The sequence below is a fragment of the Vigna unguiculata genome, chromosome 4, assembly GCF_004118075.2.
Source record: "Vigna unguiculata cultivar IT97K-499-35 chromosome 4, ASM411807v1, whole genome shotgun sequence".
Lineage (NCBI taxonomy): Eukaryota > Viridiplantae > Streptophyta > Magnoliopsida > Fabales > Fabaceae > Vigna > Vigna unguiculata.
This window is the reverse complement of record NC_040282.1, coordinates 9,092,096-9,164,184: the sequence shown is the minus strand read 5'-3', so window position 1 is coordinate 9,164,184 and position 72,089 is coordinate 9,092,096. Positions and strand designations below refer to the sequence as shown.

General features: G+C 33.4%; 6 protein-coding genes across 15 annotated transcripts; 2 read left to right on the top strand and 4 right to left on the bottom strand.

The window, feature by feature from the left end:
• Nucleotides 1-3,009: 3,009 nt before the first annotated feature.
• Nucleotides 3,010-4,407, top strand: LOC114181607 (2-oxoglutarate-dependent dioxygenase DAO-like). The gene is made up of 3 exons (XM_028068108.1): nucleotides 3,010-3,434; nucleotides 3,513-3,828; nucleotides 3,909-4,407. The coding sequence occupies exons 1-3, from the start codon at nucleotides 3,100-3,102 to the stop codon at nucleotides 4,152-4,154; spliced, it is 897 nt and encodes a 298-aa protein (XP_027923909.1). The 5' UTR covers nucleotides 3,010-3,099; the 3' UTR covers nucleotides 4,155-4,407.
• A 10,456-nt stretch (nucleotides 4,408-14,863) lies between these two features.
• On the bottom strand, nucleotides 14,864-15,401 carry LOC114180465 (acidic repeat-containing protein-like). Its single transcript, XM_028066778.1, has 2 exons — nucleotides 15,385-15,401; nucleotides 14,864-15,335 (listed from the first exon to the last, which is right to left on the bottom strand). Exons 1-2 carry the CDS (start codon nucleotides 15,399-15,401, stop codon nucleotides 14,864-14,866), a joined length of 489 nt encoding a protein of 162 aa, XP_027922579.1.
• Nucleotides 15,402-33,034: 17,633 nt separating this feature from the next.
• On the top strand, nucleotides 33,035-36,460 carry LOC114181546 (nuclear pore complex protein NUP85-like). Of its 10 annotated transcripts, XR_003603845.1 has the most exons (7): nucleotides 33,035-33,238; nucleotides 34,659-34,760; nucleotides 34,858-34,914; nucleotides 35,030-35,176; nucleotides 35,304-35,374; nucleotides 35,474-35,561; nucleotides 36,153-36,439. XR_003603845.1 is itself a non-coding variant. In XM_028068024.1 (5 exons), the coding sequence occupies exons 2-5, from the start codon at nucleotides 34,747-34,749 to the stop codon at nucleotides 36,270-36,272; spliced, it is 369 nt and encodes a 122-aa protein (XP_027923825.1). In that variant the 5' UTR covers nucleotides 33,035-33,238; nucleotides 34,659-34,746; the 3' UTR covers nucleotides 36,273-36,460. The 10 variants fall into 10 exon arrangements, 4 of the variants coding, with proteins under 4 accessions (XP_027923825.1, XP_027923824.1, XP_027923827.1 ...); XR_003603844.1 differs by lacking the exon at nucleotides 36,153-36,439 and having other exon boundaries at nucleotides 35,275-35,374; nucleotides 35,474-35,775; XR_003603843.1 differs by lacking the exon at nucleotides 36,153-36,439 and having other exon boundaries at nucleotides 33,036-33,238; nucleotides 35,474-35,775.
• An 11,439-nt stretch (nucleotides 36,461-47,899) lies between these two features.
• LOC114180463 (uncharacterized mitochondrial protein AtMg00860-like) lies at nucleotides 47,900-48,370 on the bottom strand. The gene is made up of 2 exons (XM_028066777.1): nucleotides 48,056-48,370; nucleotides 47,900-48,007 (listed from the first exon to the last, which is right to left on the bottom strand). Exons 1-2 carry the CDS (start codon nucleotides 48,368-48,370, stop codon nucleotides 47,900-47,902), a joined length of 423 nt encoding a protein of 140 aa, XP_027922578.1.
• A 14,042-nt stretch (nucleotides 48,371-62,412) lies between these two features.
• On the bottom strand, nucleotides 62,413-63,333 carry LOC114180462 (protein FAR1-RELATED SEQUENCE 5-like). Its single transcript, XM_028066776.1, has one exon. The coding sequence runs from the start codon at nucleotides 63,331-63,333 to the stop codon at nucleotides 62,413-62,415; it is 921 nt and encodes a 306-aa protein (XP_027922577.1).
• A 3,964-nt stretch (nucleotides 63,334-67,297) lies between these two features.
• On the bottom strand, nucleotides 67,298-69,943 carry LOC114180461. The gene is made up of 5 exons (XM_028066775.1): nucleotides 69,929-69,943; nucleotides 68,784-68,840; nucleotides 68,076-68,705; nucleotides 67,854-67,988; nucleotides 67,298-67,765 (listed from the first exon to the last, which is right to left on the bottom strand). Exons 1-5 carry the CDS (start codon nucleotides 69,941-69,943, stop codon nucleotides 67,298-67,300), a joined length of 1,305 nt encoding a protein of 434 aa, XP_027922576.1.
• Nucleotides 69,944-72,089: the final 2,146 nt, after the last annotated feature.

Below are 72,089 nucleotides of genomic sequence, written 5' to 3'. Positions count from 1 at the left end.
TCCAATAACCAATTTCTTTCCCCATTCAACCATAAAACTTTCTTCAAAATCTCCAAAGCCCTGTAACGCCCGTACGTGCAAGAACATAACCATATCGCACATGCATGTCAGAAAAATTAACCAAACTATGCATCAATGACATTATCACAACAATTAGAAAGACAACGAAAGTATTCATCAAAACAATGGAAGGTAACGAAAAACATATATAACCAATGATGATAACGCAGATGAACAACAAAATTTAAAAATTACTCACGTCACCCGGAGTTAGCAAACAGATGGAGTTCTGGAACAAGTTCTTGAAGCTGTATCTGCAAGAAGACGACATCTTCCACGACAAAACCAACCCACCAAAAAACAAAAAAATGTAACACTAAAGGTCAAACTGAAAACGAAAGTTATTGTTTTTACAATTATATCAAAATATCTAAAAATATCAAATTGTATATAAAAATATATGACCATATATTAATTATCGATTAAAATATATATTAAAATATATTTGACGAAGTATTAATTAATGACTAAAATATATATTAAAATATTTGCAAAAAAGAACACCACACAAGTCTGATGCCAGTTAGTCTCAAAAATATTTAGAACCAAACGAGACACACATGAAAACTATGCAACGTGTTCAGAGAATTCAAATAAAATAGAAGAAAAGAATATGCCACATTGAAAAAAGAAAAGTTGAAATAAATTAATGTTTTATTTTAATATCTATAAGTGAACGAATCTTCGACAATTTTAAGGATGACAAAATCTTTAGATAAATATATAAAAGTTTTCGAGTTGTCAAATATATATAAAATATATTAAAACTTTAAAGAAATGTTTTATATTATATATCAATTTTTATATATAAAAAAAATATTGGGGGCGAAGCACCACAATCATCGGCCACTGTGTTGTATAATTTACTGCAACATGTTCTGTTTTAATTAAGTTTTACATGCGATGCCATGATACTTCACGTGCTTCATCTTAACAAAGTTATTAATTATCCATTATCACTTTTAAAATAATAATAGAATATGGTTTAATCTTTTTTTCTTTACTTCAAAATTAACGCAATAACTAGTAAATCAACAAAAATTTGGTGTTATATCCTTTAGTCGAAATCGGAAGTCTCGATTAAAAATAAATTAACTTTATAATATATAAATAAAGTGTAAATCTTATCTCGTAAATCAATTTGTAAAATTGAATTAAAGTTAAATCTCAATTTCAATATGATATCAAAATTTAATTAAAATTTATCTTAACAAACTTTTTCGAATATTGTGTTCCACTGAGTTTTTGATTTCAAATTCAACATACTTGTGGAACTGAAACGGCTCCCAATCATTGTCATCCTGGTCATCCTAATCAACCACGCCCTCATATTCTGAAACGTCAAGTCCTCTTCTGCAGCCTGCACCTCTTGGCAGGAACATCAGGGTCAGCCAGTGGCGAAGAATCCATGTACCAGGCGGGGGCCACGGCCCCCAACTTTTTCAACTTTTTCTTAACCTTTTTAAATTTTTTAAAATTATATAATTTAAAATTTGTTAAACTATTTATGTTTTTAAATTTTTTAAATGTATATTTTTAAATTAGATAATAATATATTGAAAAGTTAATAAAAATTAAATTAAGTATTTTTTATTTCTAGATATAACATTTAATGCTAATAAATAATAATATATAAAATCAAATATAATAAAAAAACAAAATTATTAAGATAATTTTTACTTTTTATTTTTATTATTTTTTTATTTTTTCACATGTTGTATTTATTCTTTATTCTTATCTGATTTTTTTTTTACCTTATCACAAAAGAAAAAAAATATAATCTTATTTATCTCACTTGTTAGTGAATTGATTATCATAATTTTTGTTAGTAATTATGTTTCTTAATTATTGATTATATTATATAAATTATTTTTTAGTCTTAAAATTGTTTTTTAGATAGGTATATTGATGAAAAATAAAAGAATAAATTCATTCTTTAGAATTAATAAAAGATGAGTGAAGATCAAAACAGGACAATATGATTGTTCATCGCATAACAATGAAATACGACTTTTGAATTGATATGTGCATATTAGAAAAATGGAAAATGAATATTTTACAGATAATATGATTATTTATATTAAAAAAAATAGTTGAAAAATATAGTTATGATTGAATTATTTGATAAGTTAAAAAATATGAAAAACGATAGACGATCCATTAAATAATATAATTTATTTTATAATTATAGTTATATTAAAGTATAATTCATTTTAAACGAGCGACAATAATATTAAATATGTACATTTTAAATATATAATTTTGGATCGTTCTAAAATTTTGTTCAAAATCACTGGCTAAGCAACTGCATTATTGGCATCAGAAAGCGAGTTTTCGTTTGCAGCAGAAGCCGGAGAAACCTGTTTGTGAAGACCGTTCTCAGCTTCCCCATTTGTTAAACGATTCGTTTCAAGAACTCCACCACCATTGGAATTTATAATCTAAAGTTAACTCCATTCACTGATTAATTAATTCTACGAGTTGTCCACGATTAATAGTAATTTATATAGAATGCTAATATTGAGACGAATTATCTTGTTCTTTTGGCAACTAATTCAAAAAGGTATATTTATCTTACAAAATATAATACACATTTTATTTAACTCTCCACGTTGCCCTCATCATGATGCACTATCCAAGAAAGCATAGAACATATAGGTCTATACTTTACTTTATTGAGATTAAATATATATTTCTAGTCTTTAAATCAAAATTAAAAAAGTGTTTTCGACACGTTTTCATTATGTCGGTATTTTAAACGCTAACGGCATTTAATTAAAAAAATTATATTCATTATTTTTAAAATTGAGATTCAAAATGTATCTCCAAAAGACTAAAAACATTTTTCTTCATTCATTAACAACATTATTTTATAAAACCTTAACAAATCATCATTCAGTAACAAAATACTTTACCGAGGCAAGACTCATTCATCACTATATATTAGTGTGAGTTAACTAATTCCTTCGCTCAGAAAAAGTGTGAGAATCACATACAAGGCAAAGGATCAAGAAGAAGAAGAAGGTGAAAGAGAAAGAGATGGAGGCTAGTGTTCCAGTGGTGGATTTTCAGAAACTTTCAGAGGGAGAGGAGTGGAAGAAGCTAAAAGAAGCATGTGAGAAATGTGGTATTTTCAGGGTGATCAACCACCCTATTTCAGAAACTCTGATGAAAGAGATGAAATCAGCGGTGAAATTCTGGCATGATCTTCCTTTAGAGATAAAAATGCGCAACAAATCCATAATTCCTGACAGTGGTTATATTCCACCCTTTCCTTCAAGTCCTCTATATGAGGCCATGGTATATGACTTCCATAAATCACCACAGGCACTTGATGATTTCTTCTCCCAGTTGGATTTACCACCCTATTACAGGTTCCTTTCTTCTTCCTCTTTCTCTATTTCACCCCATTTATCAAATTTTTAACTGAGGTAGATCTGTTTGCATTACAGGAAAATAGTGAAGACATATGGCCAAGCAATTCATGACTTGGCATCAACTATAGCACAAAAGATGGCCAAGTGTTTGGGTATAGTGGATGTTGATTTCAAGGACTGGCCATTCCTTTTAAGAACTATTAAATACAATTTCAGCCCTGAAAATATAGGTGAAATGGGAATACTGTTGCACTCAGATACAGGATTTATCACTCTACTTCAAGATGATGAAACTGTTACTGGTCTTGAGCTGTTGGATGATTCTGGCATATTAAAAGTAGTGACTCCCAAATCAGGCTCCTTCCTCTGCATTGTCGGAGATGTTGGACATGTGAGCATAGATTAACAAGTTTATTTTGTTTCTTGTGAATTACATTATTCTTGAAAATAAATATACATTTTTTCTCTCAGGTTTGGAGCAATGAAAAATTTTGGAATGCTAGGCATCGTGTAATCTGCAAGGAAACATGTACTCGTTATTCGTTTGGTGTTTTTATGTTAGCAGCAAGGGATGGTATTGTTGAGGCCCATCCAAAGTTGGCGGAACTTGACAATGGTCCACGTTATCAACCATTTAAGTATGAAGATTTAAGGGAGTTCAGAATCGTTACAGGAAAGAGAAATGCTGAAGTTCTTGATCAATATCGCATTGCTTAATTAGTGGTTTGTGGGAATGCAAACACACCAACAACACTATATACGATGTTGTTTCGATGAGTTTTGCAATTGTTAGGATGGATATTCGCAAAAGTTTGCACAAGTCTTAAAATGTTGTCATTCTTAGTAGATTCTGTCATTGTGGTTGTGTTACTTTCACTTGAGTTGCGTTACTATTGAACTTGTTAAAACTGAGAAAAGAATATATATATATATATATAGTCATACCATGAAATAGAGTTCTGAACGTAAATGGAAAAAATTGACACCAATTTGTGTTTAGTATTGTTTTTGTCGGTGGGAATTTTCTCACTGCACCTAATATTTTTTTCACCTCCAAATATTTGTGTTCTTCTATTTATATCCTTTAAAATTTAAATTAAAAAAAAAGTCAATTAAATAATCATAATAATTAAACAATTAGTTGCCTATCTGAACAAAGTTATTAATTGATAGTATTTGGTATATATTTACCCGTTAGAAGTTAACTTCCAAAACACAATAAAATAAAAGATTAAATATATTTACCCATTTCCTGAACTCTAAACCCTAAATCCTAAACCCTAAACCCTTTCATTATTAGGTGGGATATAGGAAGAGGACAAAAGCCATTTTTTTCGGTACCTATAAGGTAATTTTATCTACTAACACATGCCATCAATAAATACATACATACTCAAAGTGGGTAGGGTCAAATCCAACCACTAACCTCTTTCTCTAGGAAAGTTCCAACCCTTTAGGAAAGAATCAGACAAGGAAAAGCAGGATTAGATTCTTAACTCTATAAATAATATATTATCATTGAGAAAATCCATGGTAAATATCATGTATGCATGTGTTAAAATATTGGCCAATATTTTTTCACTAATTATTGATATGACTTACTTTACTGAGCCAAATCTGAAAAAGTAGGCCATATATCCATCGCAAGGAAAAAAATAATTATTGGATAGAGCTTTGTGTTAGATTTCATACTATTACCTCTTCACTAATCAGATGGGTAATTGGGTCCCATACTCATCACAAATTAAGTAATATATATTTTAGTTAGTGCAAGAGTATCTCTATCTCTGTCATAAAAACTCAATGAGTCCTTAACTCTGTCTTCAGTGGTCCTTTCTAATTATATAAAGTTTTTCATATCCACATACTAATAAAAAACACTCAACTTTAGTTCTTAATTTATTTTAAGTGAGTTTATTTTATTTTCCACTCACACAACAAGAACTCTCTTTCATATTGAAAAGTTATTTTTCTTATGTAGTTAGTTCTGTAAAAAATTTATCAGCAACTTTGTTGATAGATGCATGATTTTTCAAGACTTACCTATGCATATCTCAAAAAGCTAAACTGATAAGTCACTATATGATATACCAGTTTTATTCTGTGTTCGATATTCTTTTGGAAGAATCATTTTGTTTGTATGTGTTCTTAAGATTCTCTCTATCACCTTCATGCTCTTTGCTCGTGCTTTCTATTATAATCACCAACTTTTTTGCTCTAATATTTCTTTTTGTATAAATATAGTTTTACTTGGTCCATATAAAAGAGATTTGTCATCATCAGGATCACACATGACTCTCGTGTCAAAATATTTTCTAAGTCTTTAATATATATATATATATATATATATATAATAGATCAATGATAAAAAGCAGAGTGTGGCTGATGCTTTTTCCAAACATGGTCTTACTATTTATTGAGAATAGAGATGACAAATAAACCCGTCCCCGTGGGTATTGTCCGAACCCGTCCCCGTTTTGACGGAGAATCCCCGCATTGACTGGGTATGGGTATGGAGAATCTCCGACTTTTTCAGTTGGGTATGGGGATGGGTATGGGGATGTACATATCCCCGCCATAATACCCGCCCCCGCCATATCTCTGTTCTCGTTTAAATTATTAAAATATCTACAATTAATTAAGTAACCATATATATATATATATATATATATATATATATTCTATTTTTTATTTCTTTTAATTATTTGGTTTGTCATGAAACTTATTCACATTTCCAAAATAATTTTTATCTTATCATAACCTTTATGTAATTATGTTAAAATGATGTATATTAATTAAAAAAAATTATGCTCACAATATTTTTATTATTTTTTTAATATGTTTATTTATTATATATTTTCCTTTCACATGAAAATATTTATACTCCCAATTTAAGGTAATATAAAAAAAAATTCTTTACTTATTATTATTATTATTATTATTATTATTATTATTATTAATTTTTGTTTAATTTGAATAACTCTTTTGTTTCATTAAAATAATTTTCGTTATTTTTCAACCACTAAGTATATATGTTGATATTTGAAAAGTTTTCTTAGTTCTCTAAGATATTTTTCATCTTATCATACTTTAATTATACATTTGATTTCCTTTGTGCAATTTCTTTCGATAGTCTCTAAAATTATTTCTAAAACACACATTTGTTAGTTTTTTAATATTTTTATTTATTGTTTATTATTTTCATCATGTAGAATAATATTTTGATATATTCTATCTAATTATTTTTTATTTTATAACTCATTATTAATCATACTGTAATTTTTTCACTTTAAATTATGTTTGAAGTGGTTAAAATTATAAATATATATATATATATATATATATATATAATGATATTTAGGAATAATATATGATAATTCACTATAAGAAAAACATGAAATAGTGACTGATTTAGTCATTAACCCATATCAGTCACTATTTTTCGTCATTGGTGGTAGTAGTTGATTTATTGTCTGAATTAGTGACTAAATTAGTGATCGATTCAATGATCGAATCGGTACTTGATTTAGTGACCAATTTAATTACTAATTTATTTGTAATTTGATGACAACTTTTTTTGTCACTAATGATATTTCTATTTAATTTTAACCACTTCAAACATAATTTAATAATTAGTTCTCTAAGGTAATTTTCATCTTATCACATCTTAATTATACATTTGATTTCCTTTGTGCGATTTCTTTCAATAATCTCTCAAATTATTTCTAAAACACACATTTGTTAGTTTTTTAATATTTGATAAGCTCAGTTTTTCTTTATATTCTTTCTATAGTCTTAACTTTTGGCCGACTTAGATGCCATATAATCTTTATTCGTTAGTTTCTCTTAGCCACAAGAAGTTATATTATAAATAATTTTAGTTACTAGTAATAAACCATTTTTAATGAGTTTAACAGACATATATTTAAAGAAATTATAATAGTTAAAAAAGGAACTATAAAACTGATATTTAATAATAATTTTAGGACACCTTAGAGTAATATGACATTTTAGAAAGTTAATGTAAAAACAAGCAATTAATATAGCAATTTGCGAATATAATTCTCTTACAATACTGTGTAAAAAATAAATAAGTTTTTTTAGTCTATCATTACACTATAATTAAATTTTTTTATAAGTAAATTAGATTCATACAATTTTAACGTTAAAAAAGCTTATATAAATTGATTGATTTTTACAGTAAAAGAAAATTTTAATTAGTTGAAGTCTTACGAAAATAATGTATATAAACTTTTTCATAAAAAATTGAACTACATTTTTTAATTAGTTGATAGTGAAAAAATTGAGAAAAGTTGTCTCCACATAAATAGGTTAGTGCATACGTGTGTGGTGGCAAAGAGTGTTGTTACATTTATTACTTCCAACGTTACCATGTGGGAGAGGGCCATGATGGACAGTTGAGATGTCAACATAACAATGATATTGAAATTTGTTGATTTTGATTGCAACCATGCCTTCCTGTAATTATACACAAAATGGTCAATCAGCCGAGCATAGTTGAGGCAGGGAGGGACCACGGTACCCTAAAACTTTTTCATTTTTTTAATTTTTAATTTTTTTTTAAATTATATATGTTTAAAATTTGTTAATTATTTATATTTAAATCTTTTTAAATATATATCTTTTTAAATTAGATAATAGTATATTGAAAAGTTAATAAAATTAAAATTAAGTTTTTTTATTTCTATTATAGAATATAACATTTAATGTTAATAAATTGTAAAATATAAAATCAAATATAATAAAAAAATAACTTATTAAGATACTTTTTATTTTTTATTTTAATTGTCTTTTTAGTTTTTCACATGTTGTATTTATCTCCCACCTTTACCTAATTTCATTTTGTTATGTTATGAAGAAACAAAAAAGTTAAGAAAAATTTTATGATCTTTATCCTCATTTTTTATATCTTTTCCTTCCATTCTTAAAAAAGAGAAAAAGTAATTTTCTCCGGTTTCACTTGGTAATGAAATACGTTTAATACTTACCACTATCTTTTTATCTCATAACCTTTTTGTATATATATATTTTTTATAGACAATTTTTAATTGTAACTTGTTTATCATAATTTTTTAGTAATTATGTCTCTCAATTATCGGTTATATTATGATAAATTATTTTTTAGTCTTAAACTTGTTTTTTAAATAGGTATATTAATGAAAAACAAAAGAATAAATTCATTTTTTAAAATTGATAAAAAATGAGTGAAGATTAAAACATGACAATATGGTTACTCATCACATATATACGATCGACAATCTGTTAGATAGTGTAGTTTGTTTTATAGTTATAATTATACTAAAGTATTATTCATTTTCATTAAATGAGTGATAATAATATTAAATATATAAATTTTAAGTATATTATTTTGCCTCTCCTAGAAATTTTGATCAAGATCCACCACTGACCATCATAGCTTTGAAGTATTCAATTTGGTTATGTTTGTATAACATAAAGTTCAAATATCATAAACATTATTTTTCTAACTCGTTTTAAAAGTGGAGAGCAATACATGGAATCGATGTTCGGAAATCGTATAATTGTGGTCCTACGGTTCCATGATATTACTCATAAAATATGGATTTGTGTTGAGTGTGGTGGCCCTCTCCAAAGAGAAGAAAAATAATGTTTATTATTTGGGATAAGTACATTTTTTTCAGCTTTTAATTGAGTCTGCTTCTACTATAGAAGTTCAATTACTTTAAAAGAAATTACTTGGCTAAGGTCTTGTTCCTTAACTAAAAGAAATTTATATTTGTTATTCTACAATCATATAAGAAGACTGTTTTATGATGCCAAAAAATTGTCAATGATTTTTTTCTTCTTTGTTTATTATATTTTGTTCAAAATTTAGATGTAAGTTTAAGTGTCATATTAAATAAAATAAAAAATTGAATAATATATAAAGAATAAAATTTATAATTTGATTTTCTTATATTTGTTTTAAGTTGAAGATAGTACTAATTCTTTCTTATATTGATTTTTTGAGTGATATATTTTTGGATCACAAAGTTGAAACAATTATCTAATTCAATTATGTCTTTTACATCAATTATCTTAACAGTAGCTGAAACAATTATCAAGAAAAATTAACGAGAAAACCAGAGTCATGGACAAGAGTTGGATGTGTCAACCAAGATCTTTTAGCAGGTACTTAGATGGTTTAAACAAGTTTCTCGACTTTGCATTTAGTAATGCAGCACAAGGTGATCAAATTTTATGTCCGTGCAAGAATTGTAATAATTTTGTTGGAGTAACCGAGCAGAAGTGTATGAACACTTAATTTGTGATGGATTTGATAAAAGATATGATAAATGGATTTTTCATGGGGAAGGTGGATCTTCAAAAGTGGATAAAGGAAAGGCTAATATGCAAGATAATTTGGATGAACTTTTAGAGGATACTTTCATGATGCTTGAGTGTGATTTTGATGACATCTTGGATGAAGATGAAGAGTTTGATGTAGAAATGGTGATGATTTACAATTTAGTATGTGATGCTCGTCAAGAAGCATACCCGGATTGTAAAAAATTCTCAAAACTATCAATCATTGTTCGTTTACTCCATATTAAGAACCTTTATGGGTGGAGCGATGTATCATTTAGTGTGCTACTAATATTGCTAAAAGAATTGCTTCCTGAAAACTCTTCTTTGCCGGTAACATTCCAAGATTGCAAATACTTAATCAAAGAGTTAGGTTGTAGTTATGAAAAAATCCATGCTTGTCCTAATGACTGTATCCTATTTTGGAAAGAGCATGAGAATGAAGATACATGCCCCAAGTGTGGCGCTTCTAGATATAAAGAGAGAGTGTGTCTAAATCTTAAGAAGAAAGTTTCTTGCAAGGTAGTTTCTCCTCCAGTTCCAGCCAAAGTGTTGAGGTATTTTCCTCTTAAACCGAGGATCAAAAAGTTATATATGTCATCAAAAACTGTTGATTCAATGAAATGGCATGAGAAGGGTCGTACTAATGATGGAAAATTAAGACATCATGCAAATTCAATTGCTTGGAAAACTTTTGATTCACTACATCCTAATTTTGCATTGGATCCAAAAAACGTGAGGCTTGGGTTAGCAAGTGATGGATTTAATCCATATAAGACAATGAGTAGCAAATATAGTATTTGGTCGGTTATTCTGATGTCATACAACCTACCTCCATGGGCCTGCATGAAGCAACCTTATTTGATGTTATCTTTACTTATTCCAGGTCCTTCTTCCCCTAAAAGTAGCATAGATGTCTATTTAAAACCTCTAGTTGATGAGCTAAAGGAGTTATGGGAGAAAGGATTTGAAACCTATGATGCCTCTAGTAAGCAAGATTGACAAGTGTTATGCATTATACAAGTGTGACCATTGTTGCAAGCCAGGTCACAAGATTGACAAGTTTTATGCATTACATGGTTGTCCTCTTCGATCTGTTGTAGTTGTTCAAACTTATCTTTACCTACCTTCGTCTACTAGGGATCTTCCTTCTTCTGTTTCATCCGATACACCTGCTATGTTCAACAAATTTCTCAAATGGTATAAGATCAACAGTCTTCTAGTTTCACTGCACCTGTCACACACACAGGTACATCTTTTGCTGGTCTAACCTGATCTCCTTCTATTGGTCCTTAGGTTTTTGATTCAGGAGCCACTAATCATATCGCTGGTAAAATATCTTTGTTCTCCTCTTTATCCTCTCTTAATCCTTTACCTTATCTTACATTGGATGATGGTTCTAGAGTCTCATCTCATGGTGTTGGCACTGTTAAACTTTTTCCTTCTTTAACTATTGATAATGTTCTTTATGTCCCTAGGTCACCTTTTAACCTGTTGTCCATTAATCGTCTAACTCGTTCTCTTGATTGTGTTGTTTCTTTTACCAACAATTTTGTGTGTTTACAAAACCGGAGTTCGAAACAGGTGACTTGCATAGGATGTGAGTCTCATGGTATTTATCATCTTCGTCCCTCTACACACATTGGTGTAGTTTTGGAGTCTCCCTCTCTTCTTCATGCTCAATTAGATCATCCAAGCCTTGCCAAGTTACAATAGCTTGTCCCTGTCTTGTCCAAGCTGTCTCATTTGGTGTGTGAGTCGTGTCAATTAGGCAAACATAATCGTACTTCTTTTCCTCGTAGTGTCACACGTGGTGCTTCGTCCCCTTTTATCGTGGTTCACTCTGACATTTAGGGTCATAGTCGTGTTAAGTCTACTTTAGGTTTTCAATACTTTGTTACTTTCATTGATGATTATTCCAAATGTACTTGATTATTTTTAATGAAAAATCAATCAAAATTATTCCTATCTTTCAATCTTTTTTTAATGAAGTTAAAACTCAGTTCGATGTTTCTATTGGAGTTTTGCACAGTGATAATGGCCGTTAATATCTTTCTCATTCTTTTAAACTATTTATGGCTTCTCACAGTATTCTACATCAAACTTCTTGTGCTTATACCCCTCAACAAAATGAAATATCATTTTGTTTAGCGACAAATGAAATATCATTGAAAATGTACTAATAAAAACTTTTAATTTGATTTAAATTACATAGTTCAAAACGCCACTTTGTCAAAAACTTCCAATAATAATTGTGAACAAAAGGAAATACATAGTCTTCAGTATTTGATTAAAAGCAACTAAATATTTATAAAAACTCCCGAGTTCACCCCAACCTCTCGTCAATCTACTCCATGCCAAAAGCATCTGCTCCTGTATAACACACACGTTATACGATCATCGCACATACAACAAACACACAAACAAACAAATAGGGGTAAGCTAACCATAAACAATGATATATAAAAGAATTTCGTAAATAAAACACGACAAATAATCCTCAACATCTCATTCAAGTAACACTGAAGCACTATGATCCCAATCAATCTTTGGTTTGAACACACCACCCTCGAAATCAAAATAATCATACCAAACCAAACATAGCATCACATTCATCTAAATCTTCACACATAGTGATCATAATTAAGCTTTGGTTTTCTGCGACCTCTCACCCCACAACAACATCTAGTTTCCTAGAACAGATGGTTCGATGTGTCCCACTATTACAGCCAGACTATCTCCCTTATTCCTCAAGGAATTATGAGTAAAAACGTTGATGCATCGCACATCGGGCACTATACTCGCAACGAGCTGAAATAAGGTGAAACATCTTTCCCCTCCCCACTGCTTCACACAGGCGAGAGGGTACAACACTAGAACCAATCCTCTACCACTACTTCACATAGGTGAAGAGGACCCCTTTCCACTGCTTCACATAGGCGAAAGAGTCACCACTAGGTTCCTAGGTACGGAAAATCTCACACAACATTTAATTCCACCAAGACTCTTCAAGCAAGGCAAGACATTCCCGATATTCAACACATGAGAATTACATATTGCCAACAAAGTACTAACTACCACATCATGCATGGGAAATAAAGTTTCATCAAAGCCCATCAACTTACCAAACAATATATTCAAGCAACCAACTCAACGAATGACATTCATTCAAACACAAGCATAACATCACACTCAAGTAATTATCCTCAAACCACTACTTAAACTCCATACATGCAACCCATGAAAACATATGTAATTCAAATCAAGCAAGGTCACACTAATAAGTATAGATAACTAAATAATATCATAGCATTATTTAACATTATCATGCCAAACAATAACTTAAAAAAAACAAAAAGAATAAGAAAACAACTCCATGCACGTCATCTCACAAAATAAGGTGTATGAAACATGTTTTAAAAACCAAAGACCTATACCCAATGAAACTTACATACTACACCAAACATAAAAATAAAAATAAAAGAACTCATAGGCATGCATGTTCGTGGTTGAAAGAAAGAAACAAAATCACTAGACATGCTATGGGTTTCCTACCAAACAAATACGTATGAGTGACTTGCGAAAACAATGGAACCAAAACGTTGCCTTGAACTCATGAAACGAAATGTAATTTATATGTGGTAAAGCTATAACGTTGATCAAAACAAAATAATGCTTAAAACTAGAAAATATAGGTTTTTATGCTTCATGGGTCCCACAAATGATCTACATCCAAATCTAAAATGAAAGAAAATGCATGTGGCCCCCTCCACCAAGCAAACCACTCACGCATGTGATGAGAGAAAAGAAAAGAAACCAATTTACTTTTAAAAGAAACCACTGCATCTACATAAAAGAATAAGAAGAAAGAGAAAAGTCAATTCATGCCTTTACATAAAAGAAAATAGAAAAAAAAGGAAGAAAGAGAATGCAAAGGAAAAGAGAAGTAAATAAGAGTGTGGATCCCATGCGAAAATTGTAAAGCAATGCATGGCTGCAACACAAGGTCTCAAAACGTGAAGGTAAAAGGAGAACAAAACTGCACCTAAGGGTTACCACTCAAACCACAAAGTGATAGGAAAGAGAAAGTGAACCAAGCTATAGCAATGTGAATAAATAAAGGACAAAAATGCGAAACCACCACATACTAGACTTCGGGATGCAAGGAAACTTTTCGAAAGGTTTGTGCCCCATGCAAGAGATATAACCTATTTGCATGCATAACCAAGATTCAAGGAACCCAATCGCCATCACGAAAAGTTCCCAGTGGCACAACCCCAAACCACACCCCAACCAATCAAAGCTGTAAGAATGACTTAAAGTGGAATAACCCTCGTGCATCAAAACGGAATAGTTATGGGTGGGCATGGATAATGATCCAATCCACGTCCATTTTATACCTAAATAATTGGATTAGATTTTCGACCCAAATCCATTTTTTTAGCAAAAGTAGTTTGAATATTTTTAAAATCCAGATCCAAATATTTGGATCAAGATTTAAATCCAATCCAAATATTTGGATCAAGTTCAAAATCTAGAATCCATTTTTTATAAAAAAAAATTAAATTGATTTTTTTAAAACTTGTGTCATTAAGGCCAACATGACCCAAAAGGCCAAAAACCCTACAAAAGCCCGGTGGGTCAGGGCCAACCCATGGGCTTTCATCTTCAACATGAAAAATATATTATTTTTTAAAATAGATCTGGATAAGCACGACGATCCGAATAAGTCAGACGACCTGGACGAGCCTTACGAACCAAACGTATCCGACGACTTGGACGGGTCTAACGACCCAGACGGGCATGACGACTCACACGAGCATGACGACCCAAACGGGCGCGACAACCCGGACAGGCCCGACGACCCGAACGGCCATGATGACCCGAACGGGCATGACGACCCAAACGGGCGCGACTACCCGTACGGGATCGACAACCCGAACGACCCAAACGGGCCCGATGACCTAGACAACCTAGACGGGCCACACGACGGGGATGGGCCTGACGACCTACACAGGCCTTACGACCCGAGCCCAACGAATTGAACGGGGCGTCAGGCCCGTTCGGGTCGTAGGGCCCGTTCAGTACGTCGAGCCTGTCCGGGTCGTAAGGCCCATGTGGGTCGTCGTGCCTGTTCGTGTCGTTGTGCCATCTGGGTCGTAAGGCCCGTGTAGGTCACCAGGCCCGTCCGACTCGTCGGGCACATTCGGGTCGTTCGGCTCGTCCGGGTCGTCAAGCCCATCCGAGTCATCGGGCCCGTCTAGGTCATCTGAGTCGTCAGGTCCGTTTGGATCGTCCAGCCCATTCGGGTCGTCTGGTCCATTCATATCGTTATGCCCATTTGGGTCGTAACGCCCATGTATGTCGTCAGGCCCATCCGAGTCACCAGGCCCATCTGGGGCGTCGGGCTCGTCCAAGTCATCGAGCCCGTGTAGGTCCTCAGGCTCGTCCGAGTCGCCAGGCTCGTCTAGGGTGTCGGGCTCGTCCGGGTCGTCGGGCCCGTTTGGGTCGTCAGGTCCGTCCAGATCGTCGAGTCCATCCGAGTCGTTGGGCCTGTTTGGGTCATAGAGCCTGCTGGGTCCGTTCAAGTCATCGGGCCCACCTGGCTCGTCGAGTCATTGGGCCCGCCTAGCCCATTCGTGTCATCGGGCTCACTCGAATTTTTCGGATCGTTGGGCCTGATCGACTCGTTCGGTTTGTCGGGTCCGCCTAACTTGTTCATATCTTGAGGTCAGTCCAACCTCTTATGGTCGGTCGGCCTGCCCAGTCTGTATAGGTCTTTGAGCAAGGCTCGTCTGAGTCTGAATTTAGCCTAGTGCATCTCAATCTTTAGTCTAACCCAATTAAAAATTTAAATTGAAAATTTGGATTGGATTTTTTGGATTATACATATTTAAAAATCTTGATTTATAAAATGGATATCCAATCTATAAAATATATAAAATGTAGATTAGATTGAAATCCAGATCCATTAAATAGATTGGATTTTTAATAAAATGAATTATAAATGGATTAGATTGGAGCAAAAGTGGATTGGATCAAGAAAATTAGATTTTTTGCCCACCCCTAGGAACAATGTTGATTCAAAACGACTCCATGAACCATGATATACAGTTTGCGAAAGAGACAAATATTGAAGAGAATAAAGAAACGAAACTCCCCCTAAGAGAACCCACTACCCTAAAACATTTTATATCACGAAATCTAAAAATTACACCAAGTACTCCACCACTTGAATAAGACCTAAATTGGGATGATCACGAGAAAGAATTACCGAAAGCTAATCCCCCATGGAACGCTGCACTCAACCAAAGGAAACTTGAAACGAGAGAACAGAAAAGGGGTACATGCACAACACTAACAATATCACTGCACCACTCCTTACACTCTCTCATGCTTTCGTTTTACCCAAGCACTTACACCCCATTCATCCAAAGCATACTATAAAAGGAAAAATATTCAACAACATGATAGATTCACGGTTTCAGAACATCGCACAAGCCAATACCCATCACCATTCCATCAACTAGCAAGCACATGAAAACAAGCGAGAACAACACGACACTCTTCATCATTCTACACACTTAGATATGCCTTCAATCCACATGTATCAATCCACACAAAATATAGAGAACAAAATAAGGTAAAGCTTCCCCTACCTCTTAGAAGTTCTTCCAATCATCTCCTTCATTACCTCATTTCACTTCTCAATGGCTTCTCTCAGTCTCTTCCTATCTAATTCATGTGTGCCATTTTTTTCCGAAACCCTAACCCTTTTTAATTTAAATGGCCCTCACTATCTCTTGCGTAATCTTTTTTGTTAAAATCTTAAGCTTTAGCCCTTTTTATTTTTCTATAACAATGGGAACAACATTACTTTAACAAAATAAAAGCTGGTTGCAGGTGACGGAAAATGAAAACAGAAAAATGAAGAACCCTTGTTTTCAAATATTAAAGGAGGAGAGAGAAAATTTAAAAACTTTTGTGGGCCTCACAACAAAAGAGAAGAGAGAAAATTAAACAAATTATTGCACGGAACATGCAACAGAGGGTTCGAACTCAAGCACCTTCACATTATTGGCAAACAAACAACAATTACGCTATATGCATCTCAACGTTAACATGCGCACTACAACTTTATAAACACATATTCACAACATTATATATGATATTAAAATTTAAAATAAATAAAACAATAACTTATATCACTTAAATAATTATTATAAATTCAACTATAACTTAAATCACTCAAATAATAATTCTTTCATATTTCATAATTTAATAATTTAATAACCTAATTAAATTAAATAGATCAACAACATTAATCAAGCTATTAAATTTTTTCCATGTGTTTCCCTTTAGTCTAATTTTTTCCCGGGTCTTACAACCACCACTATGTGACTCTCTACTCAAGTGTCAACTACTCTGTCTCTTTCGGCTCCGACACTTGAGTTTGACCTTCCTATTGCCCTACAAAAAGGTATGCGTTCTACCCGTAATCCCTCTCTCCATTATATTGCTTTGAGTTATCATCGATTATCATTACCTTTTTATACATGTCTTTCCTCTCTTTCTTTTGTGACCATTCCAAACATTGTCCGTGAAGCTTTAGCCCATCTTGGTTGGCGTCAGACCATGACAGATGAACTAAGTGTTATTCATAACAGTGTAACTTCGAAACTGGTCCCGTTACCGTTTAGGAAATTTGTTGTTGGTTGGTTGGAGGTGGGTGTTTGCTATCAAAGTTAAACCTGATGGTACTATTGATTGCCTCAAAGCTTGTCTTGTGGTCAAAGATTATACTCAAAGTTTTGGGTTGGGTTATGATGGAGCTCCAATGTGTGGTGGCTGGTAGGAACTCCATAGGCAGCAAAAAATGGCATGGAGATAAGTGTTTAAGGCTCTTGTAGCAATGTAATTTGGAGTGGTGAAAGGAAAACTAGACTAGAAACTAGACTAGTGGAAGGTTGCTAGAGGAAATGTTTTAAACCTCTAGCTTAGGTGCTCTCAAAATAATAGAAGAGTGGAGTGATCTCAACGCAAACATTCTATTAGAAATTTCAAAAGTAAACTCTACAAAGTGCTCTAGGACACTCTTTTATAGAAGAGAAGGTCACTAATGCACATGCACATGAAATTACATTCGAAATGAGATGCAAGCTTGGAGAAGAAGTCTCATTCTTAGCCCTTGGATGTGCATGATGGGTTGGATGCGTGACAAGTTTCATGGCACTCCTTTGCAAGCTAGAAGCCACTCCTTTCATGTGGCAAGGAGAGTATCTTGGCCAATCCTCTTTATGAGGCTTGGATTAACCCAATTAATATTTAAGGAACAAGTTTATTTAGCCTACTATTTACGAAAGCAAGATCTAAACAATGGATTCAATTTAAAAGGCTATTCTAATGCCCAATCATGCAATCTCTTCATATCTTCACATCTTCTTTGGCCCGTGAAAAGAGTAATTGAAGCCCATGAGAAGTTTGTCCATTTTGAGGCAAGCCCATTTGGATCTTCTTTAGAATACTCCTTTTATTGGGCCTCTTGGTGGGCTTTGGGCTTGCGATGCATGTGGGCCATGGATTGGGCCTTGAACATGATTTGGGCCTAGGCATTGGCCCAAGCTATAAGCCTTGTTGAGATCACATCATCCCCTCCATCTTGAAGAGGATTTGTCCTCACAACAACTGAAGTTGGGTTCCACTAGGATCAAAAATATATCTGCAATAGTCATCAAACATTATTTTAGTAAAATCATAAAGACCATGCAGTCGATATGGACGCAAAATATCTGAGGATGGGCTTTTAAGTTTGGAAAAATGTGATATGCGACCCACTTCACAAAAATTTTGATTCGAAAAGGTAACTCTAAGTCAAAGGTTGGTTTTGGAAAATCTTTGGAGGAGTTTGAAATAATGGGTGAAGGTGGAAAAACAATTTTAGGAAGAACTAAGACAAAAGAATTAATGGAAGATAAGGTAGAGTGTAAAGATGGAATCACTCCCTTTGGAAGCTTAATCTTGAGGTCTATGCAAGGATGTTGTATCTCTATTGCTCTAAACAATAGTTCCTTTGCTTCTTTCCTCTTAATCCCTTCCTCTTTTCTTTTTAATTCTTCCTCTTGTCTTACTCTCTCTTTTTCTTCATACTTTTTTCTCTTTTTCTCCTCCTTCTTTATGCTTAACTTCTCCTTTATCTTTCATTCCTCTTCTTCTCTTAGTTCTTTCTCAAATTTTTCTCTTTTCTCTTGCGCTATTTTCTCTTTTTCCACATACTCTCTTTGCTTTTTAATTGCTCTTTGCTTTTCAATTTCTCTTTGCTTTTCAAATGCCTTTTGCATTTCAAATGCTCTTTGCTTTTCAAACTTTTCTTTTTCTCTTTTTCTTACTCAAGAGCAAGTCCAGTTTATCTTTAAAATCTCTTTCTTGATGAGAAAACTTGTTTAGATTTTGAATGAATGCATCTCCTATATCAATAAAGTTTTGTAGCCTAGACTACTGCTCTCTAGTGATCCTAATGAAGAGGGAACAAAATGTTTCCACATGCATGCTTTCAATTCATAAAATGTATTAATGTATGATTCTCTTCTCTTTTCCACTCTAAGTTGTCTCTTTTTTCACCACTCATATGCACGTCCTACAAACCTAGAAATAAAATGCCTAAGAATATCAGACTGACCATATCTATTATAGAATGGTTGCACCAACTTCTCTGTATCCCACATTCAATCTATGAATGATATTGGACCTATATCCTCCCCAAAGAATGGAATGTCACTATGAAATGTACCTCCAAGTAAGCGAGGTGAGTCTCAAGGACTTCTTAAGTACCAAGGCTAATCCTTGCCAAGGTTACACTTGCAAAAGTACTCAATGTTCACACACATGTTCAAGTAATAAGTAGATAGAATCACTTAAGATAAAGTACACAAACAAAAAAAAACAAAGAAAATTTAACACTAAAAACGGACCCCTAATTGGCAAAATTTTAGAGACTATGGTCTCACAAATCAAGTCACTATGCAATGTGAAAACATGAATCTAAATTATGCGGCCTAAGAAAAGGTGAGAAAGCACTTAGAACTTTCAACACTCTTACCACTAAAAATGTTTCACTATAGGTGAGAAAGGTTCTACTTCGGAGATGGGATTGAACACCTTCTAGTTCTCCAAGATACCTAAGTAGGCCACAATTACAATGAGGAAAAAAAACTAATATTTGGAACACAAAGTAGTTGCTAAAATGAAGTATCTCGCAAGCACAATGGATGCCAAAAGAATGGCCAAAAACAACTTTAGAAACTCACAATTTTTTTAGGCCATTTTACTAAAAAAGTTTGCACACAAAGATACTTCACTTTCCACCAAATGAGTGACCAAAAGATGAAGAGAAAATAAAGCACAAAACTACAATGGAAACAAAGAAAAATAAAGGCTTAATGGTGTTGCCAAAACACTAATGTCCGATAGCTTGATGGAAGGTTTAAAGCCTTAGTTGATGGACAAAACTTATAGCACCAATTGTGGCAACTTGGAGGCACCACACACAATTATTTGGACATTCAAAGATCACCAAAACAACAACCAACAACTGCAAAACAGTCAAGAAAAACAACAAGAAACTATGCCAACTAAAATGGTTAGCACACACACTCTCAAAGGTTGTAGGATCAAATCTCTCAAAGGTGAGGAAGAGGAAGAAATTATAATGAAAGCACGAAGCTAAAACTTTACTTCACATCCACCACCTAAAAATGCTACCACTAGAATAGCAACCAAGCTAAAATTCATACCAAATACCAAATCAAATCTCAAACCCGAGAGCCAATGCACTTGAAAAGAAGCAAAGAATAAAGCAAGAAAAGCTCATTATAAGTGCTTAACCAAAGTGAATGAACATGTAACGTGACTGAAAGAGTACTGAACGAATGACAAGCAAGAAATTAAAGTAAGAATGAAAGGCTAGCTCAATGAAAAGGAACCTAGAATAACACTAGAATTGAAGAGAAAATCTGAAAAAGAAGTGCTCAAACATGAAGCTTATAGTACTCATTGCAACAGTGCCAAATGAAGGGAAGAATCCACTTGAAATTAAGGCAACTCAAGGAAATATAGAGCATACACCTAAGCCAAGAATTATATCAACAAAGAGCACTTACAACACACAAAACGCACACAAAACAACATTGAAAATGAATTTTCCAAAAACTAGCAGTCCAGAAAACACTGATTGATGCCTCAAATTCACAGATTTTTCATATTTTTTTTTACTTAACATTGTTTAGTGATTTTTTTTATTTTCTTTTATCTCTTATCTTTAAGAGGCAAAAATCAGAAAAAAATTTGGTCGTGCGTGTAGTGAAAACTAAAAACAGAGACTAAAGCACTGTTGCTCATGGAAATTGAGAAGATGTTCTATGAAATTCAAGTAGAATGAACTTGATTATGATCTAGAATCAAGCATGAATCATAGAAGAACATCTAGAACACATAAAAGCAAGAATTCAATCGGTGAAAGGGATCAAAAACAGTGAGAACATGCCTTACACATCCATAAGCATCACTTTGATGTTCATTGCTCTTTTGTGTGATGTAGGACTTGGTTCTCATCAAGAAAATGCAAAAAATAGCAAATGAAACGAAAATGGAGATGAAACAAAGCACTTAAACATAACTTAAGACAAAATACAAGATGATAAACTGAAAATAAATGGAAACCACCGAATGAAAATGTTGCTGGAAAAATAAATGGAACTTAAAAACAAATGTGAACCAAAAATCATGGAGATCTACCATTTAAATCCATAGAATTCATGTAGACTCATATAGATGTTCGATTCATTTGAAGGAAACTTGAAGAAAACTTAAAGAAAATGGAAGAACAACACAAAAAATGAAAGAACACAATGAAAATTGGATGAACAACACAAAAATTTCCAAGAACCACAAGATAAGACCAAAAACCTTACTCAAACTTGAGACTCCGAGAATGAGTGGCTCTTGATACCAATTTGATGGAGCTCTAATGTGTGGTGGCTAGTATGAACTCCATAGGCAGCGAAAAATGGCATGGAGACAAGTGTTTAAGGTTCTTGTAACAATGGAATTTCAAGTGGTGAAAGGAGAACTAGACTAGAAACTAGACTAGTGAAAGGTGGCCAGAGGAAATGTTGTAAACCTCTAGCTTAGGTGTTATCAAACTAATAAAAGAGTGGAGTGATCTCAACACAAACATTCTATTAGAAATTTCAAGAGTAAACTCTACAAAGTGCTCTAGGACTCTCTTTTAAAGAAGAGAACGTCACTAATGCACATGCATATGAAATTATATTTGAAAAGAGATGCAAGCTTGGAGAAGAAGTCTCTTTCTTGGCTTTTGGATGTGCATGATGGATGTGTGACAAGTGGCATGACACTTCTTTGCAAGGTAGAAGCCACTCCTTTCATGTGGCAAGGAGAGTGTCTTGTGTTGACATGAAAAGCCAAGGTGGTTTGCTTCTTGAAGATTTGATGAAGATTGAATGAAGCTCTTTTGAACTATCTTGAAGCCATTACCATTGGAATGAAGCCTACATTGATGAAGGAAAAGAGATTTGATGATAACTATGTTAATCAAGGCTGGAACGTGTGCTCTCCATGTAGTTACATCATTAAGAAAGTGTTTTTGTAGTTTGTAACTCATGTTGTAGACCTTATAGCATTAATTAGTTGTAGTTTGGTCTTTATTGTGTTTTTAATCTGTTGAATGGTTTTTCAACAAGTTAAAATGTCTCTTTTAATTTGTTGAATGGCTTTTTAACAGGTTAAAAGGTTGGTTGTAGTAGTCTTAAACTACAATAAATTCAATCAGTTGATTTAGTTTTTAATTGACCGATTTCACTTAAGTCAAGTGAACTCAATCGATTGATTTGAAAATCAACCTGCTGAATTTCGTAATAGTTTGACTACAAAAGTTGTGATTTTCGAAAGAGAGGTCTGTTGATCATTTTAGAGCACGGATTTGTTCTGGAAACTTGTGGAAACTCTCTCCTTCGTGATCATACTTGTTGCAGCTGTTGAAGATTGATCTTGGATCAATTCTTGGAGCTTTTGGCTTGGTTTGAAGCTTGGAGAAAGTGGTTTGTGGTAGGATGGGTTGTGCTACCACTAAGGTTTGATCTTTCTCAAGCTTTGTGTGTGTGCCTGGTAGTTTTCCATGTCTGCAAGAGGGTTCTTGCTGTGCTGGTGTGATTCTTGTGTGATTCAAGAGTCTTTTGTGGTGTTTTTTCATATTTTGGAAGTGTAAGGGTGGATACTTTGTAAAAATTTTGAAATAGTGCAAAGTCAAGCTCAGGTTGCCTTGACAAACTGGATGTAGCTCAGGTTTGAGTGAACCAGTATAAAAATCTCGTGGTGTCCTCTCTTCTCTAACCTTTCTCTCTTGCATTCTCATTTTAAAGTTTAAAGAGCTTGTGCTTTAATCATCTTTTTCATGTTCTTGCATGTTTCCATGACATCTGTAGCATTGAGCATGTTTGTATAATCATTTCGAACTGGTCTTGATCATTCTTGAGCATTGTTTTTGGTTTAAAACTCGAATTTTCATTTCTACATTTTTCCTAGTATTTCAGTCGACTGTTTTTCTGTTTCAATCAGTTGATTATACCAAAACAGAATCTGTTTAGTAAAATCAATCGATTAACTCTATTTTTGATCGGTTGAAAGTGTACAGTTCAGTACTGTTTGCATCCTAACTTGGTGATCTATTTGATTCAATTAAATGTGGTTTTTAACTTGCAAAGATAGCCTAAATTTTTAACTAGCCAATTCAACCCCCCTTCTTGGCTTTTCAACCATTTCAAAACTAACATCTTGGCCAATCCTCTCTATTGGGCTTGGATTAACCCAATTAAAGTCTAAGGAACAAGTTTATTTAGCCTACTATTTATGAAAGAAAGACCTAAACAATGGGCCCAATTTAAAAGGCTATTCTAATGCTCAATCATGCAATCTCTTCATATCTTTAGATCTTCTTTGGCCCATGAAAAGAGTAATTGAAGCCCTTTTGGATCTTGTTTAGAATGCTCCTTTTATTGGGCCTCTTGGTGGACTTTGGGCTTGAGATGCATGTGGGCCATGGATTGGGCCTTCAACATGATTTATGCTTAGGCGTTGGGCCATGTTATAAGCGTTGTTGGGATCACATAAGGTTATGGAGATATTGTTTCCCTTGTGGCAAAGATGGCTTTTGTTTGTTTATTTATCGTCATGGTTGCTCTTTAACAATGGCCTATTTATCAATTGGATGTTAAAAATGCTTTCCGCATTAGTGATTTGCAAGAAGAAATTTATATGAAGCAACCTCCTGGGTTTTTTGCTCAAGAGGAGTCTTCTAGGATGGTATGTCGTCTTTGCAAATCCCTATATGGCCTAAAACAGTCTCCTAGACCTTGGTTTGGAAAGTTTAGCAATGTTGTTCAATAATTTGGTATGACTCGATGTGAAACAGATAATTTTGTCTTTTATCAACACTCGGGTATTTGATGTATTTACTTGATAGTATATGTTGATGACATCGTTCTTATAAGGAGTGACAACCATGGTATCTCTCAGTTGAAACAACATCTTTGTCACCATTTTTAGACCAAAGATCTTAGTAAACTTAGATATTTTTAGGGTATTGAGGTGGCACAATCCAATGATGATATTTTTTATATTCAGAGGAAGTATGTCATGGATATATTGGAGGAAACTGGGTTGGTGAGTTTGATAAGTGTCTACATAACATCCATTTTTCATATCAAATTAGACACTTATCTTAGGTGGAAAAACACTTTTCTCAAGAAAACATGTCTCCTTCTGCTCAAACATCATGATCCACACTTTTTGGATGACAAATGAGAAATCTTAAATTATGTGTCACTCTTTTGCAGAAAAATAAGGAAATAGGTGACGAGTGGTTGAACCACACCAATCCAGTTCAGCCACATTAGTTGAAGATGCATAACACAGTCTAAAGTCATACTTCTAAGTTGAAGGAAAGTTGTTTAGCCATAAACTTGAAAGGGGATTAGAAGTAAAAAGAACTCAATAAGCTCAATGACAAAAGAATCTTCACACTAGTTTGAACTTGGACTAACCTCAAACAAGAAGAAATCTAGGACATGAAGATTGTATGGCTGAGCTTGGGAAACCGGTTGAGCAACGCCTATACCAGGCTATAAAACAGTGGCCCCTTCTTCTGTTAGAGCAGCAACTTTGTATAGAATAGGTCTCTCTTGTGTTCTTACTCTTTAAAAAATCCATAGATCAATTGTATAGGGAGAAAATAAATGGAAAGTTGTAAATTGAGAAGATCTACATTCATCGTGAGTAGCTAAGACACCAAGAGGCAAGGTTGCTTGTAATTGCATTTCCTTATTTTATGATGCATTTATCTTCTATATCATTTCTTATTGTTTGAGATCAATTTGCTGCAAGTTAATTAAATAAATTGTGATCATTTAACTAGTTTAAACTAAGTTGAGAAACTAGTTTGAATTATGGTCCAACAAGGTTGCTAGACTTGTACTGGTGCTAAATTAAGTATCCAGAGGGGATGTTGGGTGGGGGAAAAGGCTCAAGCAATAATGCAGGGGTTTAAGTATCTAAGAGTTGAGAGATCACCTTGGGTTTAAATTCCTTAGGTTCTAAATAACAAAGATGCATCTAGATCTACCAAAGAGAGTGCTTCCAAAGCAATTGTTTTGAACAGTGCGAGATAAAAAGGGGTAATTGTAATCATATGAGAAAGGGAAACAAGAGCAATCAACCGTGTCCTCTAATTCGATATTTGACTCATAAACTTACTTGTTAAAACTTGAATCTTAAGAGTAAAATAGTTATGATCGAGTTGTTACTAAACCTTTACAAGTCCATGTGGAGACGACTTTATACTACAATGACACAGTACACTTTATGATAACAGGACTATTAATAAAACCTCATCATAGTTCAAAGTATGTTGATACACCTATGGATCCTAATACTAAACTTCTACCAATTTAGGGGGAGCTTATATATGATCTTGAGCAGTCTAGAAGATTGGTTGGGAAATTGAATTATCTTACAGTTACTCATCCTAACATTTCCTTTGCATTCAATGTGGTAAGCCAGTTTCTTAATTACCCATGTGAAGATCATCAGAATGCAGTTATTCGTATCTTGAAGTATATTAAAGGATCTTTTGGAAAAGGATTTTTATATGGTTCTAATAACCATAAAAGAGTTGTTTGTTATTCAGATGCTGATTGGGCAAGATCTCTTTCTGATAAAAGATATACATCTGGGTATTGTGTCTCCATTGGTGGTAACTTGATCTTGTGGAAAAGTAAGAAATAGAGTGTTGTGGCAAGATCTAGTGCAGAAGCAGAATATAGAGCTATGGGCTTAGCATCTTATGAACTTGTTTAGCTCAAGCAATTGCTTAGAGAGTTACAATTCGGAGATGCCACTCAAGTGACACTTGTGAGTGACAATTAGGTTGTTATTCATATTAGCTCTAATCCTGTCTTTCATGAGAGTACCAAACACATTGAGATTGATTGTCATTTCATTCGAGAAAAGATTATGTCTGGAGACATCAAGACTGCATTTGTTAGCTCAAGTGATCAGTTAGTAAATATTTTTACCAAGTCTTTACGAGGGCCTAGAATTGATTATATTTGTAATAAGCTTGACACATACGATTTGTATGCTCCAGCTTGACGGGGAGTGTTAGATATTGTTTAGATATTATTTGATATTGTTAAGATATATAATTAGATATTGTTAATCACAATATCAAAAAACATCTTCTATTTACTCTATTTATTTTTAGTTACTTTTTTTTAATTGTACCTCTCTCTATTATAAATAGATTACCCTATGTGTGGTTTACACAAGGGAGATAAATCTCAAACCCAATTTTGTCTATTCTCAACACTAAAAATGCATTAAAAACACCTAATTGAGCTATTTTTGTAAAACTAGACTAGAAACCTAACTAAACTAATTATAAGCTAATAACTCTTAATTAACCTCTTAAGCTTACCAAAAACAATGCAATTGGCTAAGAAAAACTCTAGAGATAAGGGATTTATCACTTCACTAGAACTGTAATGCCTAATCAAGATAGCTTCAAGACACACTTAAATCATGTCCTCATTTTTGTTAAATGTTAGTCACATCGAATTCTACTTATCACATCCCCACACTTAAGACCATTGCACTCTTGGGCGATGTAATGAAAAGCTACCAACACTTCTAGAAACCTACAAATCAAGCTTCACAAAGCTATATCAAAAAGTTCGCCCAAAAATCCTAACTCTAACCTGCACATACTGGAAAAACAATCTAGTTCAAGTTTCAAAACATGCCATGATGAATTCACCCCAAGGCTTATAGCTTGGGCCATTGGCTAGGCCTATTTAGTTTATTATTGTTTTGTTTTTAAATAAATAATTATTTGTTCTAAATTGGGGTTTTATTAAATGCAGCCCATTTTCCAAGCCATTTTTTCACACTACCATTCAAGGAAATCATTACACTCATTCCAGCGCCAATCTACAAGCGGCAACTTAATTAGGCCTGCAAGTAGCAGCCCAATTTCATCCACGTCAAAGACAACCTATTTGAAGCCAATGCATCACAAGCGTCTCAACAAGGTTTTATTCACGCGTCCTTCCACCTATTCTCTTGTCACGCAGACCTTCTCAACTGTTAGGGTTCTTCATCACGTATTCTAAGCCTTTGCTAGGGTTTGTTCCTGCCACTCAAACACAGTCCACCCTTAGTGTGTAGGGTTTGTAGTAGTTGATGGACAACCAACCCTTTTCATCTCTCGTTGTTAGATTATTGTTAGACGACATTCCATCTTTTCTTTCATTTGTTTTCTTTCTCGGCTGCCTTGTTCACCTATAAAAGGCAGGCCAACCTCTTGTAATGGTTAGCTTTGATAAATGAGAGTGTGATTTTAACCCCCTTTTGTCTTAGCTCACCTTCACCGAGAGTAAACCCTAGAGTGGCCTCACAGGTGAGATCCCAAGTTCCATAAACGAAGCTTGGTTTTTTTTCAGTCTTCCGTTGTTTCTATCTATCATCTATGCCTAGATCGACGATTGGAGGCCGATTGGATCAAATTCTGACAAATCTGTACGATGTCGACTCCATCATGCCATCATAAAAAATAACTCCAAACAAAGAATTCAAGTAGAGAACAATCAAAATGTAGTGGCAAAATCAGATCCAACCTTATAGGTAGTGTTTCCACTCTTCACTCAAGTGTATTGGCTCATATTTCTCTCACAATCCAATCCACTGAACACTCTTGTGCTTTGCAAAGTTCCTAAACAATATCGATCAAATGAATTCACTTTGAAGATCAAAAGGACTTATTCAATGGCATATAATGAAATTAGGCTAAGGGTGTGGTGTATGAAAGGTAAGCAAGGCTTAAATCCTAAAAGGTGAAAGGAATGAGGGTGGAGAATGATGAGTTCAAGTGTATAAACTGTTTTCATGTGCAATGTGCTCCAACAATTTTCTCACTCACTTCCTTGTTGTTCACACTTTTTTCTTTTCCAACTCTATTCCAATCGTGTTCCCTCTTATTTTTTTATTTGGATCCAACTTTTCACTATTGTTCCAGTTTTACATTGTTGTTCCAGCTTTGCATTGTTCTAGCCACTCTTTTCTCATATTTTTGCACCTTCAAAGATCACACATCCCCACACTCGAACTCAACACTATTCTACAACACATCCCAAGATAGAAACTTGGTTTTTCAGGGAAAATGGCTAGTTGCTGCCAGGATCTTATTTTCTCAAGAAAAAAGGTAAAATCTAGCTCAAAATGAGGGTGCAATGGTGATTTTTTAGGACAGGCTTTATTTGGCAAGTGGTTGCATAAAAAATGGCCTAAATCATATAAACAAATCACATTCCATGATCAGTTATATAGAGTAACAAAGCAAAGCCTAGAATGCCACTTTCATGAATAAATGCACACGCAAGAATGAAATTTTAGGCTCAATTCTCTCCATGGTTATATTGGTCAAGATTGTTCATGCCACACACTTTTCATGTAAAAACATACTTGAATCAATTATTGGAATAGAAGAAATGATTGAAATGTTCATTCACTCTAGCTAGACCATCTACAAACACATACAAAGCAAAGCTAGGCTAGAAAAGAGAGAAAAATGCACTACTGTGTAAACTGGTAAAAACATAACTAAGAGCCTACTCAACAAGCTTAAAATAACCAAAGAAACTTAAGGAACAACCAAAAACTAAAATTCTACCTAAAACTCAAATCTCACTGCCCAAACCTCTAAAAATACCCAAAAACTAGGCCAAAACTAAGATTATGCTAAAGGATGAGTAAATTGTGAAGACACTACCTAAACTACCTTAAAATGACTAAAGAATACCTAAATCTAACTCAGAACTTACTTCCTAAAAGGGATTCTAAAAATAACTACCTAAAACTAAGACTAGTCTACCCAAATGTATATGCATGTACTAAGCTAACTTATGGAAGTGTAATCTAACTATCTTGACAAGTTTCTAATGGCAAAATGTAACTAAAAGACAGCTCAAACAACTAAACTTAACTACAACTCAAAATTTAGCTACCTAGGAGAAAAATTAGCACCAATTAGGCTAAAAACTGTAGAATTTTAAAACTGAATCAAACTATTGTAAGAAACTGCTACAAACTACTTGGACAACTTTTAGAAAGCAAATGAAAGATGGAAAACATATCACAACTCAAAAACAACTAGAGAACTAAAATCTGCCTAATGGAACCTAATAAAAATGAACTAAAATGGCTAGAAACGTTAAAACTGAAAACTGTACTAATCTAGCTATTAGAAATACTAATCAGCTACCTAGACACATTCTAAAAGGTAAAAGTAAGACAAAAACTAAACTAAGTCAAAAACAGCAAAAGAATTAAAATCTGATATATGAAGACCTCATGATGCATTAAAGAATCAACTCCACACACTGTCTGCCAACTTCGAAATCAAACTGAAACTACCATAGTGCTCCAAATATTACATTTTAGCATTCAAATCAAAGGTAATGGAGTCGGGAATCCATTGCAACAAGAATCACTTTAATTGGATCACTATGGAGGAAATTATTGACCAGACAAACAAAGGAGTTCAAAGCTGTCAAAATTACGTTTTCATGCAACTTAATATAAATTCTCATGCTAAAACTTGTGAACACAGAAAATTAACTATGCAAACAAGTTCTAAATGACAAAAGAGCACTAGAAACTGGTCTATCTACTACGAACAACAAAAACTACAAAAATGACCTATTTAAACTTAAGAAATGTATGTTAGACTAAGGAAAACTATGGAGTGCAATAAACTAAAAACTGAAAAGTAACCCTTCACACAACTTTAAAATCATAAACTAAGCTAACTATATTCCTATCTACTTAAGAAAGCATGAAATCTAACATATGACAGTATGAACCGAAGAAACTTAGCTAAAAACAACAAAACCAAGACAATAATAACAAGAAGGAACCTTTGAAGGCACATAGGGGCATGCCCCCACAATTTTTATATCTATGTAATTTAATTAATATATAATTTTAAATATATATTTAAAATTAATATTTTAATATATTTGATATTTTAAAAATTTTTTATATATCTATATTTAATATATTTCTATTCTTTTTTTTTTGTTTTTCACATTTTCAATTTTACCTTTTAATATTTTTAAAAATAAAACTAATTATTTTATTAACATTATCTTTTAAGTGATCACTTATTTAATTTAATCATTTTTTATTTGACTGTTTTTATTTGAAACTTAACCATTATATATGTAAATTAATCATAATAAAATTATAAAAATTATTTGTATTTATTTTATAATTATAATGATAACAATAATTATAATTTTATTACTTCTTATTATCTTAAAAAAAGTAAATACAATATTTTTACCGGTTCATTTAAAAATGTGAAGTTAGTCCTTTAGTTTTTTTAGTCCCAATTTGATATCGGTTTTTGAAAAAATGATGCAATTTGGTCATTTTTCGTTAAATTTTCTAAATCAGATCAAGGTTTTTTAATCAAAATTGAAGTTGTGAATAAGGATGATTTGTTTTGTTGGTGTAACTGACATAATCTTAGAGTCAATCATGATGAAAAATCCTTGCTCCGCTTCAAGAAATTTAATGAAAATAAGCAAATTGCATCAATTTTTAAAAAAATCGGACCAAATTGAGACTAAAAAAACTAGAAGACCAACTTGACATTTTTTAACAAAAAATGGACCAAAAGAGTAATTCAACCAAAATTTTGACATCCAAAAATATTGATCGAAGATCTGCCACTAACAACAACCTAGTCTAATCTTAAAACAACAATCAGAAACTATCTAATCTGATTTATACAAGTTTCAAACAACAAAAGAATCTATTACAAATTAAGAAAAGAAGATACTACAAAAGTTACTACATCACCCATTTTCTTTTATTGACACGTATCATAAAAAATAGTTTTTTCATCATTTTAAAAGTCTGGTATAAAAGGACTCGGGTTCAAATCCTACAAAAGTCAATTTGTTTTTATTTTTTCATTTCTTTATAATTTCAACTAGAGTTGTCAAAATGGGTAACCTGGCCCAACCCGGCTCGACCATCACGGGTTGATGATTTAGTGAGCCAACCCAACCCGGCTCACTTTTTAGCGAGCCAAAAAAATTTGAACTGGCCCGGTCCACCACGGGTTGGTGGGTTAAACGGATTGACTCACGGATTCACTTAATTAAAAAATATATTATTTTTTTATTTTTTTCAATCAAAACTAAATTGTAATTCTAATTAAAATCTAAATAAACTTTAATACAATCCAAATATAAACCAAAATAAAAAAATACAAATTATTTACGTGTGGGATAAAAAAACAACTTAACATGACCCAATAAAGCCCAACTTAATAAAAAAAAAAACACTTGTGTGACCCTTTTATCTGCATGTTGATGAGCCAACCTGACTCACCACGGGTTCAACCCGGATGAGTCGGGTTCTAAATGTCGGGTCAAAAATCAATCCGTATTGAAATTTGTAAAAATATTTCAACCCAACTCGGCCTGAACCCGTGTGAGCCGGGTTGACTTGCGGGTTTCAACCCATTTTGACAGCTCTAATTTCAACTATAATATTAATTATAAATAATATTATTATTTGAAATATTTTTATAATTATTAGTATTTCTAATTATTAATAATATTATTATAAATATTATTTATAGTGATAGTAGTAAAATTATAACAAATATTAGTATTATTATTTTAATAATAATAATAATAAAATTGTTATTATTATTATATGTTACTATTATATATTATTACTATTAGTATTATTAACATTATCAGTAGTAAAGTTATTACTCTTATTTGTAATATATAATATTATTACTATTATATATTTTTGTTAGTAATTACGTCTCAATATTTATTAGATTATGATAAATTATTTTTTTGTCTTAAACTTAAAAAAAAATAGGTATATTGATAAATATATGATTAGTTTAAAATTTTACTCCAACATCTTACTGTTGATGTTCATACCCATTCAAATTTGAAGGATTTGTCAATCATTATTGAATTATGTCAATCTTATTATCAAAACAAAATTCGGAATAAGAAGAAAGATGAATTTCTTAAAGACAATATAGTTATTTACATTAAAAAAGGAATAACTAGAGTTTTTTATTCCGAATAAATTATTGATGAGTTCAAAATTTTTTACTATAAATTAGTTTGACTTCTCCAAAATTATTGGTCAAGATTCGTCACGGGATATTATTATCAACTATAATTAATAATCATTATTACTATCAACTATAAATATTATTATCATTATTATTAATTATAACTATTTCTATTATTATATTACTATTATTAATAAAAACTATAATTATTATAATTGTTATTATTATTATTATTGCTTTTATTATTATTGTTAGATACACATTTTACTTTTACTTACTATGTAAGAATCATGTTTCAATTACTTGTCATTTTTATTTGTTTTATTGTTCATTAATCTATACATTTGAACAATTATTTCAATTAAAAAAAATATACTACAAGAAAAAGGTATTTTAATAGGGTTTTTTTTTAGGGGTTAAAACAACCTCCAGTAAAATCAACACGTAATTGGGGTTTTTCAAACCCCTGAGAAGTCCCAATCATTTTTTTAATGAAGCCTAGCAAAGCTTTACATTTTGACTCATTTTCATCTTTTCCTTTGCCCGTATTATTTTTACTTTTTCTCCCAAGTGCTTATCTTCCACGATGCTTGTAAAACCTATGCTTCAAATCTTCGTCTCGAATAAGAAAAGACATTTTCACGTTGCGAATCTTCGTCTGAAACCAATTTCGCTCTTCGATTGTGCATCTCTCAATCACAACGTTCAATTAGTAAGGTTTCTTTTCCCTTTTTGATTTTCGAATTTCTCATGCCCTAAATCTCTTATTCACTCCAATTACATTCATCTTGCTCTGAATCAGTTTTAAGAGGTTGAAACTTAAGAGTGTATTCTAGTTAAGTTCTTTGGGTTATTATATCACTGTATTAGTTTATGCATAAGTTTGTCGATGTTTATTTGTTTCAACTTTTTTTCTACAATGACTTTTAATTGTTTTTTCACCTAGAAGTGTTCATGAATAAAAATTTCTGAACAGATCCTTTTTGTCTTTTCCCATACTAATAATGTTTCGGAAACTATTTCTTTTTTGTTTTTTTTTTTGTGCCTAAGGCTGGTGCCTATTAATGTATGGAGCTGGAAATGCTGCTTAAATATGATGCTCGTATACTCTAAGGGAATGAAATAGTCAATTGTTTAGCATCAGGGTGGTGTTTTATGTGATAATGTCTGAAAGGTGTTCTTGTGGTTATGAATTTTATAAATACAAGGGATCAAAAACTTGAGTAAGCTTACTTATGGTTGTGGTTCTGAATGTTGGGTTCTGAAGTGTCACCATTATAGTGGATGAGAAGTTGTGTAAGTGAATGAGCATGTCTAGTGGATGGTTGGAGTTACACCTATTGAGGATTAGATGACTAAATCTTGTCCGTGGTGGTTTGACTTTGATCTAAATGGTGTGTCTAAAAAATTTATCATAGCACAATGACATTATTTGGCTATCCTTGTTGTTGGAGGGGTAGATGAGTCAAGCTGAGCACTATAAGCTCAAGCTCAATGCACAATAAAATATGTTGGTCTAGCTTGGCTTTATTTCTTTGAAGAAGCCAAATGTAAATCTTGAGTTTGATTGACTATGTTGTAATATCTAGCCTTGTAGAAGATATGCAATCAAGCATGCTTTCAACTAGCATGGTTCATTTTACTGAGTTTATTTTCTGTCTGTTATAGGCAAATGAGTTTATTTTCTGTCTGTTATAAGCTTAAATTGAAAGGGAAGGTTCCCAAACCTGGCTCCAGTTTCATCTTATCTACCCTAATTTGCTCAATTTCTATACACTTGTTTTGGAAGCTTCCTCCTTTTAACTGGAAAGCTACTAGTGCTTTAAGTTTGAAACTTATAAATGCATTTTCAATGTAACCTACCACTTGATTATTACCACATCAAGATTTGATATAGTTAGTTTTTATACAATGTGACGGTGATGTAGGTGAATTCTATAAATCCAAGGCTGACTTTATCAAGGATGATACTAATGTCTCAAAATAAACAGGATTTACCAATACCAACAGACAAAAACAAGCTTTACGAAATGAAAGATTTTTATGAGATTAGAGTTTGATGAAAATGATAATGTTATTTGAGAAAGTAATTTGTTTAGTGCTCTTATGGTCTAATGTTTACATATCTGCAGATAGCTCCAATATATTTTTCATTGTGCATGAAGCAAGGAATGGGCTTGTTAGAGAATTCATTGTATAGGCAATTTGTTCAACACAATAATGTGTTGCTTAAGGTAACTATTTTAGCTTCTTAATGTTAGTTACTATCTATTCCCAAGTATATTGGTTGATATAATTTGAGTGACAAACATATACTTGCTACTCTTGTAGAACATTGAAATATTCCACTTGTATGAGCTTGATGGTATTAGTTCAAACATTATGAAGGTAACTTACAGATCTTAATTGTGTGTCTAGCTTGAGCTTTATGATATTAAGACTATATTTTATCCTAATAATCTATTGTTCACAACAAAAACTGACCTGCATAAGAAATATGTAGATTGCTGGAGTATACCACTAGAAGGATGGTCATAAGGGTGTTGGGGTATTTTGGCTTCAACAAGCCCAAGATTCTATTTGTCTTGATAGGATTGCCCAACAGTTATTTGATTCTGTTGGAAAGTCAATATTTGATGAAAGCTTCAAGGTAGTTCTCATAATACTCCAATAAATAAATTACTGAAAGTTTTTCATATATACTAGTTTATTCCTATTTACGAATTTGTTTTCTTCATAATTATTTAGATTTCTAGTTGTTTTCCATTCTCTTACAGCAATGGGAAGGCATGATTGAACTACTAAGTTCTGAATCTAAGCCTGTTGGGGGTCTTGAGTTTTTGCACAAGTATGAGTTATCCAATGCATTTTCTTGTTTCCTTAGCTTTGTCTAGTTATATATTATTTTCTTAGTTCTTGCATTTATTAAATATTATATAAATATCAGGTATAAGGATTTCAAGGAATCCCTTCAGAAGGTATCTGGTGGAAAATCAACTAAGCTAGCCAGGCAAGTTGTAGGCTCCCTCATGCTGGTATTGGTCACACTTCTGTGATTACTTTCACTATGGTAAAATTGTGTGTTGATTGTATAATTTAGTCTTTTTCACTTGTTATTATCTGATCTAGTTGGCAACACCTTGTGATAAGCACCCAAGCACTTGGGAAAACCATCCTCAAAAGCTAGTTGTTAAGGATAATACACTCACCAGCTTATCATGTGAGCTGAAATTTAACTTTTTATCAGAAGAATGATTGTCTTGTAGTAGTGATGTGTTTATATATATATATATATATATATATATATATATATATATATATATATATATATATATATATATATATAAGGCTTTAATTATGATGTGCTTTGTTTGGCTCTTGAGTTACGTTGATACCAATGTCACAATTTTTATGCTAGTGATTTCATAATATGAAATTGATTTCTTGAATGATGGTTTATATTATAACATGATGGGCTATGGGTTTCTTTGTTTCTTATTTTTGTTTTAGGATAAGCAATAGCAGTAGATGTGGTTGAATTCCTCACGTGAATGATATTTGATTTTGGCTGTAAAAGCCTTCTAATGTTTATTCTAGAAAATTTCATTTGGTCCCAATTTTCGTAGAAGGGAACTACTATGAGCCTAGAAGCAACTTACATAGAGTGGAAGAGCTTGAGCTTGCTTGGAGAGGATGGGGAACCAAACCCTAACAGAGTTTGCTGTTGGGAAGCAAGGAGAGCGTGAGAACGAATGTTTTCTGAAAGTGAGTGAAACTAGAGTGTTAGGGCAAATTAGGATCTTTGGCTCCCTATGGGCCAACCCTAGGTCCAACTGATTTGGGGCAGCCTTTCTAAATTAGAGCAGAAAATAAAAAGAGGGTTTTACAATAACTATTATTATAATTATTGTTATTAACTATAATTGTTGTTATCAACCTTATCAACTATAATTATTATAATGAGTATTACTACTAACTATAAGTATTATTATTATTATTATTATTATTATTATTATTAATTACAATTATTTCTATTATTATTATATTATTATTACTATTATTATTAATTAAAACTATAATTATTATAATAGTTATTATTATTATTTCAATTACTTGACCCTTTTATTTGTTTTGTTGTTTATTTATCTTTCCATTTAAATAATAATTTTCATTCAAAAAAATAGTTACTAAAATTAGTAAAATAATAAAACTGAAAAATAATTTTTTTATTTTAAATAATAATTTAAGTTTAAAATATAACAATTAAAAGGATAAAATTGAAAAAACAAAAAAGGATACCAAAGATGTTTACCTCTATATATATATATATATATATATATATAGTTGTATTATTATTATTATTATTATTATTTTTATTTTTATCATTACGCGATATTATTTTAGTGTTATTATTATTATCTATTATTGTTATTTTTAAATACACATTTTACATATTTTTACTATGGAATCATATTTCAATTACTTGCCCTTTTTATTTGTTGTTTTGTTCATTTTATTTTTATATATGTGCAATTATTTGAATTAAAAAAAATAGATACTAAAATTATTAAAATGATAAAATGGACAAATAATTTTTAGGTTAAATTATTCATTTGGTCCCAATTTTCGTATGTAAATTTGAATTTGGTCCCTCATTTTAAAAGTGTTAACTAGGTCCCTAATTTTGATTATTTGTTTCAATAAAGCCCCTTCCGTTAAAATGGCAGAAACGACGTTAAGAGCACAGTGACGTAGAAATGTTAGATGGATCTGAACAGTGAAGTGGCACATTAAGTGTGGTACACATGGAAATTTGAATATTCTAATAAATAAATAATTTCGAAAAAAAAATGGTGTGCATTTAATATGTAATAAAACAGAATCAGCGTCTGTGTTAACTAGCAAATTGGGAATTATTCTAGGGTTTGCCAGCAAATTGGGGATTATTCTAGGGTTTGCGTTCGTGACCGAAATTGGAGAAAGGAAGGGTTGTGAAAATTAACGAAGTTGAGGTGGAACTGGTGGAGTATGATTCTTCTAGAGTGCTCAAAGCTGAAGAGGTTGAGATCTTGCAGTTCAAAAAAAACTATAATCAGATTGATGAATCTGGTAGGAACGAGGATATCGGTGAAAAAAACAAGGACTTGTTAGAGGATGAGGATGATTGGGAGGAAATAGAAAGAACTGATTTGGAGAGGAGTTTTGGTTCTGCTGTTGGATCCTGATTTCTTTAAATACACTTCTAATGATGATGAGTACACTTTGTTATATAATTGCGGTTCTCTTGGATATACGTCTAGTGTAAATATTGGAGGAGCAATAGCATTTAATTGCCCCGTAGATGGTGGTCTTCCTGCATTTTTTTGTGCTGAGTACTGAAGTGGTTAATTTAACTAGTTTGGGGTGCAAGAATAGCATCAATGTTTTTGTTCTAAGAGAGGCTGTGAAGGTTGATTCGGTTGTGGGAATTCAAATGTGGTGTGCAAGAATAGCATCAATGTTTCTGGAACGTGGAATCAAACAAGAAATTCATCCACTCTGGTTTAGGCAGGTTGAGTTTCACACTCTGCGGCAAACTCTAGAATAATCCCCAATTTGCTGGCAAACCCTAGCATAATTTTTTTTTTCGAAATTATTTATTTATTACAGCATTCAAATTTCTATGAGTACCACATTTAATGTGCCACTTCACTGTTCAGTTCCGTCTAACATCTGCACGTCATTGTGCTCTTAACATCGTTTCTACTATTTTAACGGAAGGGGCTTCATTGAAACAAATTATCAAAATTAGGGACCTAGTTAACACTTTTAAAAATTAAGGGACCAAATTCAAATTTACATACGAAAATTGGGACCAAATGAATAATTTAACCTAATTTTTATTATGAATAATTATTTTAATTTAACAAATAATAATTAAGAGGATAAAATTGTATAAACAAAAGAGGACACAACAAATGTATATCTCGTTATATATGTAGTTATTGTATTATTATTATTATTATTATCACTACAAGATATTATTATAATGATATTATTATTATTATAGTTAGAAATAAATCTTAAATTAATTTACTACGGGATCGTAATTCATTTACTTGTCAGTTTTATTAGTTTTGTTGTTAATGTATATTTATATATAATTATAGATTATTATTGTAATGCCCCATTTAATTTATAACCCTAATTAAAGAGGTATCACACAAGAATATAATGGCGCGATCTCGGAGTATAAACCTCACTCCATACAGTTGTGCAAACTGAGTCAAAAGAGGAACTAGGCACACCACGATGCCAAATACAGAAATAATAACAAGGACATAATAGTAGTTGATAATACATCAAAAGTCAAAACAGTACGTGGGCCATAGCCCTAGGGAAACGCCCCAAATAAAAGAAGTCCAGTCTAGGTAGACTATGCAACGGAATAATTTCTTCCCTGTTGGCCTCGAATACCTCTCGCATCTACTCACAGCAATAAATTGATGATCATCGCAAAGGAGAAGAACCACATACAAAGCAACCAAACAAGCAAAAGGGTAAGCTAGAGCACAAAACATTTTATCATACAGATACATGCTATTTCAGAGACAAATGAATATATGTCAACCAAATCATGTTTTGACTCGCAAACAATACACTAAGACTCAGACTCGACTCATCCAGATACATATACTTTAGTCGGATTCAGTGAATGCTTGCACTTGTGGTGGATTTCTCTGCTCACCCCCGAGCTAAGTGTTACAAATGTTACAATGTCTCAATCCCCCACACACAAGGTTAGCCCTTAGTGAGTTTCAGGCCTCCTGCTACTCTTACCACAAGAGTCAGTCTGCTCTAAGTGAGACTAACTAACTCCTTAGAGTGTCAAGATGCAAACTTACCTTGAATCCTTACCAAATTATATAGATGGGGCACCACCATGAACTCCTACTAACAAGGGTCATGGAATTACGTCTCGACCACTGAAGCACTACCATGGGGTCTCACCTAGAGGCTCATGGGTTTACGTACTGACCACATACCGATCATATTCAAACAACCAAGTAATATTTATCATACACATAAACCTCACGCCAACCTTTATAACCAATCCTCATTCATATTCAATGTTGAATCCATACCAACTCATCCTTCCCAAACCATGAGTGTAGAATTGTATGTCATATCAATACCATGCCACTTTAATTACCAACCATCTCATATAAAATCACATGCCAAGATCATACCTAGTGCTTTTAATATAACTAGTAGGAGACCCGTGCATACGCACGAGTCGTGTTTTTTCATTTTTTATGTTTTGTAATTTTTAAAACAAAAAATTTATTATTATTATATAAATCAATTATTTAAATGATTATTATTATTGGTTTAATTGCATACAATGATTAATTTTATTATTTAAATATGTTATCAATTTAATTAATTAAAACAATTTATAACAATGGTATTAATAATAATAAATAATATTAAAATTATTAACAATAATATTATCATTAAATTAGATTAAAATGCGTATATATACGTTGTTGTTAAAGTAGAATGTAGATATATTATGTGATATGATTCCGTATAAAGGAAATACAATATTGAATTGATTTAAATATTTTGAATAGAAACACATGTATATATAAATACTTGTATGTTATATTAAAATGAAATATATATGCACAGATCGTTATTAAAGTAAAATGTAGACATATGGTGTTATATGGTCCCATATAAAATATACAACATAAAATTGATGTTAAAAATTTTAAATATAAACACATGTAGATATAAATAAAAACATGTATATTATACTAAAATAAAATGCATATCCATGAGTCATCATTAAAGTAAAATGTAGACATATTATGTAATATGGTCCCTATAAATTAAATACAACATAAAATTGATGTTAAAATATTTAAATAGAAACACATGTATATATAAACACTTCAATGTTATATCAAATTGAAATGTGTATGTATGAGTCTTTATTAAAGTAAAATGTAGGCATATGGTGTAATACGACCCCGTACAAATATATATATATATATATATATATATATATATATATATATATATATATATATATATAACATGAAATTGATGTTAAAATTTTTAAATAGAAATACATGTAGATATAAACACATATGTATATTATATTAAAATAATATGTGTATCCAGGGACGTCGTTGTTAGAATAAAATGTAGACATATTGTGTAATATTATCCCGTATAAAATAATACAACATGAAATTGATGTTATATTTTTTAAATAAAACCACATGTAGATATAAATACATGTATACTATATTAAAATAAAATGTGTATCCACGCATATGGTTAGAGTAAAATGTAAGCATATTGTATAATATGGTCCCGTATAAAATAAATACAACATGAAATTGATATTAAAAATTTTAAATAGAAACACATGTAGATATAAACACATGTATATTAAATTAAAATGAAATACGTATGCACATGTCGTGGTTTTTGATTTTTTTGTAATTTTTAAAATATATTTTTTTGTTATTATATATATATATATAAATGAAATATTAATTTAATTGTTTTTTTATTAATTTAATTATGTATGATAATTAATTTATTATTTTAGTTAAGTTAATTAAAAGAAATAGTTGTAATAACAGTATTAAATAATAAATATATAAATATGTTATTAATATTGGTGCATATTATACTGCATTTTTTAGTTAATAAAATTTTAATTATAATATTATATTTTACTATTATATAATTAATGTAATTGTTGTTATATTAATAATAATAATAATAGATTATACTAATATTATTATTATTAATAATAATTAGATTAAAAAATAATAGTTAGATATGGATTTGTTTGTTTTAAATTATGAAATTGATACTAATTGATATATAAGTTTAAGTTATATATTATATTAAAATGAAAAGCATAAGTACATGTGGTCGTGGTTTAAGTAAAATGTAAGTATATTGTGTAAGTTCTTTAGGTATTTCGTTAAGCAGATTATAATTATAAGTTATTTAGGTATTTCATTAAGCAGATTATATTTATAAGTTATTTAGGTATTTTGTTAAGCACATAAATTGTTTATTTTATAATTACTTGTTAAATTGTTAAAAAATTAATCAAATGCTCGTGACATAATTGGTGTTAGAAAAATGAACAAATATATGAAAGAAATACTAAGTTTGGTTCTAAAATAATTGAAATGGAAGAATGGTTTATGAATCTTAATTGACATAAAATAATCATGTGTTCTGCCACTAATATTGTAATCATTATTACAATAAAATAAAGTCTCGTAGGATCTCAACAAATCTTGTCATTAATTATCATTCCAAGGTTGTAGCATAAGTTATATCCTGCAAACATTGAAAAAGTCAATTATCAGCACCACAATATTCACATACAACGTTGTTAATGCTATAAAATTTCTAACCAAAAAATAGAACATTCATTTTGAGTGAATATTCTTAAATGCTAAACATACGTATTTTCTTGGTACAATTCAAAATTCAATGTTAAAATGATATATACCGAGATAGTTATAGCTAATACATTACAATTCAAAGAAGGGTAATTAAAATATCTCAAGTTCATGAGATACAGTGAACCAAAGTTAATTGCAAAACAACAAAACAAAATCAGTGATAAGACTCTAGACTTTGTCTTGCAGCTTCTCAATGTAGGTGATAACATCTATAATAATTGTTCCTCTATTCATCTAAAACAAAATTTAGAATCTTTAATGAGATTATATCCCAACAATTTGGAAATCAAACAATGAAGTTAAATATCGAATGGACTCTTAAACAAAGATGCAAGAGTCAAGAAAATAAGGACTTAGGTAATTGCATTTGTGATGACAGGGAATCATACCTCTATAGTTTACTTTAACAGTCATGTTGTATGCTCCATACAATGGTAGAAAACAAAACAGTTACATAAATATTTAGATTAAATACCATAAACACGAAATCAACCAATGATTTAAGTTAGAAAAGCTTAGAAGTAAATCATATTTATCTAAATCCAGGTCAAGAAAATTCAACTGATTAAACTTTATACACTATCAACAAAGTTCATGCAAAACTTCACAAACATCTATATGTCTAACCTATTTAGTTAGAACTACATTATGAATTTGGTCCTTTGTATCATACGCTAGTACCAATGTATCGTTATCTTTGTTAACATACAGCCTAACATTGTGTTATGACATTAACAACAATAACAACAATTTTGTCTCAAAGATCAAACAATATTTTTCACTTCTATTATCAACATTAACATAAAAGTCATGGTTAACCTTCTATCACCAGTGGACGTTGCAATTGCCATTGTTAATGAAGGATACTATTACTTTCATCTTTATACCCATTACAACATCTTGAGTTGCCTATCCTATCATTATTGTATAGGTTTAACTTTGAGAAGCAAAAAGAATAATCAATAGAATTTGAAATTATAAGATAGAAATATGAAGAAGATAAATTGGAAATAACTGTCATAAAAAAATAATGTTGAAAATGCAAGACATACCGCCACAACAATTCATGCTCGTCAGAGACATTTTTTAGAGTACCTGGTTTTGAATCTTCAACTCAAGTGACTTGTTGCCTTTTTCTGTTACGTCAAATGTAACATTTGGGTTTGCAATTGAATTAACTAAAGAAACACACTCCTCCTGCAATTGAGTTTAAAAACAGAGCATGCAAGATCAACACCATCCATGCTAATAGCTTGAATCAAATAGTTTTTTATTCAACATCAAAACCAAAGCTCTCATATTATGTACTAAAACATATTTATGGTTGTTGAGTAGTTTATTTTTTTTCCCTTGAAGATGGACAAAAATTCTCAACACATAAAATTCAGATATAGGGTACCCATACTAATTTTTCACATAATACTAATGTGTTCCTTTCTGTAGTCCCCTCGGAAGGTGATCTTAATGTATTCAGATTCTTCTCCAAGCTTCACATATGCCTCAATACTTGTAGTACACCCAAGCAACTGCAATAACCAAAATTATGACGAATTCGTTAAAACCAAAAGATAAAGTTTAAACAACACACCCCGATTGAATTAAAATAAAATTATGTCAAAATAAAATATAAAAAAGGAGTAAGAAGTACACTAAAACAAAACACGACAAAAAAAAGTCAAAATTTCCTAATTTTTTAATTTCAAACAAATATTGTCTTTCTTCTACAAATTTACCTCATCTGGACAATTCCAACATTGACCACCTTTTGGATCTTGTTCATCATCATAGGATTCTTCATATGTTCCTGTGCAACCTTGGGATTTTCCTTGAAATCAACCAACCATGTTTGATTCTTCATAGACAGTACAAATCTAATTTTGTTAAGCATGTTTGATTCTTCAATCCACAACCAATAGACATCAAAGAAGCAACTAAACACACAACACTAAGATTAAAAACGAAAAATAGTAAATATGTCTTCTAAAATCAAAAGGTTTAACCTTTTCTTCAACCCACAACGATAGGTTTACGAAACAGAAAAAAAAAAGTAGACGAAGACCATGAAGAAGAAGAAAGAAAACTCAAGCTATTGACTTTCAACAACTACTAAAATGTACTAATCCACGATACACCATCTTCAACACAAAAACCCTCAAAAAAATTAAAGCTTTCGTGAAGAAAAAGTAAGAGCAAATATGAAAATGCCTTTCAAAAAGTAAGAAAAAAAAAAGCCAAGAAGGAGAACTAACCTTGAGGCCGAAAGATTTTGTTCTGGTTCTATAAAATTGCCTTCTGCCATTGTACCCATCCATTCTGAAAATATCAAACAAACAATGAGCCTAATTGCAAACAATAACATGTGAAGGATGACATAAAAGATGAAATTGCAATAACTTGATTTTGTTATGATGCAGCAACAAACTTCGATCCATTTAGCCATTTGGATCTGAAATCCTCTAATCTACAAAAGCAAGAAACGATTTCAGCAACAAACCAAAGCTTTTTACAAAAATATTTAGCAAACCCCCAAGTATAGAACAAAAACATAAAAATATACCCAACTAACCCGATTGGAAATAAATAAATAAAAAAATCCAACAAATATATCCTTTAATGCTTTCCGCAGACCCAAAAGAAAGTCGACTCAAAATCTAAGAACGGCGACAAGGATGTCTAGATATATTTCACCAAATAAAAAACAGAAGAATACCATTTGATGAAGGAGACTTGCAAAGATGAAATAGAAAAAAAGTTCGGTTAAAACAAAAGTAAAAGAAGAACCTCTAATGAAAAAGGAGAACTCAAGCTATTTAACAATGTCTAACGTTTGATCCAATGTTAAGATGAAGAAGGATAAGTTTTGAGAAGAAGTAAAAAGACCTTTTATGAAGACCGAGAAGGAGAACTCGAAAATAAAGTTGAGTTATTATAACTTACCTTCATCTGGATATGGCGACACAAATAGGAGACGAAAAAGAAAAAGGAGACAACCTTGAGGCTGGAGAATTTTTTTTCTAGATCTATCAACTTTTGTAGAAGAAGATTGAAAACAATTTTTTGCTTGAAGAAGAAGAAGAATAGTAACTGCAGCCCAACACGTCAATCAACATTCAATCAATATCAATATCTTAATAAAGTATTAAATGCAGAATCATTCAAAATAATTGTCAGCCATTAAGGAGGAAGAAGCGGGAAAGCTTAAACATCGAAAAGACGAAAAAATCCTCCATTTGGGAAACGTGTCAACGAATTAGAATGGTCAGTTTAGTAACTTCATTATACTAACCTTTTCTTAAATATATAGTAGACAAGCCAAATCAAACAATTTCCAATTATCCAAGGACAGAGAAAACAACAAAATCACAATACCCTCGCCCAGCTCCTCGCTTAGGCTGAAGGGTCTCGCTCAGGCGAGAGGGACTCTCGCTCAGGCGAGCTCCCTTCGCCTAGGCCAAAGCTCGACAATCTGGAGCAGTGGCCATTCACGCTAGCTCGCTTAGGTGAGATCTCCTCACCTGAGCTAGGCATTCTCTCACTCAAAACAAAGATAGCCCGCCTGAGCGATAACTCGCGCAGAAGGTCTGGGCGAGCCTCTGCAAGTCTCGCTTAGGCAAGACTAGCTCGCTTGGGCGAGACTAGCTCGCTTGGGCGAGACTATCAGTTCTCGCCACTGTTCGTACTTGCAGCAGCCATACATTCATGTCCAAAACATAGAGCATAGCATTTTTATGCAAGCACAACAGCACCCGCTTCATACCAACTTGAGATAGATAAAAAATAAGCAACAGTTTTGAAAATGCAAGAAATCCTAGCTTCCCTTACGTGGAAAGAGCTAGCAGGAACTTTGATACGCAATAGTGAGCACCACAATCCTACGGACAGACCAAATAAGTGACCCAGAGAACGAGACTGAACTAGCTCAAAGGTGGTGAAGGTCCAAACCCTAGCAGTGGAAGATGGTTGCAGCTCTTAGGATAAGGGGCTATTTTCTGAAACTGAGTAGAATGGTTAGGATTAGGGCAAATTAGGTCTGAATTCCCCTTTGGGCTAGCCCTTAGGCCCAATAGATTGGGGCAGCCCTTAAAATAAAAGGATAGAGAAATAATGGGCCTTACATTCTCCCCAACAACAAAAATTTTTGACCTCGAAAATGGAAACTTATCATGTAAACAGATGTGGATGTGATTTCCTCATATCCTCCTCCAACTCCTAATAGAGTCACCGGTCCTCCGATCCCATATGACTTTGATAAGACTGACCGGTTTTCCCCTTCCTCAACTCGACTCTCTTCCAAGGCAATGGGTGGCACTTCCACAGTGAGGTCCTCTCTTATCTGTATATCCTTAGCTTCTAACACATGAGCCGGATCAAACACATTCTTTCTCAGCTACGACACATGGAACACTGGATGGAGATTTACCAACTGAGGAGGCAAAGCTATCTGATAAGCTACCGGCCTAATCCTCCTCGAGATCTGATATGGACCAAGAAACTTAGGAGAAAGCTTCCTTGAGCGGAGAGTCCTTCCCACACTAGTGGTTCGGGTCACCCTCAAGAACATGTGATCTCCAGCCGCGAACTCCAAGGGTCTCCTCTTGCGGTCCGCATAAGCCTTCTGCCTACTCTGAGAGGCCTACATCTTATTTCTCACCATTCTTACTTTCTCAGTAGTTTGTTCTAACAATTCTGGTCTGACTAGCATTGCTTCCCCATCTTGATACCAACATAGAAGGGTCCTACACTTCCTGCCATAAAGAGCCTTATATGGCGTCATGCCAATGCTCGTGTGAAAACTATTGTTGTAGGTGAATTCTATCAAAGGCAATACCTCATCCTAAGCACCCAAATGATCCAGTATGCATGTTCTTAACAAATCCTCAAGCGACTGAATCGTCCTCTCAGACTGGCCATCGGTCTGAGGATGATAAGTTGAACTCATGGTGAGCTTGCTACCCAAAGCACTCTATAACGTCTGCCAAAATTGTGAAGTGAACCGTGGATCTCTGTTGGAGACTATACTCAAAGGTACTCCGTGCAACCTCACAATCTCCTTAACGTACAACTGGGCCAACTTGGCCATGGACATCCTCAAGTTCATCGTCAAGAAATGAGCACTCTTGGTTAGTCGATCCACTATAACCCAGATGGTGTTGTGCCCTCTAAAAGTTTGTGGCAAATGGGTCACAAAGTCCATCAGGATGTTTTCCCATTTCCACACTGGTATCTCCAAGGGCTGTAAGATCCCACCAGGTCTCTGGTGCTCTACCTTTGCCTTCTGACAGGTCAGACAGGCTGATACAAACTGTGCCGCATCTTTCTTCATCCCCTGCCACCAGAAGGTTTTTTTGAGGTCCTAATACATCTTAGTCATGTCGGGATGCAAGCTAAGACGACTCTTATGCCCTTCCTCAAGGATTAGCCTTTTCACCTCAACATCATCAGGCACACACACTCTGCCCTAGTATGCCATCATTACCCAAAGCAAAATATCTAGCCTCATCTGACCCAAGTTGTTCCCTGACTCTGTTCAAACTTGCATCCAACAATTGTCTTTCTCTGACTGAGTCCAGGAAGTTAGTAGATATAGTCAGGTTACTACATCTGATAAGTCCAGACTCCAACTCAACCTGTAGCTTCATATCCCTGAATTGCTCTAATAACTCCACCTCTTTGATCATAAGGTGTGCAGTATGTACAGTCTTCCTACTCAAGGCATCAGCCACTACATTTGCCTTCCCCGGATGATATAGGAGCTCGAAGTCATAATCTTTCAAGAACTCCATCCACCTCCTCTGCCTCATGTTCTGCTCCTTCTAATCAAACAGATACTTGAGACTTTTATGATCGCTGAATACGTGAAATTGAGCACCGTAAAGATAGTGTCTCTAGATCTTCAAGGCAAACACAATATCTGCTAACTCCAGGTCATGAGTAGGGTAGTTTCTCTCATGCACCTTGAGTTGCCTCGAAGCATAGGACACTGCCTTCTTGTCCTACATCAACACGCAACCAAGTCCAAGGTGGGAGGCATCACAATACACCTCAAAAGGTTTCCCAACATCCGAGATAATCAATATGGGAGCACTCGTCAACCTTCGTTTCAGCTCTTGGAAACTCTCCTCACACTTAACTGTCCAAGTGAAAGGTTGATCCTTCCGAGTGAGTTGTGTTAGGGGCGTCACTATTTTGGAGAATCCTTCTATGAATCTCCTATAATAGCTAGCTAAACCCACGAAGCTCCTTATCTCCGTCGCTGACTTGGGATTCTCCCACTTTACCACTGCCTCCACCTTTGTTGGATCCACTACAATGCCTTGTGCAGATATTACATGGCCCAAAAATTGCACTTCATCCATCTAGAACTCGCACTTGGACAACTTGGCATACAACTCCTTCTCTCTCAGGACACCATTATAGTTGACATTAGCCTTACTATTACCATTAATATTAATATATATAACATAAATATTATTATTATTATTGGTATCATTATTATTTTTATTATTATTATTATTATTACTATTTATAATGGTGTTATTATTATAAGTTTGCTTTTTTTATTATAGAAAACGTTATTATACTAAATATTTTTGCTAAATAGAATTTTAATCTTTTAAAAATTTTATAATTTATAATTTATATTAATATTATTATTAGTATTTTTAATGGTTTAATAAATATAATAACAATTATATTATTATTCTAAAAACATTTAAAATAAAAAAAATGTTTGCACGGATCATAGGCTATTATAATTATTTCGTAAAATCAATTAATTGTCTTATATTGTGATATCAATTCTATTTATTATATTTAAAACTGAAATTATTATTGCATCACTTAGATTTACTATTTCATTACTTTAATAATAACATTTACAACAATGTAACTTAATTTTCATAATATTTTATTACATAATACTTTCACAATTTTATTATTTTAATATACAAAATAAAACAAATAAGTCTCGTACGTACACACGAGTCCGTATACTAGTATTTAATTAAAAGCAATTATCGGAAATTATACAGAGGTTAAAAAAATCATCTTATATACTGCTCTATACACTACTCTATAGCACTACTAAAAAATAAAAAAGTTATTCTATTTAATAACTTTGTCAACTTTTTGCAATGTTTGTCAAAAAATATTTTTGTAAAATGTATTAAAATTTTAAAGAAATATGTTATATGATATATCAATTTATATATATATATATATATATATATATATATATATATATATATATATATATATATAAAATTGGGGCCAAGTCCAAGTCCCTCATCTACCCACTACAATCATCCATCACTCTGTGGTATAACTTGCTGCAGCATGTTCTGTTTTATTTCAATTTTAAATTCGAAAGATACCATGATAGTTCACGTGCTTCATCTTAACAAAGTTTTAATTAGGGATGGCAAAATGGGCCCGGCCCGATGGGCCGGCCCGCCAGCCCGGCTGAAAAGGTATGGGCCAGGCCACAAATTTTAGCCCGCCAGCCCATGACAGCCCGGCCCGTCAAGCCCGCTGGCCAGTCGGGCCAACCCGCGGGCCAAAACGGGCCAGCCCGGCACGTAAGACAAAAATAGGTGGAGGACACTGCACACATTCATGGAAATTACGAACACACATACCCACAATTCGTTTTTCTTCTTTTCTTAATTTTTTCCTATTCCTTTGCCACCCTTTTTGTTATTCCCCGTGCAAACATCAAATCAAACCCATTTTTGTTATTCCTATTCCTTTGCCACCCATTCCTACTGCACGCACCCCCCACCCCACCACCAAACCACAACGCGACTCTTCTTCTCACCGCTGCGCCACACACACAGCGTCGCTTCTCCACCACCACCCGCTCTCGCCGCCGATTGTCTCCACCCCGGCAGACTCCGATCCCCTTCTCTCCCCGCCGCAGTACTTTCCAAACCCTAACTCCCCCGACGCTTCCTCTTACCTCGACCCTCCTTCCTATGTTGAAGCCGTTTTCACGTCCTTTGATGGCGAAACAAACGGCGTCGACGCTCCGTCGCTGTGACTTTCCCCCTCCGTCTCTCGATCTCCGTCTTCGAGCTCTAAGTATTTGAATATAACCGTTTCGAACCCCGTCAAGGAGCAGGAAACCTCGAATTCGATTATTCCGGGAAGCAACAGTTACGTGACCTATTTGATCACCACGTCGACGCTGGCCACCACGTGGCTGCCAGAAGCGAGAAAACAGCTCCGTGCACGGAGAACGCAGAGCCACCGTCAAACACTGCGATTGGCGGACGATTCTGACCGCCACGACCACCGCCAACACAGGTTTGTTTGTAATTTCCGTTGTGGTTCTCTTTCTCCCGATTTGTAAGCTAAATTCATGATTTCGTAACCCTAGATTTTGTAACCTCTTCAATTTTCCCCCAATTTCAATTTGGTATGATTTCCCCCAATTTCAATTTCGTTGTTCATCCTTCAATTTTCCCCCAATCCTTCAATTTTCAACTTTGTTCTGATATTTGGATTTTGTTCTGATATCTGAAATTCCCCCAATCCTTTGTTTAAATAAGTTGTACTAAACTGTGTTTGACCTGATGTTACAGGTTCTTAAGGATTTGGCCACTTAATTTTCACGTTTGCGAAAGGTTGAAAAGAAGACAGTCCCCATTTGGATGCTATACGGTGGGGGAATTTCTAATTTTGATGTAAGTATACTCATTTTGCTGTAAGTTTGATGTAACCTTGTAGAAGAGTCAGTATACTCATTTTTGTTTTATCATCTTGTTGTTAGGATTTAGTGAACCAGATTTAATATCATGGATGAGCATGAGTCTAATAGTAGTCCTCCTCCAAGTAAAGATCATGAAACTGAAACTGTGTGTAATGAGTATGAGTCTAAGAATGTTGATGCGGTTGAAGAGGATATGGATGATAGTGTAAAACTTAGAGAATCCTCTAGTAGTAAGAAAACTGAAAAGTCAAGAACTTCTGATGTATGGAAATATTTTACAAGGATTGGGGCTGGTGATGATGGAAAAGAAAGGGCAAAGTGTAATGGGTGCAACAAAAAATATGTTATTGGTAGTCAAAGTGGCACATCTCATCTGAAGCGTCACATAGAGAAATGTACTAAACTTAAATTTGAAGATGTTAGGCAAATGATAGTGGATGGGCAAGGAAAGTTAAAAGCTAGAAGAATAGATCCAATGGTTTGCCGTCAGTTGTGTGCCAATTTAATTATCCAACACGGTTTACCTTTCAACTTTGTTGAGTATGAAGCTCTTAGAATTTGGATAAGCTATATCAATCCTGATGCATGTTTAGTTTCTAGAAATACAATAAAGAATGATGTCATGAAAATACATATGAAAGAAAAAAAAAATTCTAAAGGAGGAGTTCAGGAAAATCAGAAATAGGATTTGTTTGACATCCGATTTGTGGACTTCTATAACTGGTGAGGGATATATTGTTCTGACAGCACATTATGTTAACACAAATTGGAAATTGTGCTCTAAAATTTTGAACTTTTGCCACTTCCCACCACCTCACACTGGCTTTGAGCTATCAAAGAAAATAAATGGATTTTTGCATGATTGGGGAATTGAGAAAAGAATATTTTCTTTGACTTTGGATAATGCATCTACTAATGATGTTCTAATTAGAACTTTAAAAAGTGAGCTTCTTTTGCAAAATTCTCTGGTATGTGATGGTGAGTTTATGCATATTCGTTGTTGTGCACACATTCTTAACTTGATTGTGCAAGAAGGACTAAAAGCTCTTGGTGATTCATTAGATCTTATTAGGGAGAGCATAAAGTATGTAAAGGGTTCTGAAAGTAGGATGATGAAGTTTAAACAATGCATTGAAAAATTAGGGGACATTGATGCAAAAACTGCTTTGTGTATAGATGTTCCTACAAGGTGGAACTATACTTTTTTGATGCTTGAAAGTGCCCTCAAATATAAACGAGTGTTTGGAAGTTTCCACTTGGTTGATGAAAATTATAAGTATTGTCTGTGTGATGAGAAATGGAAAAGAGTGAAAAAAATCTGTGTTTTCTTAGTGCCCTTTTATGAGATCACAAATATGATTTCTGCCACATGCTACCCTACATCAAACTTGTACTTTTTACAAGTGTGGACCATCCAAACCCATTTACTGGAAAGCTTAAAAGATGAAGACGAAGTTATCAGAGATATGGCTGAAAGGATGATGGTAAAGTTTGATAAATACTGGGATGAATATAGCATTGTCCTTGCATTTGGGGCAATTTTAGACCCAAGGATGAAGTTGGAAACATTGGGCTATTGCTTTGAGAAGATAGATCCTCTAACTTGGGAAGCAAAGTTAGAGAAGATTAAAGAAAAATTGTACAAGTTGTTCTCTGAATATTGCTCCAAGAATGACACTTTCAATCCCCTAAAGCGTAAGCATATGGATATGCATATGTCAACAACATCATCCTCAATTGATTCTATCAAGTCCAATGCACTTCATGTAAGTCATATTACTTTCTAGTACATAAATTACTATGCATAAACTTATTGATTAAACTATGATTATTGTTTTTATGTTAGGAATTAAAACAACGCAAGATTCAAGCTTCTGTTAATACGGGGAAGAACCAACTTGACATATACTTGGATGAGCCAACATTGGATGCTGATATTACTGAAAGTATGGATGTTCTTGAATGGTGGAAGAGTAATAGTCAACGTTTCTCAGATTTGTCAATCATGGCTAGGGACTTGCTGAGCATTCCAATCACTACTGTTGCATCTGAATCTGCTTTCAACATTGGTTCAAGGATCTTGAATAAGTATAGAAGTCGTCTATTGTCAAAACATGTTGAAGCAATTATTTGTACTAGCAGTTGGATGCATGGGTTTCGTGAATATGGTAACTTTTGAATTTTTAATTATGACTTAAATATTTTCAATAATATTTTCAATAATAATTCCATGTATTTTTTTAAGATGATGATGATGATGACAATGGAATAGTTGAGAGTAGTACTTCTAAGGCTGCATCTAATAACCCTGGCACTGAATTGGATATTGATGAAAATTGAAGGTGAGTAACATAGTTAATATAAATTACAGATACTTAGTATATTCACTGTAATAACATAGTTTGTATATTCATTGTGATAAATAATGCTTCTATTTTTTTTTATGTAGCTTGCACTTTGGAACTGCAACCGTGATCTTCATGATGACTATGAAAGAGGCAGACGTCATTTACATTTTGTTTTAATCATTTCAATTTGTTTGGACTTTGTGATGATGGACTATTGTTGTATTAATGCATATGCAGTATGTTAATGTAAGCATATTTGCATGTAGTCAACTAAATTTGAAATGAAAAGATTTAAAATTTGATTTTGGGCCACAAAATGAACATATCAGGAAAAGGATGGCGGGCCGGCTCGCCGGCCCGCCACCCCACGGGCCGGGCCCAAAAAAACAACCCATTTTGCCTTGTCGGGCCAGCCCGACCCGACCCATTTAAAACAGGCCAAAAACGGGCCGGGCCAAAACGGGCCGGGCTGGCCCGTTTTGACACCCCTAGTTTTAATAATCCACCGGTATGAAACCCGTGCGTACCCATGGGTTTTTTTGTTGAGTCGTTGATTGTGGGTATTTTGTTTAAATATTATACATTATAATATTATAATAATAAAAATATTAAATTAAAGTATTGTTATTATTATTATAATTCATGTGGAATTGTAAATATATTATTTAGATTTTGGTTAACTATGAGAATCTATTTTACACGATACATAGTTTATAATTATACTTAATTTATATTGAAATATTTCATTTAAGAATAAATTTAAAAGGTGTGATTTTGGTGGCAAGGTATAATAATAAGGTGTCTTGTAAACTTTTTTCCCGTATATATATATATATATATATATATATATATATATATATATATTGTTGTTAAAATAAAATTTAGATATATTGTGAATTTTTGTCCCTTACAAAAGTATTGTCGTACTAATAATCAACTTAAAGAAAAATAAAAATTAAGACTCGTGCTTATGCACATGTCTTTTTTTTCTAATTTAGAGTAAAAATGTTAATATAATTATTGTAACATTTATAAATTATTTATTCATGTATATACATATTTTATTATAATTATATATATAATATTTAAATAATATAATAAAAATTAAATAATTTTTTTTTATTTTAATGAATTAATTTAAAGTAAATAGTATTATTTTAATAATGTTTTTTATGCTAAAGTAATAGGTTATAAAAAATACGGCTATTAATATTAATAATAATAGAATATACTAATGATAATAATAATATTAAAAAAATAATAGTTAAATATTAAGATTAATAAATAATATTTAAATATAAATTTATTTGTTTTAAATTATAAAATTGACACAAATTAACTTTTAATAGGTAGTAAAATAATATTGTTATATGATTAAAATTTATAATTAAATTTTTGTGTTAAATATTATATTAAAATGAGATGTGTGGACACGATCATTGTTAAATGTAGAATGTAGGTATAATGTATAAAATGGTCCCGTAAGTAAATGCAAACATGAAATTAATGTTAAAAGTTTTAAATGAAAATCCGTGTAGATATAAATATATGTATATTATATTAGGTATAATTACTGATTTGGTCCCATAATTTTTTGGTTTAATTTAATTTGGTTCCTTTATTATTGATTGATTAAAGTTAATACCTCAATTATTTAAAAGGTTCAACTTGATCATCTCCGTTAAGTTAGAATTAACCCTGTGTCCATACAGACACTTGTCAAGCCACTGCCACGTTGAAAATAACTATTACAACTCTGCCATGTGTCATGATTGTAAACTACAACGTGACACAACAATAACCTGACACACGTGACAATTTATAAATTTTTAGAAAAGAAAATTAAAAAAAAATTAAAAAAAAATTCACGGCTTGACATGTGTCTTGTAAGGACACGGTGTTAACTCCAACTTAAGGGAGATTACCAAATTGAATCCTAATAAATAATTAGGGTACTAAATTGAACCAACAAATAATAAGGGAACCAAATTGAACTAAATAAAAAAATTAGGGATCAAATCAGTAATTATACCATTATATTAAAATGAAATGTGTATGCTGTAAACATATTGTATAATGGTCTCGTATAAAATAAATATAATATGAAATTGATGTTAAAAATTGTAAATAGAAACACATGTAAATATAAACACATGTATGTTATATTTTATATTAAAATGAAATGTGTACACAAATCGTTGTTATAGTAAAATGTAAGCGTATTGTGTAAGATGGTCCCGTATAAAATAAATACAACATGAAATTGATGTTAAAACTTTTAAATGAAAATACATGTAGGTATAAATAGGTGTATGTTATACTAAAATGAGATGTGCATAAATGGATAGACATATTGTGTAATATGGTCCCATACAAAATAAATATAACATAAAAAATTGATGTTAAACCTTTTAAATAGAAACACATGTATATTTTATTAAAATGAAACAGGTATGCACGATTATTTTTCTTTTTTACATTTTAATTTTTTTTACTAAGTAAATTAATATATTTTTTATTACATTTAAATAAATAATTTTATTATATAATTATGTAAAATATTGAAATTATGTATAATTGTAGATATAGCATTTAGATCAAGATTTTAAAAATATAAAAAAAATTAATCATTTTTATTGTTATTATAAATAGATTTGTGAATATTAATTAATTAACTTGATTAACTTTTATATATATATATATATATATATATATATATATATATATATATATATAATGGTCTAGATCATATAGTGTGCTTACATACTCAATGTTCTTTTTGTTAAATTTTTTATTTTTTCAGAAAAATAATATAAAATAAATTTTGATTTTTTATTAATAATATATATGTAATAAAAGTCTCGTGTTTAAAGAAAATTGTAATAGTTATTAAAATTTAAAGTAATCTACGATATACAAATATAATAAAAGTAATTAATTGTATCTTTCTTCTTAAAAATTTAAACTACAGTAAAAACATATATGTAATAAAAATATTAAAACTAAATAAAATTATAATAATTACTGAAATTAAAAATATATCTATATATGTAACTGTAATAAAAATATTTAATTATATTTTTAATATTAACTGTAGTAAAAATATATCCATAATAAAATTAATGAAATTAAATAAAACTTAATACTTATTAAAATAAAAAATTATCTAGTATATACAAATCCCAATAAACAACAAATGAATAATAGTTTTGTATAATAAATAGATTGAATATCAAAATGAAAAGTTTAATCTTTTAAGAAAATAATTAAATAATTATATCATTATACTAAAATACTTATATAGTTAATTATTAATAATAATATTATTAAAATCCCAATAAACAACAAATGAATAATAGTTTTGTATAATAAATAGATTGAATATCAAAATGAAAAGTTTAATCTTTTAAGAAAATAATTAAATAATTATATCATTATACTAAAATACTTATATAGTTAATTATTAATAATAATATTATTAAATTTTTTTATTGTATAAATGGATTTGTATTATATATAATATAGTATATAGATATACTAAGGAAAAAAAAGGCATGATAGTGTAATAAAAGTTAGTAATTTAATTATCATATAGTAAGATGTACTGAAAACATTTTTTTATACATAGATTAAGGATAATGATATTCCAACAAAAATATTTGACAAGAATTTGACACAGCTGACGTGGTGGGGTTTTTTTTAATTTTTAGAAACTGAAAAAGGTTGGTCGCACGTGCAGCCGAGAGAAGGAAAAACGCTTATGTTAATTGTCCTTCTAGAGAGAGAAACTTAAGAGAAAAAGGGGGGAACCGTTGTGCAGTTTGAGTGTGAAGAGAGCGAAGGTCGAAAGTGTGGCGGTCGGAGTTCTTGGCTCAGTGGGACAGCGATTCCGGCAACCATTTCGCCGGTGAGAAAGTGGAGGGTCGTTCTCGAGGAAACCGAAGACCGTCCGTAGCATCCACAAGACGCCGGTTTTGAAGTGGGTAGTGTATTTGGTATTCTGAGTCGACGCTGCTTGGTCGGCGGCAACCGTGTGGTGGTGCTGTGTGTTGCATTGTAAGTTTCTTTTGCTCCCATTTCACATTTGCTTAATGTGTTGGTTGATGATGAAGTTTTTCTCTAAATCGTAAAATTTTGCAATTTTTTTGGGAATAAGTTGGTATTCTACATGTTCGTTATTGATGTTGTTGGGGAAAAGTGATTTGGTGGTGTTAGGGTGAATGTTAGTGTATTTTTGAGAACCCATTTTTGTCTTTGGGTGTTGTCTGTGATAGCGGTTTAGGTACTTGAAAATTTAGAGGAAACCCCATGTTTTCTAAGTCCGTATGTGTGTCGTCGTTTGTTGTTGTGTGTATTGTGAAATTTTTTGCAGTTTCGTCATTTGTATTTGATTTCTATGGTTTCCACAGTCGGAGGTTAAAAATGTGAGTCTCATGAACCATGTCAGGTATTCCGTGTTGTGTAAGAAATACATTCTGCTTTGTGATTACATCCCCATAATGTTGGTTTGGCTACTTTAGAGTTGTCCTTCGTGTGGCAGTTTCATTATTGTCATTAAACTTTTGCAGTAGATAAGCATTATTGTTGGCCATTACCAAAACAAGAAGAGAAAAATATTATGTGCAACCTTTGAATATCATGTTCTTTTCAGGTTGTTTGAGGGTTACTGAAAGATCCTTTGTCCATGAAAACGTATTGGCCGGTGTAGTATGTCATCACAAAGATATGGATGGTGAATGTGGATTGAATGAGAAGGTATTTTTATGTTGTATTTTGTAGATTGGGTTGACAGGATTTTTTGTTTAAATGTTAATGAAGTATTAATTTTTGAAAATATTTTGAATGTTAGGCTCGATTGCGTACTTTTTGTCAGACAAAGTGGATTGGGCAAATGAATGGGATAATCTTAGATAGGCATCGCGAAAGGATTCAGGGTACACCATTCAAATGGTGTTTGGACATGGAAGAACCATTAAAGATATGTAACCCTCTTTTGCTTGAGTTATTGAAGCGTTGGCTACCTGCTCAGGAATCATTTCGTGTAATGCAACGGTCAATTCCTTTTACCTGTGCGGACATTTGCATGTCTTTAGGGTTGTCGGTTGTTGGGTTAGATGTAGATTTTGATAAAACTGTTTGTGGGGTAGTGGGTGGACTTTTGCAAGACAAAATAGTAACCGTTAAAACCATTATTGAAATAATTCAGAGTTTGGTAGGTAGTGATTGTAATGAAGTTGATAACGTTTGTCGTTTGTACATATTTGTTTGTTTTGCTGTGTTTTACTTCCCTAGAAATTCAAAAACAATTAGTAACATACCTTGTAGTGTTTTAGATGATATAGATGGGCTGTCCAATTACAATTGGGGTAAGACAGTTCATAGTTTTTTAGTTAAAAGTTTAAGTCGGGGTTTCTGGCACTTGGGCAGACAGAGCTTTGCTTAAGTGGTGCAGCACAAGTGTTGCAGGTACAATAAACTTCATTTACTAAATTATGTTGATCTGTAGAATGTTTAAAATGAAATAATGCATCATGTTGTTTTTTGTAGATTTGGGCTGTAGAAAGACTTTCATTGGGTGGCCCAGAATTGCAGTTAATTTTTTCGAGAATATTGGCGTGGCCGAAAGTTCACTTAAAGTCAAGACGGATTGAGAAGTTGTTCCAGGAGAGCAAAGTATTATTTGTTTTGAACAATTTGTTCTTGATACCATATTTTTTATTTCTGAAACAATAATTTTTTTGTGTGCATCTTGATTAGATATGTGTGGAATGGAGGCTAAGAGAAGAAGACAAGCAAAATATTATGATTCGTTAAGCGTTGCAACTTGGTGACGAAGCAAAGTCTGAAAAATCGCATGTGGATATCAAGTTGGCTTCCACAAAAGTTCTGCTGCAGAGGCTGAGAACCCATAGAACACGGCTACGCATGATGAAGGACGAAATGACTTTGATGCGCGAAGAGATATCATTGCGATGTCATGGTGGAATTGACAAGGGTGTGCAACAAGGCCAGGACAACGACGGTGATGAGGTGGAGGTGGAGGTTGGAGAGCGTGACACTAATGAACAACTTCCTGCTGATGATGGAAATGTCGTTGAAGGAAGTAGTGGTGGTGATGTGGGGAGTGGCCTTGATATGAACCGTGCATCCCATGGAGGCATTTCTGATGAAGTTGAACCACTTCAAGCCATAGTTCCCTATGTTCCGCAACAGCCTCAAATGACTCAATTTAAAGTTGATTACATGAAGTTGTATAGTAGTATTACGGTTTTTGGTGTACCAAACAGGTATTAGTTATATTTGTGTGTATTACAGTAGTTATTTGGTTATTTTTAAAAGTTAGACATTTAATTACGAAACTGTTATTGCAGGGTGGTTTGCAACATCAATGGGCAAATTCTGGGTACGAATGAGTGTTGGGGTTTTGGTCCTGGAAAGAAGGTGGACAATATGGTAAGAAGCTTGTTCATAACATTTCAATCCGACAATTATACGTCACGATTGTTAATACATACTATTTTGTAGGCTGTTCTATTTGCTGCGAGCACAATGATGTTCTTTGAACGACGTCGATATGGTCATGTCAAGAGAATACATTTCAATCCTTTATATACGGTAAATAGAATGTTTGTTTAATTTGGTATGTTGTTTCAGATTATTTATAATGTATTCATGTATTTTATTATTGTAGACCCATGTACTGACTGACTCACGGATGATGATTGTTAAGAGACGTCAATGGACATTGAGAGACTACGCTGCCTACTTTCGTGCAGGCCTGATTGTGTTGGAGGACATTTTGTCTGCTGATTTTGTGAGATTTAATATTTAGGATGTTTTTTATTTTTCTGTCAATGTTTGTAACTTAATTGATAGTAGTCATATTTTTTTGTAGTTGTTTGCTCCAATTGTGAATGACGATCATTGGTGGTGTTATGTCGTCAATTGTAAAGAGAAGAAGTTGTACGTGCTTGATTCGATAGGCCACTCCAACAAAAGTCGTAGAAGAATAGACAACGCAGTTGTAAGATTACAATATTGTGATATTTGTTCTGTTTAGGTTGTCACATATTATTAGTTTGTTAACTTAATGGGTCGTTATTATTCTGACACTGTAGGCTCGTAATATGGGATTACTTTTTGGGATGTTGATGAAGTGTTCGGAAGATGAGTGCCCAAAATTTGAAGTTCACTGCGACATAACTCCCATTCAACCGAACTTGTGAGTTTATCCTTTGTTGTTTAATTGCACTGCAGTTTGGTGATGAAGTGTGTTTATTTACATATATTTGTTTTGTTGTTTAGATACGATTGTGGCATTATTGTTCTTCAAATGATGGAGTTGTGGGATGGTGAGAAGAAATTTGATGGCAATAGCATGCCTAATTACACTAATGTAAGTTGTGGTTAGTACAGGAATTTTTATTATAAATGTTGTTCAAGATTGATGTATTTTCATTGACATAATTGTGAGTTGTTGTGCAGGAACAACTTCAACTGATTAGACAGCAATACATTTGACGTTGGATCTTAGATGTTGACAATATCTACAGGCAAGAAGTCCTGCAGTACTACAACGCGCTGTTATAGAACATAGGTGTGCATTGAAAAGGATGGGTGGTATAATCTACGCCATGAACTTTTGTAACATTTTTTGGGAAGGCCATTAAGTTGTTGTACATATGAACTTGTAGAGTCAATGACAACACAATCCTACACTGTTGATTGATAGTTGTATAGCTGTTTTAAAACATTAAGGTCTAGTGTTAACAGTCTTTTTGAATTAATGAATGTTGTGTAGTTGAATGAATAGTGTAAATGAGTATTTAAATTTTTAAATATGTTGTTTATATTGTGGGATGACCACAAGGACGCACAAAAAAAGGTTTGTCCTACCAAAAAACAATTCATCACCCCACTTACTAATCCACGGAAACCGAAGGACGTCTTCCTTGTCAAATGAGTCTCGTGGTAGAAACTTGAGTGTTAACAATCTCTGCCTCCATACATGTCAGCAGCGACATGAAACCACTGTTCGGAATGTATGGTCCAATCCTGGCTTCGTCTGTCATTTGGGTACATTGTGAGTCTAAGGGCACATCGACGTCAATAGGTTCCTAGTAATCAACCCAAACAAGATTCTTGAATACATAACCAACGCATTTCAAATAAAGTATAATCATACACCTACATGAATACAAACCTGTGAAGTTCTTTGTGACTTGTTTTTGGCCGCACTCGTTTTCTTTTTCTTTGATAGCTTTTCAACTGTTGATTGTAATCTGTTACTTCTCGGTCTCCCCTTCCTCTTCACATGTACTGGGCTGCGAACCTTACTGCAGTTAGTGACACATGGATGTTCACACCCATTGTCTTCAATGTGACCTTGTTGGGTAAGTAAGAAAGGATTAGATTTGGTAGGGACACCTAGTCCTTTTGCAATAGAATTCATCTCATTGAACAACATCGTAGATGAAGCGTCTGAGTCACATGCCACCTCCGCTAAATCGTAAAACCTCTTGCATAAGATTTTGTATTTTTGCATCCGTGGGTCGTCATTACTTCTATTGTATCCCGCTATTATCAAACTATGCCTCCTCCTAACATTTTTGGACCAGCGACGGAGAACATATTTTTCTGGCACGCACTCAATGTCTTCTTGTCCAAGAGTCAACAAGCTGTGACGACACATGATGCCCCTAAACTCAAACAACATACAACTACAATGGATATTGGTTGTCAGCGTGTCAAGCACAACATCATGCATTCTGTGGTATTTTTTTCCCTCCCACAACCACTCTTCCTTTACAGTATAGTTCAGCAAACATCCGTCTTCGAACACCCTTTTGACGAAACAATTAATCTTTCCCCTAAATTGTTCTGGACCTCCGTAAATTTGGCATGCGTGTACTCTAGTTGAAATTGCCTCTCAATAAGAGATTGTGATCCACATGCAACAGTGGTATTGGATGAAGCAAAGTCAGCTTCAAATTCTTTTTCTGCCTTTTGCCGTAGTGCGTTGTCATATTGCACAACAAATTGTTGCAAAGTAGTTCCCGAATTAATGAACCCATCAAAAAAAGCGTTCAGGCCTTCACTCCTTTGGGTGGTTGACATTCCAGCCCAAAACTGACTTTTAGATAGCAAGGAACCCAACGATGTCTCTCGTCAAACAATGTAGTGAGCCAGTCGTTTGTGGACAAATCATATTGTCCAATAAATGCGTCCCATCCCAACTCAAACTCACCCACCGTGATTGAATCATACACTAGTCTTTTCAATTCAGCCTTGATAGATTTGTATTTAGTGTAACCTTGCAATTTTTCCGGCACTTTTTTCATTATGTGCCATAGACACCATCGATGTTTGGTAGTAGGGAAAACTTCTCCAATTGCATTAAGCATTGCCTTACATTGGTCGGTAACAATTCCTTCGGTGGTTTGTTATACATGCACCGAAGCCAGCATTCAAAAATCCACACGAACGACCTTGTGTCTTCAGCTGATACTAGACCACAACCTAATAAAATGGAGTGTCCATGGTGATTAACACCTACAAAAGGAGCGAAAGGCATGTCATATTTGTTGGTCAGATATGTGGTGTCAAAAGACACAACATCACCAAAATCCTCAGATGCCGCTCTACTGCGCGCATCGGCCCAAAAAACATTACATATACGGTTGTCTTCGTCCATGTCAATTTCAAAGAAGAAGTCGTTGTTTAATTCCCGCATTTTTGAAAAATGTCGTAAAAGGGCCTGCCCATCCCCATCCTTACACAATGATCGCCTTTGTTGACCAATGTAGTTGCGAACATCACGTTCAATGAAGTTAACGTTTTCATATCCACCTGCTTCAGAGACAAGAGAGCGGAAACTTTTGTTAATTCGGACACCAGCGTCATCGTTAGTCTCAACAGTTTGCCTTGAATGCATGTCAACTTTACGGTTGCCCCGTATTAGCCTTGACTTCTTCGGACTAATGTCATGACTGTGATCAGTTACAACGCTCCTAATGAACCATTGTCCGTCTTTCTTTGCTGCAGTGATTGAAGCTTTACACTGTTTTGCTTTAGTTGGGACGGTCTTCAATTCCGGGGGAATAGCGGACACATAATTTCCCTCTCGTGAACACACCAACTTGATGTAGTTGATTTCATTGTCTTCGCCCCTTGCTGAAGTCCTGGTGCGAATACCAAAGCCGCTTCTAATACCGTAATTTTTATAAAATTGTTTTACATCATCTAAGCTATCAAAACACATGTGTACTTTGGGTGGAATATCATCTCCGGAGTCATTGTGAAGCAGACCACTTTTGACGTGTACTTGTTCAGCCTGCTCATTTGGTATATGGATTTCGAAATGTTCCTCGAAGGGGTGTTATCTGCTGAGTGATATGGCTCCATCACCTCAATGTTGTGGTAAATTAAATGCCTACAAATGACACACATTAATATTTCCACCAACTTGACTTACGAATGTTAGGGCTGTATTTATTTTTTGTTCCTTTAAAAAAAACCTTTTGTAAACCTGAACCCTAAAAACCAAATGACACACGGATGCCATCTTCTACTTATTGTGATACTGCACACATTGTGCTTCATTAATGAGGATATGGAACAGGTCTGAACGGAAAAAAAATTAATTTTTCAAAAAACAGGTGAATGACTTACCTCCGATGAAGATTGCCACCAACATGGCTTTATGGTGATGTCCGCAGTGATGACTCATCAGTCTTAAAGTAGCTGGGCTCACCATTATGAGACATCAATGAACTGCATCTTCAAAATGGGGAAGCTGGTGCCATAAAGGTGAGTTAAGAGTTGGTAGGTGGGGGAGTTGGACAGACATTTACTTCTGCTCGATGGAACAGGAAACAGACCGCTTTAAATACAAACTTACAATGCAAGAAAAGTTAGGGCATTTTAGTCATTTCGCCTAACGACTTTTTAGTATAAGTACTGGACCGTTGGCCCAACACTTTGCCAACCAACACAAACCACCACTATATTCCTTCGTGGCAATTTTAAAGGATCGACGAAATAAGGTTTCCAAATTTCTTATCCTGTACATGTACAAGTGCTTTTTTCTCGACCTTGTATTACTAGGTTCAATTTTTTTTTTTGTAATGTGGTCGTACGTTGTTAGGTAATGGAACCCTGGCAAGGACTTGATGTTGAAGAGCAGGATTTGGAGTCATTCGTGAAAAGAGGCAACTCATCAAGAACACTGATTCCAGGACCGGCGGGAAATGTCCAAGCAGCAATGATTAATCGGGACGATGAAGAAGCTGAAAGCACTCAACAATTTGCTCGTGACATTGCCTCCGCAACTTACGAACGAGATTTCAAATCGAATCCATGGTTATGGGCAGAACAGTTCATAAAATTCCATGGTATTCCGTCACTGATAATTTAAGATCTGTCCAACCTATTAGTTAACGAATGACATTTGGGTGAAAATCTTATTTTGTGCAGGGCTGCTGAAGGAAGGCAAAATTGAAAATGCAACCCAGTTAGGAAGTTGCAAATGCACAACCATTCTTCCGTTTGTCGCATGCATTGTCAAACAATGTAAGCCTAATGGGCTAGGAGATATGCAAATATCTATTAAGGTAAGCGTACAAAACACACATTTGGTATTTTTGGTTCAGAACATAGTTCAAATAATATTTCAACTTAAACCAACAATAGGATACCAGTGCGACGGTGTGGGCAAGTGTCTATAGGAAGGTGCTGCTCAATCCAGAATTCGGACAACACCTGAGAGTGGGGGCTGTTTTGCTGTTGCACACAGTAAGAACATATGTTGCCAACCTTAAACAGTGAATCATATTGATGTTTCAACATTCTATAACATAATTTGTCTAACTTTAACAGTTCTTGTAATAGGTTGCAGCATTCAGTCCCCGTCCCCGACTTTGCTATGTCAACATTACAGCACACAACATTGTGAAGGTGTGAATCACAATCTTAAACATTGGCAACGAGATACTGTTATTTTTGACGCAAACCTTGACTTTGTATGCATTTTGTTACTCTGTGGTACTAGATCTTCAAGGCAGATATATGTCAACCAACGGATGAGCTTATCCATGCGACTAAAAGGCCTGACATTGTCCTCCCCCCATGCATGGATCCCAATATTGATGAGTTATTGCGAAAACTTGTAAAACCTTCCATAGTCACCAACAAGACTGACCATGGCCAAGGGTCCTCTGCCAGTGATGGTACCTCCTCAAGCACTAACGCTGCGCAAACAAATGAAGCGTGAAAATATGTCACAAATTACATGGTTGTGGTGCTTAGTATGTAATTTCCTTTATTTCCAGTAGGATTTTCTTTGTTTCGTTGGTTCTGCGTTATATTTTGTGTGTGTAATTTTGCTACTTGGTATTCTTGGTATGTTGGTCGTTTCAAGACTTCAGGTGATTTATTCACAACTATGTTAATCATCATTCTACATAGTAGCGCAAACGTATGTGGGAATATGCAATACACTTAATGTATTAAAAGTTCCAGTCCACTGTTTTCTTCTATTCAACACCCATTTTCTACTTCAGAATATAATTATCTGTTCATCCCTGATTCAACTGGGGAGTAAGGACAAAATATGTGGGGAGTTACGTCTATTTTTTAACTGTTCATCCCTGATTCAAGTAAAGTTCATTTATAAACTCATTTCCATGAATATTTCAGTCATCAAAGGCCATCCAAAGTTCTCTCCCATTCACGCAATGGGATGTTTCGCAAACACAAACCAAATAGCACGTGTCACACCTAAGTGGGGAGTAAGGATAGGATATGTGGGGAGTTACGTGTATTTTTTTGTGTGCGCATCCCTGATTCAAGTGAAGTTCACTTGTATAGTCATTTTCATGAAAATCTTAGTCAAAAAAGGCAATCCCAAGTTTTAACCATTGACGCAAATGGAATGTTTCGCAAACACAAACCAAATATGGCATATGCCAAGCAACTGGGGAGTAAGGACAACATATGTGGGGAGTTAGGTCTATTTTTTTATCTGTTCATTCCTGATTCAAGTGAAGTTCATTTATAAACTCATTTTCATGAATATTTCAGTCATCAAAGGCCATCCAAAGTTCTCTCCCATTCACGCAATGGGATGTTTCGCAAACACAAACCAAATAGCACGTGTCACACCTAAGTGGGGAGTAAGGATAGGATATGTGGGGAGTTACGTGTATTTTTTTGTGTGCGCATCCCTGATTCAAGTGAAGTTCACTTGTATAGTCATTTTCATGAAAATCTTAGTCAAAAAAGGCAATCCCAAGTTTTAACCATTGACGCAAATGGAATGTTTCGCAAACACAAACCAAATATGGCATATGCCAAGCAACTGGGGAGTAAAGACAACATATATGGGGAGTTACGTCTATTTTTTTATCTGTTCATCCCTGATTCAAGTGAAGTTCATTTATAAACTCATTTTCATGAATATTTCAGTCATCAAAGGCCATTCAAAGTTCTCTCCCATTCACGCAATGGGATGTTTCGCAAACACAAACCAAATATCACGTCTCACACCTAAGTGGGGAGTAAGGATAGGATATGTGGGGAGTTACGTGTATTTTTTTTGTGTGTGCATCCCTGATTCAAGTGAAGTTCGTTTCTATACTTAATTCCCATAAATTTTTCAATCATTATACGCAATCCAAAGTATTGTCCATGGACGCAACCACCATGAACTGGATTGTGATGTTTGCCAAACAACACCAAGAAAATATCACATAAAACAACCAACTGGGGAGTAACGACAACCTATGTGGGGAGTGACGTTTATTTTTTCCTCTGTACATGGACGACTGAAGTGAAGTTCACGTATATAGTGAATTTACAAAATTCTTTTCAATCATTAAAGGCAAGGCAAACTATTATGCATGCACGCAACCTCCATGAAATGGATTATGTTGTTAAACAACACAAATTATCAATTGTCACAAAAAAGTGGGGAGTAACGAAAACGTATATGGGGAGTTATACTAACTTTTTCCTATACGCAATGCAGATCATGCATTAATGCTTAAATTCAACAATAAGGCAACAAACTAAACATAACAAAGTAAAATAATATGTGTCATAAATAACATAACATGCCTTGCGGATTGTTCAAACCTAATAAATAACAAAATACACATCACACATCCTATTGCATTAATAACATCCACAGTAGAGGTCAATTCATAACTACATCATCCCAATGTTTGTCATTTTCGTTTCGCATTTTTCTTATTCCCATAAACAGAAAAAGGTGTTCTTGTCGCAACACTCTTGAACCGCCTTCGTGGTTGGGCCTTCATACGGTCATACATGTTGCTATGTTGACCACCGTCATTGTTTACAACAACTTCTTCATCCAGATGCGGCTTAACAGGAGGGTCATGAAACATTTCGTCGTCTTCATCACCGTCATCATCAAAAACATCATCAGCACAACCATCATTTGGGGGGTCTTCATTTCCAACCTCACCCTCACATTTTGCAACTATTTCTTCTAATTCAGAAATTGAATGTTCCAAACTAGCAATCTCACCTTCTTCATACTCCAGGAGACGAAGAGCCTCTTCCTTCTCCTTTTTTTCTTCATTTCTGTAGGCAGTGCCAAATTGTTTAAATGCTTCTTTAACAACATCGTGACGAAGTTCTTCATCTGACACGGACACATCAACAACACACTGTACAAAAATACAAATAATTATAAACAAATTCCCTCTACGTAACATCAAACTAAAACAAACAACGTATTTTAAAGTTTCACCTCACCATTTTATTGTCAAATGATCTCGTTATCACTTTGTCACCAACTTTGACATTCATCCAATGCAAAAGTCGAGGAAACTTGTTCATCCGACATGTCAACTTTGTGTTACAAACAAGTAAATGATCAAATGACCATAACTGCAACAAATTAAATAAATTACAACGGCATCTTCACCACAATCAACATCAGTATTTCAGCACAATAAAAAACAATATTGTAATTACCTGAAGCAAATAAACACAGCCCACAACATCAAAATGCTTTGCGGCTGACTCCTTCTTCAATCCCAATGAAGCAATGCACAAGCTACTAACCAAATACTCATACACTAATGTTCCCCAATTATATTTGCCGATGTTGTCAATATCATCAACTAGCTTAAAAATAATGGGGAAAACAATACCCTTTTTATTGGGCAATAAGAATTCTGATATCCCTAACAAAATGTAAACCCTGCAAAAGAGTTCTACACCACCAACATCATCATCGTATTTCAAAAGATAGTAGTATATCAACTCCACAGTAATTGTTTGACCACCAAAAATATTCAAAGTGTCACTATCAGAAATGGTCTCGTTTAAATCAATTCTTTCACCCAAAACCCTCAAACCTAACCCCAAACAAACATCTAATAGATTAAATTCTACGACTTGCCCACCAATACGAAAACCTCCCCTTCTCTCAACCCAGTTGTAACATAACAGACTCAAAAGTTTCCTACTAATCTTCACCGAATCGGTTACCATGGGAAACCACCAAAATGGAGTGCCTTCAATATAGTTCTTCTGTTGCACACTTAGTCTATTGTTTATAGCACCTACAAACTTCGTCTTGCAGAAATGACCAAATAAAATCTGGATAACATAACAAACAACTGAATGTCATTCATTATAATTGCACAACTATAACAACATGAATCCAGATTAACAAACCTTGTTCTCCTCCGACAAATAAACATGTCCATCACGATTATCGTCCATCTTGTAATCCTACAATGCCATACACATTACACAGACATAAAATGCTCATTAACCAACCATATCGCTGACAACAAAAAATATCACCAACAACCACATCCACAGCCAACTATACACATCCTCTGGTTAATACGACCGAAAAACGTTACCTTTGTCGTCCACGACTTCTCTCCGGTAGCCCACCACTGATTTGCAGAACTATGCCTCCTCTCCCTGTCGCACTGCCTGATAATGACCCACCACCCCCACCAACCCAAATGGTTGGCGGAATCTCACTTCCAAACCACCCCGGCCTCAGTCTCCCCCTTTTGCCTCTTCACTTTCTGACTTCGTCGGCCTCAATTTCCCCTTCTCTCTCTAAACTTCAGTTTCTCACTGGCGAAATGGTTGCCGGAAACCCTAAACCCACTGCACCCACAACACCACCGCCTCACTTTCGACCTTCTCTCTCTTCACACTCAAACTGCACAACGGAGCGCCTGACTTCCCCCCCTTTTTCTCTTAAGTTTCTCTCTCTAGAAGGACATTTAACATAAGCGTTTTTCCTTCTCTCGGCTGCACGTGCGACCAACCTTTTTCAGTTTCTAAAAATTAAAAAAAACCCCGCCACGTCAGCTGTGTCAAATTCTTGTCAAATATTTTTGTTGGAATATCATTATCCTTGTTATTAAGGTGCCTCTGCCAACACAAACTGATATACGATAAGACGTTTCAGTGTCACTCATTTTTACATTATTTCAATTTTTGTTACCACTCCATTCCAAATCATAATAAACTGGTTACATGTGCATGTTATGCAGCGTTTCCTTTCAGAGTTTGGACTTTATTTTTATATAATTTAATATCATTTATATTTTATAAATCGTGATAGCTTGTGTGGTGTTGGTTACAAAACATTAAATTAAAACATAAGAATGAACTGAGTAAAAAAAATTAACATTAAAAATTATAATAAATCGAGGTACACTAGACAGAAATCGAAACACCACAAACAGGGACTTCAACATAACATCACAACTCAGTTAAAGGCTTAATTTGTCACATAAAGCTAAGAGAAGGATTCTACCATTTTAAGAACATACGCAACATTGGAAAAATACCATTTGATGTCCCATTTGTGCAACGGATGTAACTACCCGTGGCACGAATATTGTGAACAGAAACACCAATTCCACCAGCTGATTTGCTAATGATAGCACACTCCTTCAAAGTGTCATATATTCCCTCTATACTATCATCTTTCATGCACACAAGGAAGCAACTACTCAACTGCCAAAGCACATGAGCATATCCAAATAAATGAGAGATAGGATTATCAAATATCAAACTGCATGCTTACAAAAAGAGGAAGAATTGGAGATAAAGAGCATTAACATATACTGTACCTGTGGTCTAGGTGTTCCCGCATTGAAAAGAGTTGGAGATGCATGAGTGAACCATCGTTGAGACATCAGGTGGTAAGTTTTGACAGCAGAGTCAATGTCTTCCTTATGAATTCCAACAGTAACCCTCATCAACATGTGTTGTGGTCTTTCCACAACCTTACCTTGAACCTTTAAGAGGTAGGACCTCTCAAGGGTTTTGAAAGTAGTCAAAGTCCCTATTATAGATTATTTCACTGTCCAATCGAGGAGCTTTCTGAAGCATAATAGAAAACAACACAAATGTGAAACCTATCATACCAAAATATTAAATTCAAAGTACGTAAAAATGATAAAAGTCCACCTTTGGAACTCTATGTGATTTCATCCAAGATCTTCTCCTCATCAAGCAACAACTTTTGCAATTTTGAAATATTGTCCTCGAGTTTTGGTATCAAATTAGTTCATTCCTTGCTTTATTTCATAAAGGCTTCAATTTTGGATGAATTGAAGCTTTCTCTTGCCATTTTAACAGAGACAACTTGTTCAACAACTAAGCTGCATGTAGTATCTTACGATGCCTACAATCATTATGAGAAATCTAGGGTAAAAACTGTAATATTTGAAGGAAGTAAAATTATAGTAGATTCATTGGTATCAGTCCTACACCCACTGCCTTAAACAAACAACAATGTAAAATGAAACATAACAACATCATGAAAAATCACAACCATAATCCAACAACATAAAAGCAAGAAATCATAAACATAACTAAAGGCATAAAATAGATAAACATAGAGACGTCAACCTTAAGCCACAAACATGGCAACTAAAAAATAGTTTTCCAATAAAAGTCTAATTTATTTGGTAAGAACTTACCTGTGGACCACTTGCTACATAACGAAAACCAATAAATTCCCTATATTCTTTCCAGAAGGCAAACTTCTCAAGGGTAACGTCCAACTTCTGCAGCTATAAATATTACTTGAGATGGTTCCGAGAGGGTATCCATCATCATTTGGTCATCCAGGGAAACAACTATTTCCCCCCATTCGTTTCACAAGTTTGAGAATAGGAGTGTCCTTGTCTGAGAATTACAGAAAAAGAAAAATCACTGAAAACTTATGTTATTCTGAATGGAAGTTGATTGTATCATTATATGTAACTTATAGAAAGGTAGGAGGTGTTTTCTACATCGTGGAGTTTGGCAACCACAACCAGAAGTTTGAGTCAAGACATGCAAACCTGTCAAGTTGTCATCACCTCTGGCATAGGCTAGCGTGTCCTTCTCCTTTACCATTTCCAGGGCTAAATCTGCAAGATATTCCAACTTCTGTGGATTGTAAATTCTAATGACACAATTAAAATTAACATAACAGTATTCATGCAAGATTATATGAAAAAAATGCTTACCGTAGAGGTCACAATTTATAGAAAGAAAGAAAAGTGTGGTCCAATCGAGCTCTTCAAAGATGTGTTTGGTTTTAGGGAAGAGATGCCATGCCATTTCAGTTCTTCCCTGTAAAATAGCCAAGTGAAAAGGAATGAAATCTCCTCCACCCCTGATTGTTGGCAAGGATTCATTTTTTCTCTCCATCCTGTAGAAACACAGAAGTAGGACAGTTATTAGTCCCAAGATAGTGTGTGATGGATGGAACACTTGGTGCAGATTGATGCAATGAAAATCAAAATTTCATCTATAAATATACTTGTCATTCATATTAATGGTAGATCCAAACCCAATTAAACACAAAAATAATAAATACTCTCACCATCGAGGAAAGTATACTACAATGTGAATCTGCATTGTAGTATAAATTATAGGTGAAACTCTAACTCTAATTATTAGATTCAAAAACATTCCAACCTGATTATTACATTTAAAAACAGTCCTGAAGGT

What these genes read in the sequence shown, in the direction of transcription:
- LOC114181607 (XM_028068108.1), top strand. Translation starts at nt 3,100, where the DNA reads ATGGAGGCTAGTGTTCCAGTGGTGGATTTTCAGAAACTTTCAGAGGGA. An exon ending in GATTTACCACCCTATTACAG is followed by an intron (nt 3,435 to 3,512) that starts GTTCCTTTCTTC and finishes TTTGCATTACAG; the next exon opens with GAAAATAGTGAAGACATATG. An exon ending in TTGTCGGAGATGTTGGACAT is followed by an intron (nt 3,829 to 3,908) that starts GTGAGCATAGAT and finishes TTTTTCTCTCAG; the next exon opens with GTTTGGAGCAATGAAAAATT.
- LOC114181546 (XM_028068023.1), top strand. An exon ending in TATTTGATGAAAGCTTCAAG is followed by an intron (nt 35,177 to 35,473) that starts GTAGTTCTCATA and finishes TATAAATATCAG; the next exon opens with GTATAAGGATTTCAAGGAAT. An exon ending in TTGTAGGCTCCCTCATGCTG is followed by an intron (nt 35,562 to 35,655) that starts GTATTGGTCACA and finishes TATCTGATCTAG; the next exon opens with TTGGCAACACCTTGTGATAA.
- LOC114180461 (XM_028066775.1), bottom strand. An exon ending in ATTTGTCGGAGGAGAACAAG is followed by an intron (nt 68,706 to 68,783) that starts GTTTGTTAATCT and finishes TATGTTATCCAG; the next exon opens with ATTTTATTTGGTCATTTCTG. An exon ending in GATCATTTGACAATAAAATG is followed by an intron (nt 67,766 to 67,853) that starts GTGAGGTGAAAC and finishes ATTTTTGTACAG; the next exon opens with TGTGTTGTTGATGTGTCCGT.
- LOC114180463 (XM_028066777.1), bottom strand. Translation starts at nt 48,370, where the DNA reads ATGGATGAAGTGCAATTTTTGGGCCATGTAATATCTGCACAAGGCATT. An exon ending in ATGTTGGGAAACCTTTTGAG is followed by an intron (nt 48,008 to 48,055) that starts GTGTATTGTGAT and finishes GTGTTGATGTAG; the next exon opens with GACAAGAAGGCAGTGTCCTA.
- LOC114180462 (XM_028066776.1), bottom strand. Translation starts at nt 63,333, where the DNA reads ATGTGTTTTGATAGCTTAGATGATGTAAAACAATTTTATAAAAATTAC.